We start from the raw sequence: 72089 nt of genomic DNA on the forward strand, positions 1-72089 counted from the left end.
CAGGTCATTCATCAGGTCCCTCCATGGAGTTCAGGGATTTTTGGTCACCGTTCTCATGATGATTTTGACCCCATGGGATGTGATCTTGCTTGAGGCCCCAGATCGAAGGAGATCATCAATGGTCAACGGGGCACCAGTGGCGGAGGAGTTGGGAGTTTGTGTTGTAACTGGTGCTTGCCCGTTCAATCCCCATCTCTGACCGCCTTATTTGTTGTGTCCTTGGGCAAGACACTACAAATTGCCTGCAGGTGGTGGTCAGAGGACCCGGTGGCACCTCATTTTGTCAGTCTGCCCCAGCCGACTGACAGCCACTAACATAGCTCACCAGCATCACTGTCTTTTTTAATACTTAGTGATGGCCTGACTATCTGGGGATGGAAGTTAAAAACATTTCTCACAATCTATGAAGATCCTGTTGAACTCAGTTTAAGCACACAATATGCTAAGCACAGTGAATCTTCATCAGTGCAGATAGAGCACCTGCATAGCATAGCACAACTTTAAATACTTTTATTAATGGGCCATTTATACCTGACTGCATAGCATTTATGTAAATTCTAAAGCAGTGGCACCAGTGTGCTGAAAATATTGTATATATATGGTGTGATGCTCTCAGCACCACATTCTTCAACATGTCAAAATGTGAGTGGCAGCCTGACTATTCATGGGATGGGATCACAGTTTGTTTGTCATAATATCAGATGTGTAGAGCAGGGCGGATGAAACTTTTTCTTAAAGCCACAGATCTAGCAATGCACATACATAATAGCGTGAAAGAGTATTCCAGTTTTACATAGTAGAGAGGCATGCCATATATGACATTCCACTACCATTGATTCTGCTAAGAAACCTGCAGTCACTGTTACTTAAAGTCATTATGATTACAGAAGCCAACACGGTATGTGTTTTTTCTTCTTTCTGTTTCCTTTTGTTCTCAGTCTGTGGTGGTTCATACGTCTCTCCGTGTCTTTATAAGTGTGTTACAGAAGGTATGACATCACAGCTCCCTGCAACCTGACACAGCTGCATTCTATTTACTTGTCTCCAGTTGTACAACTTCCCAGGGCAACTCACTAGTCATTTCCAGATGGCTGTTCGCTTTACTCTACTAACACTTGAGTACCACTATCTAGTAGAACATTCCAAGTTTTTTTTACCTGTCTACCTACCTTGTTCTTTGTGTGTCCAGATTACAACCCCGGATCCTTTATGGTCTGGCCCCTCGCAAAAGGCTCACCAGCACTGCCTATGATGATTTGATAAGAGCTTTAGTAAATCTAAATCAAGCTAAGTAAAATCACTGGAGATATGTGTCAGTTTTTAGGTTCCACGATAAGGGGGGACCTAAAAAAAAAATTGTTTCACAATTGGGAACTGAAACAGGATTGCTTGAGTTTTAGTGTTGCGTTTTTAGGCTTTAACCACATTGACGGTTTTACTATGACAGTATAACCTGTGAAAGTGTTCCTTATGTATCACCTATTTTAATCCGTTTCAGTTTAGCAGACACTAGTGTGGTCTAACCTCTATCCATCCATTGACTATACTTGCTTATCCATACAGGGTCGCAGAGTGGCTGGTGGCTATCCCCAGTGGTCATTGGACAAGAGGCAGGTACATCCTCGACGGGTGAGCAGAGTAGAGTGGAGCGGGAGGTATGAATTATACTTTAGTACCACTCAGAGCCCTCTATTTTAGCCTAATTTAGCAATTAGCAATTTTCTATTCAGTATTTTCAGTAAGACCTTAGTAGGTGAGGGGCCGGTGTGCGCTTTTTAAATGATGACCTTTTCTATACACTCTGATATAATAGAACATTTTGCTGTTCACAAACCGATCATGGCTAAACAGCAAGGGAGGTGGAATTAGCAGTGTGCTACGTAACTCAGTCTGTGCTGCTCTGTGCATGCAAATATGGCAGACTCAAAATACAGTCGCAAAAAACTATGTCAGTTCCTGTTATCCAGATGTGACGTCAGCCGATAAAGTCCGGGTACTGAACCACTAAAAGATTCTGCGGCGCAGTACTGGTGCTGTGCAAAATTCAGTTCACCTGAAATATTCTGTTCATTAGGTTTAGGTGTGAGTCCTTTGAGGTTCGGGTTAGTGGACCGCAGACGGGTGAGGAGATTCCACAACAGAGCTTCATATAACACCAGTGCTGTGCAAGGAGGGAGAACAGAAAATTTAATAACTCTTTCATAATACCAGCAAGATGGAAGAGAGACTGCCTGCTTTAAAGCCTTCATTAATTGTCCAAAAGAGTACGTTTTGTACACTTGTAAAAATTTTGAGAATTGTAAAACACCCCTCATTTTTATTGATTTTGGTCACAAAAAAACGTTTCTATGGTTTACTGAACACAAAACCACAGATGTCTGCAGGTTTGTTATTGAGCCTGATCTAATGAACATTTTCATTCTAGAAATTCGGCTCCCAGCATTGGATTCATCAGTATTATTGAAATCCATACAGATTTTTTTGTTTAAGGACATATTCCCTTTGATCAGTGGCACTATTTTAGACATGATTAATCTATCCTTAGTAAATGGATATGTACCACAGGTTTTGAAAGTAGCTGTTATTAAACCTTTACTTAAGAAACCTTCTCTTGATCAAGATGAGTTAGTAAATTACAGACCTATATCTAATCTTCTTTTCTTATCTAAAATTCTTGAGAAAGTAGTTGCTAATCAACTTTGTGAACATTTACAAAGTAATGACCTACTTGAGGAGTTTCAGTCAGGCTTCAGAGCTCATCATAGCACTGAAACAGCTCTGGTGAAGGTCACTAATGATATTCTCATGGCCTCAGATAATGGACTTGTGTCTATACTTGTCCTGTTAGATCTCAGTGCTGCATTTGATACAGTTGATCACAATATTCTCCTACAAAGACTTGAACATACTGTAGGGATTAAGGGGAAAGCATTAGGCTGGTTTAAATCTTATCTGTCAGACAGATTCCAATTTGTTCATGTTAATAATAAATCTTCCTCAAACTCTAGGGTCACCTGTGGAGTACCACAGGGTTCAGTCCTTGGACCAATTCTCTTTACTATATATATGCTTCCGATAGGCAAAATTATCAGACAGCATGGGATTAATTTCCACTGTTATGCTGATGATACTCAACTATATTTATCCAGAAATCCTGATGAATCCAATCAATTACTTCGACTGCAGTCATGTCTTGATGACATCAAAAGCTGGATGACTTTAAATTTCCTGCATCTAAATTCTGACAAGACCGAAGTTGTAATCTTTGGGCCAGAGTCCTCAAAAAATAAACTTCTTAACCAGTCACTTAATCTGGGTGGCATTAACCTGGCCTCTAGTAATAAAGTAAAAAATCTTGGTGTTATTTTTGACCAAGACATGTCATTTAAATCCCATATTAAACAGGTTTCCAGAGTTTCCTTTTTTCACCTCCGGAATATCGCCAAAATTAGAAACATTCTGTCCAGGAGTGATGCCGAAAAACTGGTCCATGCATTTGTTACTTCAAGGCTGGACTATTGTAATTCTTTACTATCAGGAATTCCACAAAATGCAGTTCAAAGCCTTCAGCTGATCCAAAATGCTGCAGCAAGAGTTCTGATGAAAATCAACAAGAGGGATCATATTTCTCCAATTTTAGCTTCCCTTCATTGGCTTCCTGTTAAATCAAGAATAGAATTTAAAATTCTTCTTCTAACGTATAAAGCCCTTAATAATCAAACTCCATCATATATCAGAGCTCTGATTACCCCGTATGTTCCTAACAGAGCACTTCGCTCTCAGACTGCAAGTCTGCTGGTGGTTCCTAGAGTCTCTAAAAGTAGAATGGGAGGCAGATCCTTTAGCTATCAGGCTCCTCTCCTGTGGAACCAACTCCCAGTTTTGGTCCGTGAGGCAGACACCCTGTCTACTATTAAGACTAGGCTTAAAACTTTTCTTTTTGACAAAAATTATAACTAGTGGCTCATGTTACTCTCAGCTACCTTTATAGTTTTACTGCTATAGGCTTAGGCTACTGGAGTATATCAGGATCTAATTTTCTCACTCTATTGAGTTCTACTGTTCTTCAATTATGCATTATGTGTTGTCATTTCTGCTTTAACTTTCTGTTCTCTCTCTTTTCTCTTCATAGTAGGTACACCTGGTCTGGCGTTCTGTTAACTGTGACATCATCCAGAGAAGACGGCTCACCCGCTACTACCATCTAATGTAGAACAGATTACTAGATCAATGTGTGCTTCTGCGCTTTTTGTTTCTCTTGTTGTGTCTCTGTTCTGTCTTCTGTAACCCCCAGTCGGTCGAGGCAGATGACCGTTCATACTGAGCCCGGTTCTGCCGGAGGTTTTTCCTTCCCGGTAATGGGTGGTTTTTCTTCCCACTGTCGCTTCATGCTTGCTCAGTATGAGGGATTGCAGCAAAGTCATGTACAATGCAGACGACTCTCCCTGTGGCTCTATGGTTCCCCAGGAGTGAATGCTGCTTGTCGGGACTTTGATGCAATCAACTGGTTTCCTTATATAGGACATTTTTGACCAATCTGTATAATCTGACCCAATCTGTATAATATGATTGAACTTGATTTTGTAAAGTGCCTTGAGATGACATGTTTCATGATTTGGCGCTATATAAATAAAATTGAATTGAATTGAATTGAATTGAATTGAATTTTGCTTCTTTGGCAGTTGTTTCCTTTTTTTCTCTTTCTTACTCTCAATTATGGATCCACATCTTTCTCTTATTTCTGTCTGTCCTCTTTTCATCTTCTGCATCCTAGTCCCTCTTTCAATTTGATTGGCTGCTAGGTGTGCTCATCAAGTCTGAGTCTCAGCTCTGGTTGGATGCTTTCTCAGCAGGGCTAAGCAGAATCTGCTGAAAATTTGACTGTGCCTGTGAGAAGTCACTACAGTCGCTGTCAACTTGTTAGTGATGTGTCATTCCCAAATGTCACATCACTAACAGGTTTCCAGCTCAATGCAGAACCAAGACATTTGTGCCCAGCACTCATATCTGAGGCCAAGTTTGAGTTTAACAAGCATGGTTTTGGACTGGTTGAATAAGCTGTTGTACATGGAGAAATCCATTGAAAGTAACATTCAAACTTAATAGATACTTTGTGACAGAGCTAAACATCATAACACAGTGAAGCCTATTAATTCATTAATTAACTAGATATCCATGTGCGGTGTGTAAAAAAAAAAAATCACATTATTTTTACCGTGCAATTGTTCCATTTATGGCATGGATTACTGTGTTTTTTAAATTAATCTTCATGGCTTATCTGTGCAGTCACTGCAATGCCTCAAGTTCTTCAACATTAGAACTTCTAACACTTGTCAAGCAATCTGGCATATGTTACTTTAGAGGCAAACTATAAACTACCATATTGGTTCAAACTGTGTTTGTGCAGTTGCTGACACAGAAAGAATTTATCTCTGCGTACAATTCAGACATCTACGTTTGAAACCCTATCTACACTGAAACCTGGTCTCCTGCTATTACAGTAGTTACGTTATTCACTACTAATAGGCTGTCATTTTAGCTCTGTTTGTGGGCTAGGAGCAAAAGGCCAAATCCATAAAACCCACTCTGACACAAATAACTATCTTGAGTCCGCTGAAAGGTTGTGTGATGACTAGCTTCAATTTTAAAACCATGTTACTGTGACCCTGGCCAACAGTAGGAGCCTAAATGAGCTTTCAGTGAATGTGAAACAGTCTATACGCACATCCACATCTGTTGTAAACATAAAAAGGATACCCCCCCCGGGGGTGAGAGAGTGTGAAGTGGAAAACTTCACCCAGGTGAGGGTGTCAGGAAAAAGGAAACTGACTATTGCAGGAGAGGTCAGAGGTCACGCTGCATGTATTCCCTCTGAGAGAGAATGAAAGTGCAGACATGAATACATATAAAGATGTTGTTGGCTGGGGAGTCTGAACTTGTCTTTTAAACACACACAGACAGTAAATTATGCCATTTTACAAAGAAGTGACACGTGGGCTTTGGCACTTTTTGCAAAAAGCGCAAAAGGGTTGGAAATTAACACCTGCCAATGGCCAAATGTGGGATTTGAACAGCTGAACAGTGCTCGATTTCTACAGCTGACCTGTTGGGAGCAGCAATGCGCCTGAGCTGCAACTGCGCTGCTGCAAATGTCATTATGAGTTAAAGAGGAACTGAATAGTAATGGTGCATTTCACTCCTGGTGTATAGTGGGTGGCAAAAACCACCACGCTTCCTCAGAAGGGGCCAAAGGACGAACCTAAAGCTAAATAGCATTTTGAGAAGTTTAAAGGAACTTCTACTTTATGACAAGTGCGACATGTCAATGTTTTGTGGCCAAAGTTAGCATATGCTTGTCTTTTTGCCATTTCCGACTTGTGCAGTTTAGAACTTTGTCAACCATGCTTTCTCATACAGTTCATACCTGCTTTTACAAACATGATACGGTGATGACTAGAATGCTTTCTATCCCACGTGCAGAAATCACACACAGAGTCAGGGAAAATACAAGTAAGAATGTATTTAATATAGAACATGGGTACTGAGAACTGATAAAGATTTTCAACCTGAAAAGCATGGAGACAAAGGTAACCAACTATGAAAAAAATATTTGGAAACCTAATCTAAGGATACATGGAGCTTGAAGTCTGCCAAGAAGACTGATCATCAGCCAGTGGATGTTCTGTAGCACCCTAAATCACCAGCAGCCAGGTAAAGAAATTTCCGTCACATGTAATTCCTACTGACCCCGCCTCTTAGCAGAAGTCTTTGACAGACTCACATCTCATATTCACAGATAAATAAACCAAGATCGTGACACATACAGCGTGGGTTAAATGTTAGGAAGCTCTTCTGCTCCAAGCCGCCAAATGTTGCTAGATTTCAAGCTAGTAAAACAAACCTTGAGAAGATATTCAATGAAATCAAGCATGAGATTTTACGAGTTTTCCGAATACTTATCTTCATGATCCTTTAAAATGCTTACAGTCATATCTCTTGAACCTTTCACATGGTACAACCACAAACAAACTGTCATGTATTTTATTGGGGATCCATGTGATAGACCAATCAAGTCATCGCCGATATTTACTTTACTCTGAGGAGAAATATCTTGACATCTTTGTTTCGTTAAATGTCACGCTGTAAGATCTCATTACAACCCTGTGGCTGGTACAAATTTTCCTTCATCAGCCACAGCTGCTAGTGAAAGAATCTTTTACTTGCCGCCCCTGCAGTGCAAATCGCATTGTCATGTTTCTGCAGCCCTTGTCAAATGATGGTCACCCAGCGTCCAGTAAACACAAACTATTTCAAGCCAGCAAACATTTAGCTGCAAAATGTTTTACTAGCTTGAAATCTAGCAACATTTGGCGGCTTGGAGCACAAGAGCTTCCTAACATTTAACCCACAACAAAGGCAGTGCGAGAACAGCCAGGGAAGAACAGCTGCTTTCAATGTGGTATACCCATAAAATGCATTGTATTACCTAATCCTTCTGCAGAACAGAAGAGGAGCCTCCTAATCGTGGACACACACTGTTTTGCTCAACCCAGTGCAGTCGCAAATGTGGGGCAAATCGCGGGCCTATGTAGCTGAATCAGGATCAGCGCTGTTAAAAAGCTGGACAAACGGAAACGGGAGATGTTAAACCTACACAGGTGACATCAGCCACGACTCCATGTAGGAGATGGCTCACAGCTAAGTCTGTTGTGACATGACCCTTTGACACCTGCGTGTTAGCTCACTCATTGTTATCATCCCACCCTTTCCTCAACATCAAAACCAATTGTGTTCAAATTATGTACAAGTCACCCCTCCAAAGAACTGAACAGGCTCAAAAAACATACCGTATTACAGCATTTCTCTAATTGATTCCACCAACAGCTTCTTACAATATTTTACAAGGAACTGCTTACCATTAACAATCACCTCTGTACTGTGTATTATGGAATAGCGAAGGGTATGTGTCATAGATGGGTAGAAACATACATTTAGGTTGAGGAAGGACTAAGTAGGGAAAGGTTGTTTTTTTTTTTGTCAAAGATAAATGGATTGAAGAATGGATATGAATGTCCTTTAACACAGACTTAGATCTGAATCCGCTATGCCAGACCTGTTTTTTTTTTTTTATTAGAGCTGTTAAATCATCTGTGTGGGAGGTTTGAACTCACACTCACTGAGCATTATTCTACACAGTTCTTTAGCTGCTTTTGCACTGACGTGGAAGCTGAAGAATTATTTTGCGTGTGCTCATTTCCGTGCTTTTTTCAGTCTCCCTCCGTCTCCGTCGACAAAACCATACTTTCCCCCCTTTTGTAGTACGGTTGGATTTTATGACCAATGATAGATGTTTTGTTCCAGTGCAACAATTTCCTTTTTGCTGGTTAGCTGGGCAGGTCACGAGAGGTAAAACGTTCTTGTATCAGCATAGAGGGACACCAGAGGGCTCTATTTGTTTAGTCTCCATGGAAATGAATGTGGATCATTGTGTATGCAATCAAAAGAGTCCACGGCTGATTCACTCTCTATAGAATCGAGCTTCACTCCAGTCTCCAGCCCTGAATGTTGAGCTTTGTTATATTCGAACCTGACAGCTCGTGATTATGTCATCTTCAAACACCTTTAGAGCACAAGAAAACTCGAACCCAGTAATGAGTGAACACCTCAGGAGTTTGATTTAGCTGCGCCGCGTGTCTCTGACGGAGGCCAACGGAAAGGCTTCTCTTACTCTTTGGCTTGTCAGATTTGGTTCATTTAAGTTTATATTCTTTGCAGTTGAAATTAGCAGAGCTCAGCTTTGTTTATCTTTGAGAAACAGCTCCCCTGGGCTTGCCGTGGATTGTCTACTTTTTTCTTTAGAGGAAAAAGCAAGACGGGGGGCAGCAAAAACCCTAACATCATCATCATCATCATCATCATCATCATCATCATCATCTTCATCGTTGTTGTTAAGCCTTACGATGAATCTATTACATAGTGTTGGTAAAGGTAGGAAATGGTCAATACCTTTGCATTTTCCCAGGACCAAACAATAGATCAGCATTTATGAATGATGTTCAGACCATTGGAAATTAGTTCACTAAAAATATTTCTATTTAAAAAAAAAAGGTTTAGTGATAAAACACCCAAAACAAATCTATTAAAAAAAAAACATGAGGAAACTACAAATAAGGGCTCTTGACAGATAAATAGATGTAACTGCCTAACACAGTTTCATATTTGCATAACAGAGTTTGGACCTTTTTTTTGCAACACAAACCAATTGCTGCAGCACTGGATATCACCCTATGATTCAGTCCTGAAGGACAGGAGATAGCCGCACCCTCACAACAACAGTTTAGATTAGATTGCAACAGGAACATCACTGATGGAGTGGCGACCCCCCCCCCCCCCCCCCCCCTAAAAATGGTCAAATGTGTTTGTCTGAGTACTAATAGAATTTTTTTTAGATAAGAAATGGTGAAAGCATTTGCGTAAGGTATTAATGTTGTGTCTCATTATTTTGGCATGTCTGGGCAGGTGAGGGCAAGATAACAGTTCCCCTTTGTTTAGTGACCGATGTATATTGAACCAAGCAGAGCAGGTATCAAACCTCTTTGGAGAAATTAAAAATAGGACTTGACCAAAACAAGTGGATTAAAGGGTGCTCTCTTCACTGCCACACCAGTCACTGTGAGCATCCAAACCCAGCTAACTGGAAAAAGTGGGCTCTGTGATCTACCATAAATTGTAATAAAGAGTGACGTGGACGGTTCTGAATCCCAAATATGATCTTAAATAGAAGGATTAAATATTTATCTGCCCAGTTTATTTTATTTTTCTGTGTTTTTTTTCAGAGGACTGAAGTTGTTCCAAATAGTTTGTTATAACCAAGCTTTGATTACATCATTGCCTGATGGCTCTCAGCTACAAAACTCACAAGTTATAAACGCCTTGAAGGCCAGAGAAACTTCAAGACAACTTCTTCGAACCCCAGGAATCTACATAAGTATGGAACTGGTATACATTGGGAAAGGCTGCTTGGATAATCCTTGTTTGTTGTGTTTAAAAAACATATATTTTAGTTTGTTTTATGTTAGGAGGTACCAGTCTGCCCTTTCTTTTTGGATTTCTGGGACTTCATTTTCATGCTTAAAGCTGCACCGTGTAAGTTTTGATCCAAGCATTCGCCTAATTTGAGATGAATTAAATTATTATTTAGGTCAATATACAGCACTTAGCATGTATTGATGCTCAGTGCAGGCTGCCCTTCAGAAAAACTGAAAACTGGACTCTGTAACTTGAAAGGTGCGGATCCGGCTCTGAATGAGTCATGTGACCTAGAGTGTCGCTTTACGGCAGTCTCCCCACTGGCTCTACCTCATCCTCTCCTCCGTTTTAATGGGAGACCGAGTATAATCTAGAGGGGTGAATGTGGCCTTGTCTTTACAAGTAATTCCATCACATCTCAATCTGCTCGTCCAAAGTGGTCTGCTGATTCCAAAACATCGAGGGTGACATTTTAACTTTACGACAATGCAGTGTGCCAGTGGCCTCCAGGGGAGCTAAATTTGAAAGTTAAGGCTTTACTATCCCTGCAGCAACTAAAAGTTCCACAGTGCTGCTTTAACACTTTTGAATGCTTAACTCTCCAAAACACAACCGGATTTGTAACGTAAGGTGTCAAAAATGGATTTGTGAAGGAAAACAGACAACGGCTTAGAAACAAACAAACAAGCATAAGTTTAGGAACCGGAAAATCCTGCATTTTTGCTAAATGAATGCAGCTCTCCATGGTTGCATTTATTTATAGTGACAAGCTGTGTTTTCTATTTTTTTTTTACATTTAAATGTTTGTAATTTTTGTTTTTGGTTATTTTGATTCCCAGATACAAATGGAGCTTATTTTAAGGGAAATTGTGGCTGCGGCGTTCACTCTCTCTGGTGTGTCCACCCTGCCCAGGAGGAAGGTTTGGATTGCTGCATGGAGTGATGGGTCCCACTGCGAGAGGTTGTAACACAAGGGTGGATACTCTCTCCTGGAATAACAAGACCATGGTGGATGGCTTTCATCAGAACAAACCCCCTCATATTCACCAACAGTTTTAATAGTGAAAACAAAAGCCAAATGCATTAGTTATTTTCTAATAAAGTTTAACACAATATAGTGGATCAGACGTTTTTATCGCTTTATCAACCTCAGGGGACGTATCTCCATGACAGGCGGTGCTAAAGTGGGAAAAAAACTCAGTCGCCAGAATCCAGAACGAGGGGGGGGTGGGGAGGCTGGGAGCAGGAGACTGAATGTCACCTTCAAATCCAACCAGCGGATTGATTCAGGGCCTTCGGGGCGCTGCGGGAAATACCTCGGCCTGACAGGAGACACTAAACTAAACAACCAGCAGTCCCCCGGCGGAGCGTTTTAACTGCAAGAAGCAATGAAATATGGACCCTTGGCAACCGTTTTTACACCCGATTCTTTTTTTCACAGCACAAAGTAGGGCTTGCATTTCAATTGTGCATATTAATAATCACAGCTCATGACCGGACGTTCTACAGATTCTTCAACAGAACGTATGGTTAAAAATACGGACAGTTTCTTTGTACAACACGATTCACCTCGTAAAGCCTTCTGCCACCTGTGTTCACACTTTAATGAGCATTTTGAAGACGTTTTTTTTTTTTATAGTCGCACAACTAAACACAGTATGTGTGTAACATCTGAAAACTGAGATGTCTCTCCGGTGCCTGTTGTGCGCCTTATATCGCAGACATAAATTATCTGATATACTGCACCCGTCAGGCACAACATTAAAGCTGCTAAAGGCACTGTCAAGTGAGGTGAATCACCCTGATCATCTTGGTACGGTCCAATATATATCCTGCCAGGAAAACCTGGTATTCTTGCTTACACGTGGATGTTATATCAATACTTCCAAGCTGCTGCCGAACAAGCCAAGTAGGGCTGTTTTGGTTGAAAAAGTGGAACTCAAGGAGCATCCAGCATGTCATTTCTAAAGCTGCAAACTGATGATACAAAGATCACCCTTGCTTCGTTTAAGGGTCAACTAAAAACTTTTCTTTTTAAATCAGCTTTTGTTTAATTTTGTCTTGTGTTTTTTTTTATCTTCTATTGTAAAGCATTCTGTGATTGTTATCTTGAGAGGTGCTCAGTCGGTTCTTTTAAAGACCATCTAAAAATTTATCTTTTGTTAAATCTGCTTTTGTTTAACTTTGTCTTGAGTTTTTTAATCTTCTGTTGCAAAGCATTTTGTGTGAGTTTTATCTTGAGAGGTCCTTTATAAATAAAGTTTTGCTTTATTTTCTACATTGGGAATGACAAGAATAAAAATAATCTGTTTTTAACCCCAACCAAACCCTTTCCAATTCATGTACATCCCTCAAAATCATTATGTTTGGGAAATAACACCATTGCTAAAAGGATTGTTTGGTGGGATGTCCTTGTTTATATATATATATTTTGGAAGAAGAATCCACTGTCATTATTGTCATGATGACAAACAGAAAGACCTCATGGGGTTCTTTACACCACAGGGCATTTTGCACTGGGCCCATAAACCAACACAATAAACAGACATTTCTGCAGTAGTGGCAACATGTACACACCCACCAGAAGTACTTGTGTCACTTTTTCCTAGTTTCCAATTAACGAAGAATTGGTCTCTCTGAGGTTTATTCCCATCCATGACATACCAGGAGGCAAAAGAATCGACCTGATCTGTTTTCCTTTGGGAAGATTATGGCAGAAAAGTGACAGTTATCAGATTTTTTTCATAGATTTTAAGACATTTGAGTTGAATTTGAGTTGTAACTTTACATGTCTGAGACAGAATCTGACACGTTTGGCCCCCAAGCAATGATGGCTGATGCTATGGATGACAAAGTTGAAACAAACAGAGATTCAAACAATCATCCCCTTAGACTTTGATGTGATAAAATGAGTAAATTCCAGATTTTGCCTTGTTACCATGAATAGTTACATTGTTTGCTGGTACAGAGGCAATGCATATCGTCAAAACTCTACTACTGCTGTACTACTTTAGCAGTAGTACAGCAGTAGTAGTCCCCGGTGGTATTAAGTAAAGCTGTAGATGAATGAACTTTGAGGCTGACTGGTAGTATTGTGCCCCGTGTGATCATTTTTTTGCAGAAGTAGCAGAGAGGGCCACAGTACCAATCTGCCTTGGTCCTCTTTACAAACCAGTTCCATGTTGCCGCCGCTTGCCGGTTAAACATTTGTCAATGTTCGAAGGAGGGCTTGACCTAAACCTTACGAATAAAGAGGGTAAAACGACAAGGTCTGTTGTCTTAACCTTCACATGATGTCACCGGTGGCATTCGGACACTCAGCCTTGTTTTTCTTAGGGTAGATTATATATCTTATAAGTAAGAATTTATAGTAAAACAAATTGAAAGATTGAGCATCAAATGTTTTTCTGTTGGCGACCGACTAAAGCTAAAGTGGCTGGTGATCATAGTTTTAGAGAAATCTGTAGTTTATAAACTCAGATTTACTTTTTGTAAAGGAATTCAAGCTCTTTAAAAAAAAAAGAAAGGCAATAGGCAGTTCCCACAATAACTCGTCTCCTGTTGCACAACAGAAAGCAGGCAGTTTTTGGAAACGGTCACGGCATACATGTGAACCAACATGGGTCAGTCTGACTGGTATTGCCGCCACCATAAATAACTATATAGATAGTGACTCATTTTAATAGCCTCTTGGCTTATTCCTCTTGCTCTCATACTCTGCCATGTAAGATCTAATCCCGTTCTCTTCGCTGTTGTTGATTTATATAAAAACTTCAGCGCAATAAAATGTAAATGTGTCATTTTCCAGAGAGAGGCCAGAGGGGGGAAGAGGGCTCATAGCTTAGTCTCTGGATAATGCAGCATTTGTGTGTTTGCACGAGATCATTACCCAGTTCTGCGTTGTTAACCAGTGCACTTAGACCATGTTCACTCCAACAAAGTCTCACGTTTTAGAATGCTTCACATATAAAAATAGCAGCATGCTTGTGTTCATGCATAAATCATCTCAATGGAATAAAACAGTTTTTTTTTATTCCAAATATCTTTTTTTTGTTTAGTTTTTCCAATCCTTTGTTTTCTGCAGATCCGATCACAAAGCAAGATCAGATTGTCATCCATGGCAAGAATTTTGAAGCTGCAGGGGACTATTTCTCCTTCGAACAGAAGTTGGACATCATTTAATTTAATCAGCACACAAGTCAATTCGATGCCTCGCCAGCGCACAGAGAGAAGCGCTCTCCGGACTGAAAGAAAACTACTCCAGCACTTTTAACACGGAGTAAAACAGAGTTTGTTTTTTTTTGCTGTCTTCCACCGGAGGACATCGCGCACTTGCAGCCCACCGTGTGAAATCAGTACTCATCATCTATGTAAAAAAAGAAAGAAAAAAAAAAAAGTCAATTTCATGAAAAATCAATCTGTCAGTGTCTGAAAGGTGGGCCGTGTATCCAGCTCACGCAGGCTGGGAAAGATATGCGTTGACGCGAGCTGCTATAAATCTGAGTCATTGGTATGCTGAGTGATACGGCCACACACTGGGCTTTCAGGCTGCAGGGCCATTAGGCGTCCACACAACAGCAGCAGCGTGGAATGCTCATCAAGTTCGGGAGGTGTGGGCAAGAAGCGCATGAAAACGCATGTGCTAGATCAAGGCTTTTTTTTTTTTTATGAAACTGTTGCAATAAAACCGCAAAGGAAGGAAAGAAAGATGAGGTAGATGTCGAAAGTCACAGGAACAATGTCAGATGTGTGCTAAAGCGACTTCCCTCTTTCTTTCTTTTTTTTTTTTTTTTGGTTAGAAATTCATACTAACTCATTTTTACGCAAGTATTTCACTGAAACAGGATTCGTTGAAAGTGATCGGAAACGAGTTCAGTGCCCTGCCAGTGGTCTGCACATTTACAGTAAGGTCAGGCTGATGACCCGCACTGTATTGTGTGTTCAAACTTTTATAGCACGGCAGGAAATAAGGCTGGGTGGGTGTTTATTATGCATCAGAAAATAGCAGCAATGTGAGTATTTGTGCAAATGGCGGAAGTGGACAGAGGCAGCGTGGGCGAAATGACTGACAGAGTAGCCAGCTAAAGAAAGTTGAGCTCTGAGTTCAGGGAAAATGTCAACAGCTAGCTGATACAGGTCAATATGTATATTTCTTGCATTTATGTTTTATGAATACTTGTTGAAGTCAAAAAGTCACTGTTATGAAGCTCTATTCCTGGAGGGGAATAAGTTGAATGGACTTAGAATTCATTTTTGGTGGATTTTATTACATCCAGCAGAATCCAAAGTTTTAACTGAGTGCTTGCTGTCACTATTTAAACCAAATAAACATACAATGCATAGGTATTATATAGCCTTTACAGGGAACATCACTTAAATGCTAGAATCAGGACCCAGTGGGGCTGACTTTTTACCTGTCTATGGCTACGTTCACACTGCAGTTCTTGATGCTCAAATCCGATATTGTGCTGCAATTTGACATTTTTGTGGTGGCTGTTCATATTACTATTAAATCCAGCCCCACCAGAAGAGTTCAATAAAGTTTTGTTTAAAAAAAAAGCTCAGAATAAAAACCTGCAGATAGCTGCCGGCATCTCTCTTTGGTATTATTAGAAAGCTGTTGAGCATTGGGAGCTGATAATATTGAGACCACATCATAGCAAGACTAAGTAAGGTAAGAAGAAAGCAGTACAACTATTAGCTATTAACAATGGCATTTTACGGAGCGCTAACTGCTACTGCTCTGTGTGGATCTTTAGTGAAAGACAGGAGAGTGACGTGAAAGACGGATAAAATGCCACATGACCGTTCAGGCTGCGGATACTTTGAAAAAATCTGATATGTGTCTGAATTAGTACCACATATGGAAGTGGCACAGATTGGATTTTTTTGGGAGGTGAAAATATCAGAATTGAGCCGTTCACACTGCCATGAACAAGACGGACGTGACCTATGGGCTAAAAGATTGGCTTTGGGTCGCATTTCCCTGCAGTGTGCATCTTGGTTTCACATCTCAGCTATGAAAGTGTTATTCTGTCTTGACACCAGAGCGTTCTCCGGTTTCTTTACCATCCCTGGTAAAAATGTGTGAAAAGCCTCAAATTCTGCTTTTATTGTAGTAGCGTAATGTCACTGAAAACATTTGAAAAGTCCAAATTGGATTTTTAGTCCATGTATTCAGTTGGGAAAAAGAAAAATCAAAAATCAAGAATTATTGTTGAAAAAAACTCCTGGGTCAGATTAACAGGGACTCCATCACATTTATTTTTGAATAAATCTAACTACATCTTTGTGAGAAGTTACAGTTGCTCTCAAGCTGTTAAAATGGCAGATTTTTGTGATTTAATAAAAGTCAAACCTTGACAAATCTTTTCAAAACCTCACTTAATTTTTCATATTTGATTTGATGTTTGTACATTAAAATGGAATAAAAAAAACAAATTCAGAAACATAAAAGATTAAAAGTCACAATAAGCTGGTTGGATATATGCACACCTTTAAACTCTGGTAAAGCCCCTTTTGCTTCTGTTCCAGCATTCAGTCTCGTTTCCCTTCCTTCAACTCTACTGTATCCAATGAACCTGAAACAAGATGCCCTAGATGGATTTTCTATCATTTGAAAAGTTTTACCGTCATTAGTTGAAGTCAGCTTTTTTTTTTGTCAATGTTCTAGCAGTCAGCTTGAAACATTTTTGTCTATATTTCTGTTTATCTTTCTTGAACTGATTTACTTTCTTAATGAGGCCACAACAAATTTCATTTTTTCTTAAGTTTTCAGGGGATAATATGATTGGCTGTGCACTGGTGAGACAGTGTGAATGCCAAAACTGAATACTAAGGGACCTGCTCAGATCAGAAAGCTCTTTATCTTTCTACGTAATTCATATCCTCCAATCAGAGCACACCATTAAGCAAACAATCTAGATCGTTTCTGCTCACAGAGCGGTAATCAGGCCCTATATTAACTCTTAAGACATTTCATGCTCTTTCTTTTACCTCCTTGTGTCCTCGCTTGTAGAAACCATTGTCTCTGGTCCATGAATCTCAGCCTACTATCTCCCGGTAAACAGAGCTGTTGGAAGAGCTCCTTCTAGTAATCTCTCCACTAATCCCCTCTCTATTCCTCAGTTCTCTCCCTCTGGCAACAAACCAAAGATCATCGCCAACCTAAACTGCTCACCACAATCTGCCAGCCTCAGCCCCTGTGGATATGATCACCTACCTCCTGGACCTTCGCCAAATATTAAGAATCAGCTTATTAGTTTTCAGACTGTTTGCTACTTTTAATATGTACCTCACCTTTTCAGTGGCTTCTTGGATCCGGCTCCTGAACCTCGCTGTAACATTAACTTCTATTTCAATAAACCATTATAAGCTGTCTTTACTTGTTTGTAATTATTGCTTGCACAAGGGTCTTATCTTATGTCAGCATCACAACGTCATCTCTTTTTCAAGTCCTGAGGACCGCAAAGCACTTTACACTACACTGTAGTCACAGCTGTCCTGGGGCAGACAGACAGAGCCGAGGCTGCCATACAATTGGCACCACCGGGCCCTTGGACCACCGCCAGCAGGCAAAGCAGGTGAAGTGTCTTGCTCAAGGACATAACTGAGACAGTTCACACCGGCAACCCACCAATAACAGGAAAAAACTCCCTAGCTCCTGGGCCACTGTCAACCATATGGATTCCTCACGTTCCTCAAGTGAGCATGGCAGTTTTAGAGTGTGTAAAAAGATGGATTTTTACCTGGTTTTAACATTTTCATCTGATCTGAGGGTAAAAAAAACCCCACAATCCACAAATTCAATGGGTCATCAGTCTTTAAATGATGAATCAACTGCAGTCCAAAAATGTTTTTAACATAATTATACTGAAACAAATGTGGACCTTTTCCAGAATCCTGTGGAACCCCCAAAAGTCAACTTCTACAATGAAAAATAAGATCAAATGTAAAAATTTGGGATGTCAAACATATAAATGTGTCAATTCTAGGCATAAGAAGATCAATATTTTCCCCAGCTGACAATAATTTGCTGTTGAAAATCTCCTTCAATAATTGCTGCTAAGAAATAGAGGAATATGTTGCTACAGCACTACATGACTCTACGTCAACCTGGCCACCAAGAAGAAACTTCACATTAATCTTATTGTCTACAATTACAATAAAAATAATACATCCACTTTCTCAGGAGCAAACCAGATTTTATGTGCAATGAAGAAACGTTTTTTCAAGCACAGTAATCTTCAGCTGTGCAAGCGATACAGCAAAGTTTTCTGTCAACAGCGGTTGCAGTTAGCTGCATTCAAACATGGTGGAATTACATCTGGTTATGTAACTGGGCAATGATTTAAAGAACAGCTAAATGTATGGCAGTCATTAATGTGTCATTTACTCTGCAGCAGAGCTGTTGTGATAGACTGATTGGTCAGGTCATAAATTTGTGCCATCAAGCGGTGTTAGTTTTTAATTTGGCCTCAGAAATTTATAATCTCTTCCAATTAAAAATGAATTAAAAAAAAGCAAACATCCTCCTTGTCCTAGCTTCTCCTTCTGTGGCATTTCTTTAAAGAAGGCTTGGCATTAGATAACATCAATACAAAAAAAGAAACCTCTGAATAACATACAAATTGCATCAAACTAAAGCAAGCTGGACAAAATACTCACCCTTCCTCCTGGTTTCTATCCAAGATAGTGTAAAAATAGCAAGAAAAAAAACTATACATATGGTATGACTTGTTTAAATTTGACTCAGCAAAGGGATTTCTCTTTCACTTAAAAACAGACCATCCATTCAAAAAGCTGGCTTTCAGTTGTAGTTTGTTGAAGAAACAGGTCCGGGAGGAAATCCCAAAAAATCCCTCTCCAGGTCTACACTCTCTCGCTCCTCAAGAGGCATTGTAGGACACTTCCATTTAAGAGTGGTTATATATATGGGTATATCCACGTTTTCGTGCTGTAGAAAACAGATTCTTCATACAGATTTTTCAAAAGGTTTTGTTCCTTTAATTTTACATCCATCATACACAACTCAGGAGAAAACCAAACAAATTCATTTGAGAAGAAAACGTAAGGAAGCAATAGCTGTAAAATTCTGGTGGCATATATGTGCGCATCCTAAATTATTTGGTGTCAGCATTCTGTCTTCATTAATTAAGCCTAGAAGGTTTTAGAAGAAATTCTGCCTGGAATTACATACCTTTATATTCATCAGGTACATGTCCACTGCTGTAATTGCTGTAATCTAAATGCAAAGTTTTAGTGTCCTTTCAAAAATAAGATTTTTTCCAAATGGAACAACAATTCTTAATATTACTATGTCTGATTTAAAGGTGATCAAACAAAGGGCCTCGTTTTTTTTTTTTTTTTTCAAAATAAACAGTGCCAGACACAATGAACTCCTTTTAAAAATAAAGCAGAAGCCACAGATTTCATAGCTCCACATTATGACTATGACTGCAGCAAATCTGGACTGAATCAGCTAAAGCATATTTGTTCAACACATGTTTTAGTGGGCAGTGTGTCGGGTGGGGTGTCCAGTTGTTTGGTTCCTACCAGGGTTGGCTTGGATTTTTCACACCCACATGAAAGGTCCGGACCGAGAGGGGCAACAAACTCTGGTTGGTCTGGACCAAGACCAAACATGGCAGGTGGGAATACACCCTAGTTGTAGCTTCCTAGAGGCTTTTGAAAAATCCAACATACAGGACACGAATGCATCTCTTTGTTCTGCAGGGGTGGCAAGATTCCTTTACAAAGTTTTTGGATCATAAATAAACATATCTCCTTTAAAATAACTGACTTGTAATGTAAAGAAGTTGGAAATAAAAAAATAACTATTATGTACTCATGAAGCGTGGGTCTAAAATAAGCTGTTGCTCATCTCCCCTCTCTTCAAAATCCAGGCGGTGTTAGAATCTCCTCTATCTCAATGTCACTCTTCCTCATAACTTCTTTCAAAGCATCAAGAGCAGTCAATTTCCTTTTTTTGTACCAATACAATAATAAACATTTAAAGAAAAATTAGTGCGGAAAAGATTGGCATAAATAACGAGCCTCAGCTGTATGCATCTCTGCGTTAAGCCCCTGTGCGCAAAGTAGCCGTGACTGGCAGTTTTGTAAGCTCCATTCCACACAGACATTACTTTACTGGGAAACATTGGAAAACAACATGACATACTTTGTTGGACTCAAACAATACTGGTCATTGGGAGCGTTAGGCTAAGCGTGTCTGTCCAGCGAAGCACTTTTCCGACAGTCAGCAATGTTTGATAAACAGTCAAATGGCATCCTGTGTGTGCAAAATGCTTTAAAACCAAACGTGTTTGTGAAATAAAAATTTGGCAACTTATTTCAGAAACATTAAAGCCTCCTCCTTGGGGGGATTTAGGAAAAAAAAACTATCTTTGACCTATTTTTAAAGCTGGATAGCAAAAGAGTGTCACTCCGCTCATACTGGTACCGGTAGGGACGGATTTAAGAGATAATTAAGCAAAAGTATTTTTAATTGGGACACGATCCAAGTCTGCCACGCTGTCCCACACCAACCACTTCATCATTTTTGGGAAAATGATTTTATCTTGGTGCCATGTCACGTGGAGGCTTTTTAATAACCTCAGCAACCTGTGACGAGGTAAGGGGGTAATATCTGCCTCCTCACCGGTAGTTAGCAAATTGAGAACAACCCTAAAGTGTTTCTTCCCCTACTCGACGATTTCCTCCACCCCAAGCTGCAGTTTCCCACCCAGAACCAAAATAGGCTGAGGTGGGCCTTACAGTTTTTTTCCAGGACTTCCTTGAGGCAAGCAGAATATTCTTCACACGTCATTCTTTTTAATCTGCAACCACAGTAACCATGGTGCTTTTGATCACTTACTTGTCAGCTGCTTGTGGAGTCCAGGAGGATAGCCAAATCATAAAGGCTTCTTTCTTCAGCTGGACAGCCTTTATCACAGCTGGTGTCCCAGCGACAAATTTGTCACTGGCTGTTGCAACAAGAACCACTAACCTAGTAGATGCAGCTCCTTCCAGCCTGACTTTCAGTTTAGGCCCTGAACCTGGCCAAATCAGACTTCATGTCCCCAACCTTCCTCAGATTGTGTAAAAAAATCTTTCCCGCAGGTGAAAGTTAAAGATTTAACAGAAACCTCCGCCATAACCTTCCTGCAACAACTCATTTTGGTTTACCGGATCTGTTTGTCGGATGCGGCCAAAGCACTGAACGGCGTTTTAGGAATGATCCACCTTGACGAACAAATGAATGTAAACAGAGTTTTGTTTTAAAATGAATGCCAATTCTAACCCATATTATAAATGCTCTTTTCAATAGGTAAAAAAAAGGGTGAGCTTTTTGTGACGAAACACAAATGCAAACCCTTTTTCACTATTACATGGAAATATGACTCCTCTCTTTTTTCTGTCCCCTGGTGTGCAGCTTTCAGTCGGGCTTTATTTTGACAAGGATGAGCATGCTGTTCTCACTGCACAGTCATGAAGTCAATAAGGTTAAAAAAAAATTAAAGTCGGTGAGGCCACAGTTTTCAGAATAAGTGAAAACCCATTTTGAATCCAACACACACTAAGGAAAAATATAGTTTTTGTTTTTTTTAAGTTTCCCTTTCCTACAAAATATGAGCTAAAAATGAAAACAGAAGTAGCAGAAGAATCATTACAGTAGACTATCTTCGAAAATCCATTCAGAGTGACAATAAACTAGTTTCTGAACTGTGTTGACAGAAAAACTGCATGAATTCGGCTTACAGCAGAGGGCAAAACACTCCCAACAGCATTTGGAGACAGTAAAACTGTATTATTGGTCTGTATTTAGTTAACCAAGCACAATGTTTATCAAAACACATCAAATTCCTATCGTGCTCATGTGGACTTGGTATACATTCTTCGCAAACCTTCTATCAACTGCTGATGAAATACTGCGTCTCGTAATAGCCCTGTCATTGAATCAAAGCTGATCTTTAGAGGCGGAAAGGCAGAATGAAATGTGTGGCAGAGACTGAGAGGGAGGGGAAAGTTTTGACAGAAAGTTCCCACTTTTTTTTTTTTTTTTCTCTTGTGGTGCTCCGAGTGTATTTTTGTAGCTTCCTCTTCTAACCCCCCAAACTGGAGTACCGTAAAAGGGAGGGAGAAAGTAAAAGAGGGAAGGCTGGTTGAGTGATTATGAGCAAAGGCGTTGTGTGAGGATGTGTGTATGTGTGGGGTTGCACGCATGTAGAGACGCAACGCCTCTCTCTCCTTTCCCTTCTCCCTGTTTTTCTAGGGTTTTACCACTACAGCCAAAATCCTAAAGCAGGCCACTCGCCACGATACCTCTGCTCCTTCGTCTCCTCTAAGACCGGCGCCTGGACACCAGCAGCTTCAAAGGACTTCTCTGAGGCAAGAAACATTTTAGAAGAGTGATAAATGTCTGGAGTCTGCTCTTGGCTTCCTGGCAAGAGCTGCTTCTGCTGGCTGAGCACTGGACTTGCTTTACGGAGCAATCCTCTGTTTCCTGTGTTTGTATGTTTTTCGGTCTGCCTTCACGCAAAACAGCGGGAGGGCAAAACTTACCAGGAGAAGACTCGGGATGCAGAAGAAAACAGGAGGACTGATCAGATAAGGAGAAATAAGAGTTCTAAGACAGTGACCAGGGCAACAGGAGTTGAAACCGGAAGAAAGTAAAGCAGGAGGCAGATTCTGCAAAAGTGTAGAAGGAAATTTCCCGCAAAAGACAGAACGCAGACTCAACTCATCCACCTGACCAGGTGGTGAAACCTCCTCCTCCCCTCCCCTCCCTGCTTCCCTTTTCCCTTCTTCTGGCGCGACATGGGCCACCTCCTCTCCCTGACTCTTGTCTACCTGGCCTACCTGCTGACCGCAGGGATGGCCTCCCAGCGTCAGCAGCATCGCGTGCAGCACGGCCCCTGCACATACACCTTCATCCTCCCCGAGGTGGAGCATTGCCAACCTTTGAAGGACTTCCAGGTGACAAACACCCTGCAGAGAGACTCGCCACCCGATGCTGAGCCTGACAAAGGCGATGCCAAGGACCGTTTTAGACAACAAGAAGGGCCTTCGTGGCAGGAGCGGAAGCTGGAGACTCTGGAGAGCACCATGGAGAATAACACTCTGTGGCTGCAGAAGGTAAGATCTCAGAAGTGTTTAGCTGTGGGCAACACGCATATGATGGGCCTTTCACCTTCTATTGCACAACACATACTGGCATTGTCTGTTTGGAAACACTTTAAGGTGTCCAGTCCTTTTTTAAAACCTGCTCTAATCAGAAGCAGCAACACTTGAGGTAAAACGATCCATGTGTCTCAAAGGCGCCAACTGACAAAACTCTTTCATGCTCATTATGTGAGTTCCCCTTTAGCTGACAATCTTCTATGCATTCTCCTTTTCCTCCTCATTTCCTATATATAATTATTTATATCTTACTGAGTCCTGCAGATCTTTAGACAAACATACTGTAAATCAAAGCACAGGGTCTCCCACAGGAGAACGTTTTTTACCTTTGTTGACAGACCTTTATTATTGATAAGGCTGGGATTTCCTGGACGCTTCCTGTCTTCCTAGCTGGTGCCATTAACAATGTCTGGCGTATCAATGGTGTTCTCAGTGTTCAAAAAAAACCCAAAAAGCCATAACTTTGTTTGTATGAAACAGGAGTTTGAAAGCATGCAGTTCTGCCAAAAATGTCTCGCACAGTTAAACCCCTATATTGGGCAACAAGTAAACACCATTTTTAGTCTGCCTACAAGCCAAGGTCAGCCTAAATCTTTCCAAACCCAATTTACATAATAATATGTCATGTCAGTGAGAAACCTGTTTTTTTTCTGGGGGAAACACATTCGTTTATGTCTCCTTACTGGATATTTCGTCTTGGCAGCTCTGTTTAGCTCAGATTATGGGTGAATGCACTGAAATGATGGGATTAGAAGGGGATTCACCATGGACTTCTTACAGCTAAGGTCACAGAATCAGTATTTGGCCACTGTAGCGCACACTGACGGACAGACAAATGCTCTTCAATCATCTCTTGGTTCTTATTTGGACTATTTACAGAATATTTAAGGGGGACACCAATGCCTTAGATGTTTGTCAGTGTATGTGCTACAGTGCTGAGTTACACTGACCTTGGGCAAATATAATGATTTTATTACAGCATTTAAGTGGAGAAAGGAGCACTAAAGTACATTTAAAAAAAAATAATAATAATCATAATCACCCATTTCAGAAAGTGAAACTCATATATGTTCATGATTCACAGAGTAGAACACTTCAAACTTGTAGTTCTTGTTATTCTGAAGTTTATGGCTTAGAAATAATAATATAAAAAATTCAAAAGGTTGCTTTGATAGTGGCTTTCAGGTCATCTGCATTGTTGGGTCCGATGTCTCTCGTCTTCCTCTTGAAAATACCACATAAATTCTCTATGCGTTTCAGGTCAGGTGGATCGAGTCAAGCACAGTAACTCCATAGTTATTGAATTAGCTTTAGTACCCTGTGTGGGCAGGTGCCAAGACCTGCTAGAAATTGAAATTAGCATTTCCATAAAGCTTGTCAGCAGAGGGTCGTTTAAAGCGACAGTGTGAAACTAATTTGGCTTTTAATTAGCAACAATACAGTATTGCTTTTATAAATACATATTCTGGCAAAGTCTAATAACATTCCATCACAAATGAAAGTTTTCTCATAACTTAGAATCAGTAGTTTATAAATACATAGGTGTCGGTGCATCCACTGTTGCGTGGTTATTTCTGATTTCAAAAGCCGAAAGGGGCCAAACTTGTCAGCCTTACTCGTTTTTCCTGTCTTCAAAATGAAGACATGCCGTCAGTGGAGGAGGAGCAGAAAACAAGAAAAGTTGACCATAGATCATTCTAATTACCATTTTCTGTTGAAATGGAGGACCACCTCTTTGCCCAGCGAGAGGAAAGAGAAAGCAACCAAGACAAGAAAAACTAAAGTGCGAAAGTGCCAAAATAATTTCACATGAAATAGCTATTAGCTATTAGCAGTAGCTAATACATGGATGAAATGTTTACATTGTCACATTTATGATACTCAGCGGCTTCTGTAGTAGTTATTACGCACTTAAGGACAAAGTCGTTTGTTTAGCACCCCACTAGATGGTGTGTCAGTGTGAACATTTTACACTGACTGTGAAAATCACAAAACACAGTGGACTAACACAGATAAGACACTTCTGACATTGGTTGTCTCTGATTCAGGAGGGGCTTGATGTGAAAAATTTTCAAGTTAGGGTTTGTCCATGCACAGTGGCTCCTGATGTGCTGAAACGGTCCACTCCTTGATGGGAAATGTCTTGAAATGATTTTACTTGAAAGGCCGGGTATTGATGTTGCTTTTGCACAATTTTCCACCACACTTTTTCCTTCCACTCAACTTTTTTTGAATATGCGTGAAATCAGAACTCTGTAAACAATCAGCTACTTTAACAATGACTTTTTGTTACTTACCATACTTGTGGAGGGGATCAGTGACCATCTTCTGCACACCTGTCAAGTCAGTCGTCTTCCGTTTGATTGTATAGTCCGCTGACCCAGACTGGGACTATTTAGAGGCTCTGGACACCTTTGCAGGCATTTTAAGTTAATTAGCTGATCAGGATGTGATACACTGTGTGTCCAATATTTAACTTTTTCAAGATATTCAAATTTTCCGAAGCATTAAATTCATGTTTTTTTTATTTTCTGTAAGCACTCTAAATTACTGTTTGGCATGAATGTGTGAATGCATAATTAATTGCCCTGCATGTCTCTGTATCGTCCTGTGAGAGACGGGCAACCTGACCAGGATATAACCCAGCACTGTCCCCATCCAATGGACGGATGGAATGAATATCATAATCAGCTAAATTACGAAGAAAAGAGCTGCAATACTGTGACAAATTAGAATAGGGTTTGCTCTTATTATTTACACTTGGCTCTGACTTGCCATCAAAAAAGGAAATCAAGGTGTCTTGCAAAACTATTCCAACTGCTTTACTATTTTTTCAAATGTTTGCCGCTTTTGAAGCACCGCTGTTTTTTTTCTGGGATTTCATTTGCCAGACTAAAACAAAGTGGATCATAAATGTGAACTAGAAGGAAAATGATTCTTAAGGCATTGTTGAAACACATTCTTAGTTTCTCAAGAGCCTTGTATGGCATATAGCGAACTTGGGGAATATGTGCTCTGGCCAAAGGAGACGGAAATTAACCTTGTTGACAGACATGACAAATACAGTTTGCTGAGGAAAACTAACACTGTACATCACCTCGCACACACCATCACAAAAGTGAAATATGGTGGTGTCAGCTTCATACAGTGGGGATGGGCTTCTTCAGCAGGGACAAGACGGCTGGTTGGAGTTCACAGGGAGATGGATAGAGAGATAAATACAGGGCAAAACTGAAAGAAAACCTGAAACTGGTGCAGCGATTCGCCTTCCACAGGGACAACAATCCTAAACATACAGCCAGATCTACAATGGAAGACCTTAAATCAAAGTATTGGCATGCGTTGAAATGCTCCAGTCAAAGTCCTGACCAAAATCTAATTGAGAATCTAGTGGCATGACTTAAACATTTATATGCATACACAATATTCATCCAATCTGACTGAGCTTGATCTAGTTTGCCAAGAAGGATGAGAAAACGTCTCTAGATGCAGAAAGTTGAGGCATACCTTTAAACATTTTCATCTGTAACTGCGACGAAAGGTGGTTCTACACAATATTGACTCAGGAGGCTGGATACAAATCAACATCAAAATGTATATTTGATTATTTATTGTTTTGCAGATCAGCATTATGGTTAGCCTGTAATGTTTGTTTTGTATATGCTAATTGGTGAATAAAAAAGAAAAAAAGAGATTTTTTCAAGCCGAAAAAAAATCCTCTAAAAGAATATTCTGCATAACCTTGCCTTGCCTGTAGTTGTTTTATGTTCTTATGTGCAGAAATGATTGCTTCGTGGAAAGGTTTCCAAAATTATAATTTTTTTTTCGTAAAACATTTTGTTTTAAGTGTAAAACATTCCTTCCATTTCATACCATTGTCTATTTTGTGTTAGTCTAACTCATAACATCCCAGCAACATACATTGAAGTATGACATTGTGAAGAAACACTGCGTAAAAGAGCAAACGGTATAAATGTATTACTTGACAGTACTGTATTACTGTACTGTTCTGGCCACACCAACTACTGTATGATACAAAGCGTAAAGGCTTGAGTTTCAGATTAACCAATGTTGTAAGGCCGTATACTTGCAGAAGGAAAGCGCTCATGCTGCAGCGATAAATCATATATCACGCTCTCCATGGGCACATCTCTCTTTGCTTTGTTCCTGTTGAATGTTTTCACTTTTTATTTCACCAGTGTTCCTGACAACTGAAAAAAGAAAATGAAATAAAACATTTGTTATGTAAGCCGCTATGAAGGAGACACGGTTTAAATCTTCCTCACATCCAGAGAAAAAGCTCCGCTGACACACTATGCTCCTTAGCCAACTTCTTCCACACAACATCTGGAATGAACACAAAGCTTCAAGCCTATCTACAAGTTACCCCCACCAGGCCAAAGCGATGCATAAATGATCGCACTTAAGGTGGGATTTCCACATAAACATTGCATGACCCCTAAGAGAGTCTTTTAGTTATGCACGAGAGTATTCTGACTTTTGACCCCAGACGGCAAAGCCTTTTCAGCACCTCGTGAGGCTCATTAAGCTTATCTGCATTAGGGTCCAAAGAGAAATGGATAAATTGTATGTGGAAGGGCTTCATCCGTGCATGTGTGTGTGTGTGTGTGTGTGTGTGTGTGTGTGTGTGTGTGTGGGTGGGTGGGTTGGTGTCTCCATGAAACTCTGCACGGTCTCATTCAAGGCTCCCTCGGGGGCCACTACGACCCTCTCTGTGAGCATTTTACCCAAGCCCCTTGAAAGGAAACATACCTCCACACATGCAAAATTAGGAGCGCCCACACTAATCCACCATGTTCTGCAGAGAAATCTCCAAGGACTGCATTAATGCTCCAGATTCTTTTTCTAGTATTTCCAAGAAAAGACCCCATGTTCGTTTTCCTTAGGACTAAACCCCAACACCCCCCACCCTCGTCCCCATGGCCCTCTACTGCCCTGAGGGGTTGGTAATGGAATGTGAGTCTGCGTTTGTTAGTGCTCTTAAGAGGCTGTGTGGATCATGCTATTTTAGAAACTCTGCAACGAGATCAAAGTGCCGGGAATAGAATTTGTAACTTGGGTATTTGCCTGAAAGCCTTAAAGTTTATCGTCCACTAATATTGCAAATAAAATAAAACGCAATCTTGTTTATCTTGCCAAAGTTACCAATAACTACAACAATTTGATAATAAAGCAAAAATAAATCTTATCTTCAGAACAAGTACACATTTTCTTAAATAAATAAATAAATATATATATACATATATATATATATATATATATTCAATTCAATTTTATTTATATAGCGCCAAATCATGAAACATGTCATCTCAAGGCACTTTACAAAATCAAGTTCAATCATATTATACAGATTGGGTCAGATTATACAGATTGGTCAAAAATGTCCTATATAAGGAAACCAGTTGATTGCATCAAAGTCCCGACAAGCAGCATTCACTCCTGGGGAAGATATATATGTATATATATATATATATATATATATATATATATATATATATATATATATATATACTGGGTGCGATTTGCCGGGGGAGTGGGGGGGGGGGGGTGATTTACCCCCCCTTTGTTTGTGACGTCCCCCCCTCTGGTCATTTATGTTTTAGTCATTTAGCCGTCATAGTCCAGAGTTTAATATTTGGCACCAGGATGTCTTCATTCCAATTCTCAAAAGTGCTTGAAAAATAACTAAATAAAAATATTTTTGTACAAGAATGCATTTTATTAGTGTCATTTATTGCAAAATTGCATATTAAAATGCCCAAACAGGCTATTACACTTTCAGAAATAAAAGGATAAAAAATGCAATTAATTTGCAATTAATCTCGAGTTAACTATCGACATTATGTGATTAATCGATTCAATTTTTTAATCGTTTGACAGCCCTAATATAAATACATGTCTTTTGTCCTTCACATTTGTTATTTAATTTTTTGTTTGTTTTTAAAGAGTATTAATACGTTTTCTGCTCGAAGCGGTTAAAGTAAACTAATACCAACTCCCGAGTCCAGACAGTAGATGGCGCAAAAAACAATAGTCTAACCTACTGGATCTAGCTATTTACCTGAAAGAGCAGCTGCTAGCTAACCAAGTAATAAATGAGAATGTGTGGCAGCATGAACGTCAACATATGACAAGTATTTTGTGATATTTCGGCCCGAAAGATCAACCGAAAAGGTCAAGAGTAGATGACGGAACAAACAACCATGGTAATGTTACAGGACGAACATTGGTGGATGATGAAGATTTGCAGGCAGCGTCACAAGACAAGAAGCAGCAGCAGCCGATTTCTCTACCCTCCCGCCCAGAACAGGTTGCATGCTGTCTCGAGCAAAAAACTGCGCATGCACAAGACCATCTTAGCTGCTCTTCCACTCTTCAGGGAGATCATGTGGAAAAAAACTCTCCCAAATCCACTCTAGTCTTACTTCATTCTACAGAGGCCTTCCTCTTCTTTTCATAAACTTGTATGTGGTTGGCATCTTGAGAATGTCAGCCATGTTCAAAGAGCAGTGGAGATAAAATCAACAGCTAAGCTAACCACTAAGCTAACTGGATACATAAACATTAGAAGTGCGTATACGCAGCCAACCAGCAGAAACTAACAAGGAATGTGCACGCACACTGGCATTACATGAAAACGTCAGAATGATTGACATGTGGAACAACCAATAAATATAGTGATACCCCCAGAACTTCTGAAGACACCTCTGACTGAAGACACTTGTTTTTGTATCAGTTTGATAAAGAGGGTTCCCAAGGTTGTCCCTAATGTTCCCAATTTTATGATGAATCACTCGACAGGCATCTCCAAATGTTCAAGAACAGTCCCCAAACGAGAACCAAACTGCTTTAACAGCTTGTAGAGTTTTCTTTAGTCACTAACTCTGATGCTACTCCAACAGATGATGGTCGAAGAGACTGCACTCTTGATAGGAGAATGCTTGCAACAAGATATGCAGCATCTTGTTACAAACATTGTAAATACTGGGTACAAACTAGTGAAGGGGCAAATTGACCCAGCACCAAAGACACATTAACACCTAATGGGAATTATGATAGGTGAACTAACAATACAAGCAGACAGAGAGTATAAGTGTGACAAAAGAAAAAGAGGTGGATAAGCAGTGCTTGTCGAGAACTGTGCAATCCAGGTCATGTTATTCTGAAGTGTCATCTCTGCAGCCCAGATATTTGACTTTTAAATAAACCCTAGTGCCCTTCCTATGGCTCTAATTATGATTAACCAGATAAAGAAAGCGTATGAATGCATTGAAACGTGAAGTCAATAAAGTTGTAAGGGATAGAAAAAAAATCAGTTTACACTTTTTTAATTTTAGTGGTGCACATGAAAACTTTTGAAGAATGTTTTCACCTTTTCAAGTTAATTAAGTTGTAAACCCTAGGTTGGAGCACAGAAAAATCAATGCATTAAATCCCCATTTTTCAGTTTTTTCTCAGTTTTATTCACCATCATATCCATCTTATTATGCCTCCATTAATCACTGTCATACACCATAACACCAAGCAGAAATCTTTCTGTCTTTTGTAATTATGAAAGACAGAAAGTGAAGCTGTTTGCTCAGTGATTAGGAAATCTCTTGATCCAACTCCTACAGTTTTCTCAGCACTGATCCCTCTTCGGACCCTGTTCTACAGAGCAGCAATGAATTACATTACATCCCAAAAGTGCTTTATCTGGCCACATAGTGCAGCCTGTGACAAAGCTTCAATTAATGCAACTGGCGAGGGGTGGGAATGAAGCCTATCAAGACCTCCGGATTGAGCTCCGGCACAAAGGCTGTAATACGGCGACTTGGATGATCAGCTGATAGCAGCTTGAACTTGTAAATCTGATTAGAAGGCAGGGATTTTTGGTTTTCCAGAGGAGATGGCTTTAATCCACTAAGTAATCTTTTCAGATCCTTTGTTGTGAACAGATTTGTCCCCCCTCTGCACTTCAAGTTGCCCTAAACTAGTCTAATGTAATATATGACTACATGCAAGAGCAAAAAGGGACACTTTAAAATAGTGTGAAAGTTGAAAAAGATGTACTTGAGAAAGGGATAAATTAAAAAAGATAAATTAACCCAAGTCAAAGTGTTGCTCTGGAGACACCACTATTTGCCTACTTGAATCAGTTACTGTTCCTGTTACATAAAATAAACAGAAAAAAACAAAACTATTCCATATACAGTCTCATGGTCATATTTTATCATTACCCTATTTATCTAGGCTGGATTTTCTTATGTTTAAAAATACACCTGACAAATAATTATATTATGATTTGAACTCAAATTCCAATTCACTGGACAACCACGAGCCAGATGATATTGAGCGCTTTCTCATTTGAGACTTGATTTCTTAGTCTGCTTTAATGAGTAAAGATGTCTTTCCCCCAAAAGAGTTATAAAAGTTAAAAGTCTCCAGTTGGCAAAGGCACTTTGCTTTGTTGTAAACAAAATTGTCAAATTTATAGATGCAGAACAAGAGTTTGACTTATACTTTTATTTTGAACATGCTGACCAAGTTTATTTTGAAAAGTTGGATTTACCCGAGCTAGATTAAACTCCATTAAAAAAAAAAATGCCATATTATTTTTAGTGTGAAACACAATAATAAACTCTGTTTGCGCCTTTCTTTCTGTCTCTGGACCTGTAACTGATCATTGGTTCTCTGGACAATCCCCATGGCCCTGAATAAGAGTATATTGTTTTTAAACCCCAAGCATATTAATTTATAGTAATTTTCTTTGCGAACATAAAATATACTCTGCCATTTATTTAGGGTCACATGGCAAGAAGTAGATGAAAAGACACAGCATTTTTAAAAATATTCATACCATTTGAACTTTTCCACTGCAATACCTAGGGGTGTGTATGTGTGTGTTAATATTTTTAAAGCCAAAAACATCCTTGCCTTTTTTGTCCAGAAAGTACAGGCATTCTAAGTCATTCTCATTGTGACAACAGCACCCCCTGCTGTTTGGCCTGTACCTGCAGTCAGTAGGATGATGAAGACATTTAATAAACTCCTAAAACAGAACAAAACTTAATATTTAATATTAAAGGCTTGATGTTATTTTTGCCAAATAAGGGTAAGAGCTAGTTAAAAGTTGACAGCAGGTATGAGGCGGCCTAAAAGCCATATATAGTTGATAATGTTATATAGTTAAAAAAAAAGTGTGTCAATGTTTAAACATTCTAGTTGTTAGAACCCATTGTTATATATAGCAATGGGTCCAAAAAATATTGGTTTTACATAATGATAGTAAAGCTTCTTGAATCTTGGTATGCTGTAAAGTTACATTTTTGACCCATTTTGTTGGAATGGTGGGGTGGACCGACTGCTTGTACATCTTGGCCTTCTGCAAACATGGGCGCAACAGAAAACATTTGAGAACCACTGGACTGTCCCAACTCAGAGGTGGATCTTTGTAGCTCCTGCATAGTTACCATCAGCATTTTCCTGCTTTCTTAATCATCTCCCTCCTTTTCAGTTTAGTTTAATGGCCATATATTAATAGAGTTACAGTTGGGAAAACATCTCCACACTTTATCCCCACCCTGTTTGATGTGTTCTTTGTTCTTAATAATAATTCCATTTGTTAAATAATCTTCAGCAAACCTTTAAGGGCTTCAAAATATTCATACTGTTGTTTTTGGTTGCGACGATCGAGTTCCCAAAAACCGTGTTGATGGTTGGTCCCTTACAACCCATCATGCTATCATGCAATATAATATCTGTAAGGATATTGTCATATTTTTGTCTTTATAGCTAGAAAACTTCATCCAGGAGAATGTGCGCTCTGGTGTGGAGGAAATAAAGAGGTCTACAGTGCACACCCAGACAGCCGCCATGCTGGAGATGGGAACCAACCTCCTGAGCCAATCAGCAGAGCAGACTCGCAAACTGACAGATGTTGAGACCCAGGTGAGTGAGTTCAGAAGGCGGGGCTGAGGTTGACCTAGGATAACTTGTTTGCTGCCAAGTCAAATGAAACGCTTGTCATGGGTCACGCTTCAGCAAAAACAAATTATGTTTGTGTAAAAGCACTTTTGAGAATATCTAATTAAATTGAAATCAGAAGCATCCTGCTGGGAAGCCGTGCCCAAAGTTGGAGGCAGCCACTTTAAAACAGCTGGTATTTGGTCCCACAGACCATGATTGACACAATGAGCTGCAAGTAGTGACTGACAACAAGCCAATTAAAACATAAAGCTCAGTAGCACAACACAGATGTGACTTCAATCATGCCAGACTTGTTATTACAGATTGGGCTATTTTGCCTCTCCTTTTTCTCTTATCATAGTTGATATAAAATTGCAACCTGTACAAATAGTCAAGCTGCTTTGTTCCACTCTGTGTTTCATCTGCAACTTCAAAACAGGACATATGAGATCAGTCTTACTCAAGTTTTGATTACAAGACCAGAGGAGACAAATTATGGGATTTGTGATGTGTCGAGTGAGGTTGTTTAAGGACATTTTTAAGGAGTTCACCTGACGATCACCTGACTTTATGCCTTTATCTTTGCGTGGTGCGATAGGCTGATTTGAATCTTTTTGCTCTCTGTGGATCTTTAGGTGTTAAACCAGACAAGTCGCCTAGAGATCCAGCTGCTTGAGTACTCACTCTTTACAAACCGTCTGGAGAAACACATTCTGCTACAGACTCAAGAAATCGGACGGCTCAGTGAAAAAAACAGGTGAGCAAGAAGACAGTTCTTTTCTAGACTCATAATGTTAGCTTGAGTGCTTATAGACTGCTTTGGCTAATGGCTAATCACAGGGTCGGTTTGGGTAACAGCAGGTCATGCAGGTTTTTTTTTTTTTATTGCTGTGTCTACTTAAGTTCTTTACTTCCCTGAAAACACCTGTGTGGTCAAGCCTGGTATCTCTTTCATGTACACTTTGGCCTTAGTTGCTGGCAATAGTGCCATTTTTCAGTCTTTTTTCCTTTCAAAGAGCTGATGAAATACACCTCCAACCTTGTGGCCAAACAGCACATTGTTGGGTTAAAACTTTACTTTGAATAGTCAAAGCAGAAACGTAAGTGGTGAACTGTCAACACCTTCAAGACCTCAAGGAAAAACAGCTTTATTGAATGGGCTGTTCTGCCCTTTGCCCCCAATGTCTTTAATTTCCTATGCATTGTACAGTTTATGAAATAACTTATCACTAAATGATGATGCTTTTGTGGGGATTTGAATAGATTGGAGATATTATGTGTAATTGTGGTGTATTGTATCTTTATAAAATCATACATCATAGAGTTGGGCTGTAAGTTTAATACATATTTTCGTCGAACTGGTGGTAAATAGATATCAACGTCACGCTATTTATAAGCTTCTATTTCAGTGGCAAACAAAGATATGCTCACAGACTACAACTGAGCCTTTGAACATTTAAAGAAGTTCTGTTCACTACAACTCAGACATAAGATATATCACACATATGCTCAGCTTTTACAGTATACATGGAAATTCTACGCAAGTATTGCAAAACCAGTAATAACATTATGGAATCCCTCATGGAAGTGACCTTCTTAGTCCGGAAAGCTGATAATGCCACGAAACAGCATATCCAACCCACTAGCATTACCTACCATCCTGCGAACACCTCATCTTCTCCTCCTGCAAGACGTACAGGTAAACAAGGGGGGAAAAAAAGTCTGGCTGAGCCCCAGGAGCCAAGGCTGGACCACCTGGTGTGGTCTTTGAAATTGTTTATAGTCTGACCTCTCCCCTGGAGTTAATTTGTCACAGGAGACTCTAAAAGTTGGGTGACCAAACATTCTACTTTGCCCAGACATGTCCACTTTTCTCGTTTTGTCTGGGTGGGACATCCAGGTGTGGGGGTGGATGTAATTGGCCGGTGTGATGCACGGAATATAAGACCCTTTCTTTGCCGCGTGACATCACCCCCGCTTTCCTCTCAGCTCGCAGAAGGACCCGCGGGGCAGTGTTGGTACCGCTATTGTCACTCCTGACAAGGTGTCAGAGCACAACTGTAGCTTTATGGACGACACACGAAAGACATTTCCCTCATATTGTCCCATTTGGGACCATTGGGTGGCAGAGTTCACCATGGCATAATTATGTTTCCCTAGATGACATCCCGTCGGTCACATCATGGACACATAAGGCCGTGCAAGTTTTTTTGTGTCACCTGGGAAAAGGGGGTAGGGTGGACCAGAAGTGGACCAAATATTTTGAGAAAGCCAAAAGCACAACATGTTATCAGAATTACTAAAGGTTGCTCGGTTTGTCTTGGCACTTCCCCTCACACAATGCAAATGTAGAGAGGTTTTTTTGTTTTTTTTTGCATTGATGCCGAGCCAGTGGACCAAGTGGAGGAACCAACTTCCTGTTGACTCACAGAAGGGGATCCTGCGAAGACACAAGCACAGTTTCGGTCCTCATGGATATTTCACATAGATGAAATGATGATGACATTAAGTATGACAATAAGAAATATTTTTTACAAAATGGTATATTCAAACCGTCATTTGTGGCCCTTCACTGAATTTATGTCACTTCTCAGTGTCCCGTTCCACCCAAATATTGTTGCTATTGTTTTTGTTGCTGTCCCTACTGGTGCTTTGAAAATCTCTGTAATTTGTGCCTCAAAGTCAGAATCACTTTGCTCAATACTTTGATCTAATTACCATTTAGGCTGATTATGAATCTCCTTTTACTAACAAGTAAACAACCAACAAAACGATGAGAAACATTACTTTAAGACACGTTGTCTTTCCACCATCCTGCGTGTTTCCCTGTGGATAAACTGGAAAGGGAAGTGGTTGCTTCCAAAAAAAATACCCGATGAATAATAAAGTAAGAGAGACCTCCATTAAAGGGTTCATAATTTGTATCCACATAAAGCGGTGTCGATAAATAAATCTATATATCAATGGGACTTGGATCCAATGTTTATTTTCTCCAAAAAAAACATGAAAAAAATGCAGTTCATCTGTTTGGAGATCATTATTATGAAAGAATGTGTTGGACTGATATGAGAAACTTGTTTTTCTTCAATGAAATCTGAACATTTCTGCAATCAATGCAGTACTGTTCTTGTGTGGGCCGACAGAGGGATAGGCACGCTTCTCCAGTAGTTGTAAACACCAGCCTTAAACACCCTTCATGAAACAGCCGCTGATGCAACTATAAAATTATAATGAAACACCTCAACAATTTTTAACAGTAGGGCACTGACTTATAAGACTGTGCGGCTCTGCAAAACGTGGGTGTCTGCGATTGTGTGGGCCGCGCTTGTTAGTAAGGGGTTTCCCACGCAGCTCTCTAGGAATAGGCGGTCGTCTGGGTTGCGGACGTTGCGAGAGGGTGCAAATATTTTTCACCCTTTGGATCTGCCTGTTTATTGTTCCGTAAATATGTTCCGTGTGGGCGCGGGGCATCACAGCACCCTGGGACCAGCAACCTGCTACACATTGCCTCTTCCGTAACTCTGCTGTGCTCTTTTATCCCTCGTTCCTCTCCGCGGGTGTAAGGGCACACCGTCTAAACAAATTAATACATCTTTGTGAAATTAGTATCAGAGGTGGCTGTGGAATTAAAAAAAAAAACAAAAAACAAAATAGGAGCACCTATAATTGTCAGAAGGCCACCACTGCTTCGGGGCACACAGGAACCGCTGCCAAGCTAAAACACAGAGACATGTTTGTTTTCTTAGGCATCACGTATAAAATAGTGTCGACAGGAGGCACGCCCCGCTGCAAGGGGCTGGAGAGCAGGCTGCTGGCAGTGTACACTTTGCATATTAAAACAACAACAAAATAGCAGAATATCATAAGCAGAAAATTCTAATAGCTCGGGATGCTGTGCGATCCAAAAAAGGACCACGTTGATACCATCAACTCGCCTAACGGTTAAAACTTTGCCGTTCTGGTTTCATGACATGCCGCACTCACTAGCCGATCCTCAAACTTCAACGCACACGGCGACGGACAATTTGTGAGCTTGCTTTCGCCGTTTTAATTGAGTATTTCCCCCACAAAGCAAATATAAGTTGGAAGCAATGTAAAAAAAATTGATTTGGATCGATCCACCATCCACCCCACGCTGAGCCGGATGGCTGTGGCGTGGGAGGCTGTGGATCCATGTGGAGTGAATGTACTCACCGTGTGCGGGGAGCATCGGAGTAGCTTGTTCAGTCTGGGTGGTTGGATTGTTTCAATAAATAACTGTTGCAGAGTCATTAGTCAAAGCCATAAAGATCAAGCTGCAGGGATTTATGATCTTCATTTAGCTAGGGTGTGCCACTCCTGCAGACACAAGGGCCCACATGAAGAAACACACACGCGCACGCACACACACACACCCACACACAAAAACGAACACACACACACATTGATGCTGTCAGGTTGCTGCCTTCAGGTCATGATTGAGCATTTTAGCATGCTGGGCCATCTGTGAGCTGCTGTGGTACAGGTGTTTATATGATGTTAGCCCAGTGAGACGGCTGGCCTGATGTCCATTAGTCATCCTCATGTAAATGTGTAACTTTGTGCCATATCTGCTAAAAAAAATGACTGACAAATGGACAGATTATGCATCTGCTCGCACCTTTATTTTTCACTGCAAGTTACGTTTTAACCAGTGTTGTATAAAGTACTGAAATCTCGGAGTCAAGTAAAAGTATAGGTACCTTTGGTAAAAGTCCAAGTCACTGACTGAAATGTTACTTGAGTTAAAGTCTTAAAGTATCTGAAATGTCTTGTATTTAAGTATGAAAATTACTGTAAAAATAGATGTACTCAAGTAATGTAATAAAAAAGTATAAGTAAAAAGTAAAACAAAGCAAATGATGTTTGAATGACATTTTTTAGATTTTGGTAAACTTTGAAAGTCAAACTCTCTTAAAATAATATAAACAGCCAAGAGCAGGAGAAATTTAGACCAACTTTAGACAGAAAATACAACCTTTTTGTAAGCTTTCAGTTTTCCTTCTTCAAGTAAGGTCAGTGCAATGCACTTTAAAATTATACACAACCAAGTGCAGGCAAAGGGGGTGTATACTAAGAACATGGTTAAGTGATAAAGTGATAGTTAACCTACAGGAAGTGGTAAACTTGCTGATAGATACACCTGCGGTTGCAGGTATCATTTAGTTAAGAAAATTAGGACTCTCTGCTATTAGATGCTTTACCTATACCACAAGGTTAATTTAACCTGCTTTACCACTGAACCAGCTTCTTATCCTGTTGGTGGTGATGAACAAAAATGTACACTCGAGAAAGTATAAAATACTCCAAAATATACCTAAGTACAGCAGTGAAGAATTTTTACTTCATTACTATACAACACTGGTTTTAACTGGTTGCAAAACTCGCCTATTTCTTCTTCTTCAGCTTTCTGGAACAAAGGCTTTTGGCACTTGAGGCGCGCTACGGGAAGGAGCTGCAGGACCTGCAGGGTGAAAAGCAGCAGCTTCAAGACGTTCTGGCGAGGCAGAGTCACCTGGTCAGTCAGCTCCAGGGTGAACTTGGAAGCTCGACGCTCAACAGCACCGCGCTGCAGAGGCAGCAGGCAAGGCTGACGGACACTGTGGAGCAGCTACTGACAAAAGTCAGCCAGTGCAAGGGTAAGAATCCGTGGGTTGACTACGTTTGGTTCAGCACATCATATTCCCATACACAGACATTTTAAACGATAGAAAGAGATGTACTCACGCAGGGTGTGTACATTTGTGTCCTACATAGTGGCAATAATTGTAATTGACTCAGCAGACTTCAACAACTTTGAGTTGTACCCTCACACCCTGTGGGCCATGTGAATCTGTGTTTAAGAACCCCTTGGTTATCATTCTGTCAAGACGTGCTTCTGTGTTTCTGCAGAAACGACCAATACGCCCAAGAAGGAGAAACGCACTTTCAGGGACTGTGCAGAGATTCTGCGATCAGGAGTGAAGGAGAACGGATTATACAGCATACGGCTGCACAACTCCACCCAGGACGTGAAGGTAGAGATGCTTCCCCACTTTTCAGCCTTAGACTATTTTACACAACCGTCAATTGATTTGCTTCCAGATCCTCTGCGTCGCAAGACTTGTCAGAAGACTTGAAAAAAAGTCCAACTAAATAAAACCAAGGGCAATAAGCGGCCTTTGGAAGAATCTGTTGACATGGTGTTTATTAGTCGTGCACATCGTAAATCTAAGAAAGAAAAACAATTAGTTTACCAGAAGCGCTATTGGGAACACAGCAAACTAAAGAGCTTTGGTCAGAAGAGACAAACAGTGAACCATCTGGCCTACTTGCAAAACAAAACGTGTGGCGCATATATAAAATTATATTTTGTAAGCTACTAGATAAGGCAAAACTAAAATAAAGGAAGAACAAATGGACGATAACATGAAGTCACTGTTACTAAATTTCAAGATTGCATTACAGCCAAATAAGGAATGAGTGGCAGATGCATCTCTTGTCTAAACTGTCGATGGAAATGATGCACGGATAGTTCTTTACCTGCATTGCTTTAGTCCTAGAGATTTGTGATTTGTGTCCACAACCTGACTGTAACCCTGTTTCGGGAAAACCTTGGGAAGTGACAGCTGCATTTTTCAGAGTCAGCCTCATAACACATGGCTTCAGGGATTAAGAAGTTCAAAGTCATTGACCTTTTCCTGCAAATATCACCAAACTAACAGTGACGTGAAACTTTTTTTCCCGAAGACTTCATGTCCTATTGCCTCTCAGTTTATAAACCAGTTTTACTCTCTGTATTAACTTCTCAGCCCAGTAAGACACGCGCTGCATTGTATGATGGAATTCAGCAAGATGTCGATAAATCCTGAAACTAGCATGATTTCAAGGTAATTTGTTGAGGCTTTGGCGCAGAGGTAGAGAGGGATACCATGCTGTTACAGAAAAGCAAAAAAATAATAAGCAGCGAGAGTTTTACGCCCTGCTGACTGCTGAATGCAAAGTCAGAGAAGGTGCCTCCGCTGATCCGAGGGAGCTGGATCGTGCTAAGTCGACCATGGCATCCAGCAGCAGGCTATCATTTCTGTAAATCACATCCACTGATCTTAGACTGGGCTCTCTCTGTTAGAGCTCAGCAGAAGGAGAAAAAAAACAAACATAGAGAAAAAAAAAAAGAAATAATAATGGCCATGAAACAGCTGTTTGCTATGCATTGCTTTTAGTCTAGTTTACTGCTGGCATCTCTCTCTCCCTGTGCCCCCCCTCCCCCACCCCATAGCTTCTTCTCCTCATTTCCTGTGGGCAACCAGGTGTTAGACACTGGTGCCATGTGTTTCCTGCCAATTGGGGCCAATGCGCGTTTTTCCACTGATACAAGTTAGCACCCCACCCCGCGCCGCACCGACACCCCCAACCACCCTTCCTAAATCAAGGCCGCTTTCAATCTATGCCAATTTCAATTTGGTTCCAGGTCCAGTGTGCCTGGCAATGTGGGTGGCTGTATAAAATGGGGCAAAAACAAATTGGCCTACTTTCTCAGCAGCGAGCCATTTTTTTTCTCTCACTCTCACCAGAGACAAAGGGTTTATAAATAAATCATTTCATTCAGATATTGTTTCTATTAAAAAATCAAGTATTTCCCTATCGCACATCTGTCCATTCTTCCAAGGCACATAGAGGTGCATCTCAATGAATAGAACAAATATAATAATAAAAAACGTATTTGTTCAGTAATTCAATTTAAAAAAAGAAAAACCATATAGGGTGTAGATGCATTGAACACATTCATGTGTTTCAAACCTTTAGCGTAACGACTCTGGCTTAAAGCTTAAACCCTACGTTATTTTTCTCACAAAATTTGAATGTTACACACGTAATATCACTGAAATTTTAAGTCTTCCCTGGACATTGCAAAGGCTGCTGACTTGAGAGTTGTTCAGCAGACAGCCACAGGCACCCTCCACAGAGAAGATAAGCCATCAGCATCACCGCTAAAGAAGCTGGGTGCTCACAAGATGTTGGGTCAAAACATATCAAATGAAAGTTAAGTGGAAGGAAAAACTATTTTAAAAATGTTCACCAGGAACATACTTGAGTGGATAAGGAATCCATAGCCGTTCAAGAGTTTGTTAACAAGACGCGGACTACAGCTGGAATCGGTGCTTTAAGAGCCACCTCACATAGACATATGCAGCACACAGCTTTCACAACTTCTACATTCTTTGCCACTCATGAAACAGACATCAGAAGCTTCTTACCTTTTCCAAAGTCAATCTTTAATATGAAGGTAAATAACAGCCCCACAGCCAGTCAGCGGTCCACAGCCTGGTAGCTAGGTACCCCTGATCTAAACCATTCCATTGTAGCTCTGGATGTAAATCTAGTCATCCTTCTGCAAGGTGTCCAGACTCTAGCAGATTTTCTCACAGAGTATTACATTTTGGCATCATAGTTTTGATAATTAGATCATTTTGCTCTCATCAGACCAGAGAACATTCTTGTTCGTGCCATGTTTTTTTTTTTTATGTGGCATGCGACTATCACTGAAGTAAGGCTACGTTCACACTGCAGGGAAATGCGACCCAAATGCAATCTTTTTCACAGCAATGTGAACGTCTCAATTACGATCTTTTCAGCCTCAAAAAAATCCGATCTGTAACACTTCCATATGTCGGATTTTTTTTTTTTTTGAAAAACAGCTGCTGTCATTTTTATCTTTCACGTCTCTCTCATGTCTCTTACTACACATCCAAACACAGTTGCAGCAGTTAGCGCTCCATAAGAGACCATTGTTAAGAGCTGCGCTGCTTTCCTCTTACCTTATTTCGTCTTGCTATGATTTGGTCTTAATATTGTCGGCTCCCACTCCGCAACAGTTTTCTAATAAGAAAGAGAGAAATGCCAGCCGGTATCCACATTTTTTTAACAAAACTTTATTCAGCACTTTTAGAAACAATTGCATTTACTATTACTTCCGTAAATAGTGTGCTGCTATGTAACGTCTCCATCTGTTATCTGCGCATGCGGGTCCCTTTGCGGTCTTGAACCGTTCGGACAGCAGTATGACAGCGGTCACATTTAATAGTAGTATGAACGGCCACCTCAAAAATGTTAGATTTCAGCAAAAAATCGTAACTGAGCATGACCTGCTGTGTGAATGTAGCCTAAGAGGACAAAGACAAAAAAAGTCACCTTTGCAGTTAATCAAGTCACAGGTCAGGAAAAAAAAAAGTTATTTTCTGATTGTGCCACTAGGTTGTAGATCTCTACAGCTGCTTCAGAGTTACCATGAGTCTTTAGTTGCTTTTCTGACTGAAACTCTCCTTGTCAGTTCAGATGGATGGCCAGATCTCTGTAGGTTTGCAAGTTTTGCCTTTGGCGTCTAATTTCGAACGGTGGATTAAACACTATGTGGGATATATTTCAAGGTTGCAATGTTGTTTTAAACTTCTCTAGAACCTTGTGTTTGACTTGTCTGCTGTGTTCCTTGGTCTTCATGACGCTGTTTGTTCACTAATGTTCTCTGACAAACCTCTGAGGCCCTCACAAAGCAGCTGGATTTTTACTGATATTGAATTACACACCAATGGACTCGTGTTTACTGATTATGTGACGTCTGAAGGCAGTTGGTTATGCTGGATTTTTTTACTGTGTAGGGGGCCGAATACATATAAACATCATACTTTTCAGATTTGTATTGGTAAAATAAAAAAAAAAACGTTGGAATCCACACTTCCTCGTTCTTTCAGTTCACAGTTGTATCTAACACCTAAACTTCCACTAAAATATAGTGCATAGTAGTTTTGTAGTAATGATGTGAAAAATGTAAAGGGCTGGGGATATTTTAGCAAGGCAATGTGCCCAGGGATATACAACTGGTCCTTGCATAGGTACTGGTAGCTACACATGACTGTGTGCAACAGCCTGTGCAACAGTGCGCGTTAAGCAGGCAGAAGGAAGAATGAGCTTCACTCAGGTCAGAATCCGCCATGAAAAAAGTTCCCCGCTTTATCTTCAAACTTTACAGAAAATGTCTGGTTATGCGCAGCTGCACAGTTTGATACTCTTCAGGTGTGTGTGTCCAGAGTGAAGAAAGTTGGCAGAAAAAATATATTATCTTTCTTTTTTATTAATACATTTCTTTCTAATTTTGAAAGTCATACAAACACGGGTTCAAATTTTAATAATGCCAGATGTAACTATGATTTATATAAAAAAAACAAGAAAATATCCACTTTTCTTTAATCAATAGTGATAAGTAGTCATCACTGCTGCTTTCATGACCTAAAGTGACAACATTGTACAAAAATCCAAATAAAGTGCTCAGAAACAAAACAACGAAAACCCCCCACTTTCCAGGTCTGTTGATTTAATTATACATGTTTAAGCAAAAAGGATCCAAGTAATAAAAAGCATTTAATCTTCCGCTCACAGGGGGAAACTCGCTCATTCATCTCGTTACCCGTACAGGAGGCTGGAGGACGTCCAGCAGAACACCTCAAATGTCTAAAACAAGTCTAGATTTCCAAATCTGTCGCTAGATGAATAAGTACAATTTATTTCTAGTCATTCCTGCAAGCATCTCCATCTGGCAGAATGTGCCGCCAGGAAAGAAAGAAAACAGTCGGCTGTAACCCAAAACGCTCAACCAACAACACCCCCCCCCCCCCCCCCCCCCCCCCAACGCACACACACACACACACACACCACACACTCCTAGGATTTTTGAACAAACGGGGATGTTGGTTTTTCCACCCCACCTGGGTCACATCATTGTGTGACACCCTGAGGGCTCCCTCCTCGTTTTTATGCTTTTATGGAAGCCCTCAAAGAACAGACAGGATATGGTGTGGTTTATTTCTTCATGACATCACTCTCCTCCTTTTTGTGAGTCTACTGGTTATGGAGGTTGCGATGTTAAAAGTAAAGGCCCTGCCTAGTCACAAATACACTCGGCACTCAATTGACTTTGAGTGCCTTGGAAAAAATAAGAGTACATGGTTGTGGGGAGGAAAGGTAACATACAACCTCCTTTACTCTGCTACCTCTAAATGAAAATCCAGTGAAACCATTCGCCTTGAAAAGTCAGATGAATATTAAATAAAGTCCTTTAATCAGGGCAGCAACCAATAGGCCACTCTGGAGAAGCTAAAGAGGTCAATAGCTCTGGATTGAGGAATCAGTTAACAGGAAAACCAACAGTTGTGCAACCCACAAAGAAGGATGCCATTGTTGAAAGGAAAAAATTAAAGCCATAAGAAGTCTCATTTGCAATTTGTCACAAGCCATGTAGGAAACAACAAACACATGCAAGAAGGCTATATGCAAAATCCTGTGTGTGGTGGGAAACAAAACAACGCACAGTCCCCTGAACACAGCATCCCAATGGTCAAATGTGCCAGCAGCATTATATGGTGGGGATACTTTTCTTAAGCAGAGAAATAAGGTGGTAATTAGGACAGATATAGAGCAATATGCAGGGCAATCCTGTAAGAAAACCTGTGAGATGTTTGACCTAAATAGCAAAATGGTTTAGCACAAGGCATATTCAAGCCATAGAAGATGTATTATTGCTTGACCTAAGTCCAGTTGAGAATCCGTGTTAATATTTGAGGATTTAATGCACAAAACTAGTGGCCACAGCAGCAAACTGTAGAGACAACAAACAATGGAGACAACAGGAAAAAGTGGTTCTACAAAGTTTTCTAAATACAAATGCACTCAACATTTTTAAGATTGCTGTTGTAAAAAAAATAAAAAATAAATAAAGCGATGCATCATTTTTCTTCTACCGCACAATAATGCACTAGTTTGTGTTTAAAACAACAATGTGACTATGTGATGTGACAAAATGTGGAGAAATCTGATGGATATAAATTATTTTTGCTCAACACCTTAGGTGTTCAAGTCGGATAATATGAATAATCATGCTAAAAAATCCGATGAAGTATTGTGCTTTTAAAACTCAGCAAAGACTTGGTAAAAAAAAAGGAAAAAAAAAACACCAAGGGTCAGTCTGTGAAAACATTTAATCTTTTAGCTGCTGAAGAGCCCCACTGTACTGTTAGCATCTGGTGGACAGTAATGAAATGACTCTCACCATCTGGTCTGAGACAGAACAGACTCCGGATCAGTGTTCAGGGTCCTCGGCAGAGAGCAAAAACGATTCTGGCAAATGTGTATGCGGCGATTAAATAACTTGTCAGCCAGCTCTTGTTGCTCAAAGTCTTTTAGTTGAGATATCGCAGAATGACTAAATGTGTCCACGAAGTCGGCACCTTTCAAACACAAACTGTCTCTGGCGTGCTACCACAGCCTATTCCTTCTACCAGGACTGAAAAATGAGCCCCGGCTTTAATTGTCCTCCTTCCCCCCCCCCCCCCACAGGTGTACTGTGACATGAAGACCAGAGGTGGGGGGTGGACGGTGCTGCAGCACCGGAGGAACGGCTCCGTCGACTTCCACCGCAGCTGGGCCGAATACAAAACGGTACGTTTTCAAGACGTCAAGGGTGCATCGGCATGGTAAGGTCATGTGGACCGGCGCTGCAGGACTGCACAGGAGGTTTCAATAACTGTCCATGGGTGGTTTGGCATGAAAAGGCGTGGGAGAGCGGCTATCCTGTGATCCCAGGTGACCTGTGGTTGTTGAATTTGGCTGCCCTCGTGTTCCCTACCACCCCCCATGTTATTGCACCTGCCCTCGCTCCCTCTCTCTGCGTTAACCCCCCACTCACATATAAACACACACACACATCATTCATACACAAACGCTAATGTTTTGCAAAGTTGACTCAGAGAACACTATTATTTTTTTTATCAGTCCTCGAGATTGCTAAAGCTTTCCTGCAAAACAATCTAAAGTGCGCACGAGAGACCGTAAAGTAGCTCTTGTGTTTTGGCCCTGTCACGCATGTTTTAACACTTGTGACTTTTGTTTTGGCCAGAGTGTCGGTCGTGTTTTATTAGATGTGATTACAAAGTGTTTCTAAATGGAAAATGTATTCTGTTTGCTCAAGGAAAACGGTGAAAAAAAGCAGCAAATGAGAGATGCAGGGTTTTTTTTTTTTTTTTTCGGGGGGTGGGGTGGTTGACTGGATGTGGTGTTATTATGTCTCTGATCGGCACCCACAAATCAACTGCAATTGAGAGTGCAAACAGAGAGTGACGGTCTTTCAAAAAAGACTGGAAAACCTCTTTTAAGGACAATATTTTTCCAAGTGGATGATAAACATTTGACTCCAGCTGGGGGGCGTGGGAGCACGGGGGCCCCCTCAGATGGCAGATAAGGTATGCGCTAAAACGCTTTGCTGCTTCTGTTCCTACTCCATAGTCTCCGAAGCTCTGGTCAGACTTCATCAAAAGTTGCACCCCCCGGGGTTCTAGTCGGGTGATAAATGCTTCACACCTCCCTGCACTGTATCTGCTCACAGTCGAGAGCAATAACAAAGAAAATGTGTGACAGCTAGACTTGTAGTTCCAAGGATTACTCCTAGCTTTATAAACTTAGCACTTTCAGAGGCATATTTGGATAACTTGTCATTTTGCATTTGGAGAAGCAACATAACGTTGTTTTGTAGAACAGTTTTGAAGGCCTCGGCACATTTTTTGTCACATTGGAATCACATCACAGTGCTTAAGTAGGATTTCATGCGATAGACCAACACATTGTCGTATGTTTCATCTCTGAGACAACTGTTCAGTCCATCGCCCAAAGATGATAACGATATGACAAAACCAACCTTACCAGGTTATGGCCATCCACTCGAAGCAGGCAAAATGCTCCTGATAACTGTGAAAGAGCTGCAGAGATTCACGGTTTAGATAACAACTGTTATCTGTGGACTTCACCGATCTGACCTTTATGAAAGTGCTGCAAGATGAAAGCCATTGTTGGGGGGGGGGGGGGGGAGCTATCAAAAATATTATCAAAAGGAGCAACAAGCAAAATGTCATTATTGTACATGGAAAGAACTAAAAAAATAGTTTTGTGAAGAACTAAAGGTATCTTTTTTTGGTGCACTATGGTAGAATGTCACACACCATCTCTCTGTGTTGTTCTCTAGTCTCTTGTTTACATAGCTGGGCATGTACGTGCAGCTGCCACTCAGGGGTTAACTCTTCCCTGTCCATAAAATGCTACCACCAGGCACAAAATGGCGGCGAGCACATTGGATCAAAACGTTCTCTTGCTAACAGCATTATAAAGTTATGAGTTACTTACTTCTTGAATAGAAATGTTCCTCTGAAAGGTAATGCTGTTTGTCTGTGTACATGGGTGAGAAGGCCCAGGGGGAAATGGGTGCTGGGTTGCAGCTAGAGCAGAGCTAGAGAGGCGGGGCTTAATGCACGGCTTGTTTTGGTCTACAGACAGTGCTCAAGCCCCACCTAGTGGTTAAAAATCGTTCACTGGTTCTTTAATTAACAGCAAGACTTTGTGGCCTGTACTTTCAGCTTGGCGAAAAAGTTTGAAAAAGGTGCTCAGGTCAAGGTTAAACTTTTTGGCCTGAATACAAAACATTACGTGTATTAGAAAATTAACGTGGGACATCACCTTGAACACAATGAAACATGGTGGCTGCGGTATCATAATGTGGGGATGTGTTTTCTGAAGAGGGAAAGCAAAAATTGTCAGACTTGATGGAACGATAGATGGTGCTAGATACATGGGAATGTTGGACGAAACCCTGTTAAAGGCTGTAAAAGATTTGAGACTGGGTTACAAAAATGCACCCCTTTGTGTTGGTCTTTAACATAAAAGCTTAACAAAATGCATGCAATGCTGTTTTTGCTTCTAATTTGACAAAATCTGAAAATGTTCAGTGATTCTAAGTAATTTTGCAAGGCGTTGTATGCATGTGACTTAGTGGTTTATTAATCTGAAAATCTGTTTGCTTTTTGTATCTCATAAATTCATTGCCCGGTTTTCTTGCTATGTTTAGGCATCTCAGTGAGTCTATGCTTCTTCTTCAGTGAGTATAAAGTCCACCAGGGGATATTATATTATATTATGATATATATTATCATACTAACAAAACAACAAAACATTTAAAGAATAAAACTAACAGCCTGACAAACAGAAACCATAAGAATATATAGGCCTCCTATAATCTAATACCTAAATGTAGACAAAGACCAGATGTGATGGAGAGAAAACAAAAAAGACCAAGTGTGGCATTTATTGTAAGTCTAACATGAATTCTCACCCAACATCCACAAAGTTTGTCAATTTAAGCATTTAAAATAGACAAAAAAAAAATAAAAAATCCAAAGCACCTTAACAATATATAACTGATGATGGTATTTATCAGCGCAAACCTGACGGTATCATCTTCTGTAGAGCCATATGACTTTTCAATAATGTTCTGAGGAATTTCTTTCCACTTTTATTTGCAGGATTGTTTTGCTCATTAAGGTTAGTAGTCCTTTATCTTTACACAGTCCCATTATTGTGCCAGGAAAGTTAATGTCTGGACTTTAACTTCGCCAACACCTACCGTCCTTGTGGCAGCCGTTATGCAGCTGGTTAGCTGATGGCTTTCGGATTATGGTCCTGCTGGTCTGATCCGTTTGCGGCCAAGCTTCAGTTGTCAGACAGATGGCTCCATATTTGACAGTAAAATTATTTGGTATACAGAGGAGTTCATGTCCGACTCAGTGACCGCAAGGTGTCCAGGGCTTGTGGTCTCCAAACAAGCCGTCCAACCTCCCCTACTGTGCTTGACAGCTGGTATGAGGTGCGAGTGCTGAAATATTTTTTTGACTTTTGCCAAATGCACTGTAGCAAAACATCTCCACTTTTTGGCCCATCGGTCCAAATGACATTCTTCCAGAAGTCTTGCGGTTTGTTCAGTTGTAACCTTGCAAACATAGGCATTGCAATTTATTTTTAAACACACTTTCTGCTGGCATCCTTTCCAAACAAGCTTTACTTGCCCGGACCGGATATGTTTTTCAGCACACGTTCATGCCTGTAGAGTATGAGACATGGTTCTTGTTTATTTTTCTCTTTGTTTTGGTTGTTAGCTTAGTTATTTATCTGACCTTGGTTTAATTGTGTCAGAATGCTCACTCCCTGTTTTAACTATATTCATTTTTCCACCTTAATAATTAAGGCAGAAAAAGTTGCTTTTCAAAGAGCAAATGTGATATTTTTTCCCCCTCTGCCATCGTTTCAGACACTTTTTCATTATTTTAGGGGATGTTATTTGCAGCAACTGAATGTTACTCATCCTTTTTTTCTTGTAGAAACAGTAAGGGTTTATTTCAATAATAACACAGCGCTGCTGCAGTTACTTTTCTATTTACCACTCATCCATCTATCTCCTGTACTTAGCCCTCAGCTCTGTCCAGATTTATCACCACTGGGTACTGGGAAGGCTTCAGCCTATCTCTGTAGACAACTGGTAAATTGCAGGGTAAATACAGTTCAACAATCACTTTATTTATTTCACCACCACTGCTACACAATTTGCATAAATGCTGCACGCAAAAAGTCCCGCTAATGAGCCGATAATAACATAACTTAATCTCAAGGTGCGCAATGGAGACAGAATGTCTGCATTAAAGAAAAGCCTTCATACAGGCCTGCTGAATGCTAAACTGACTGAAACGGCAGGGAAGTGGCTTTTTGTTATTATTATTATATGTTTTAACCACTTGGGGCAACGTGGACAGTATGTAAGGCGTTGAACTCTCACCATTGGATGCTCAGGTGATCAGTACAGAAAAACAAAAAGAAAACTGTTTATGCCATTCTGTTATAAAAAAAATCAATAAAATAAAAAAATAAATAAAAAGTAAAAGAAGATATTATGTCATAAACTGACTGACACTCTATATCCAGTACCACACTGAAAAAGTGACTCCATTCCAGCATATACCCTGATGTAAAGAGCCTTTTATGTAAAACAAAATGTGACCAAATTCTGTTTGTGATGTTCACATTTTTAGAATACAATAGTTAACATTTTTACTTGTGAACAGTAAGATGATCATTTCTCTCATAACATTATAATATTTTTAAAATTACTTTGATATTATAATATAATGACACAAAAAAATGTATTCCTCTAAAGTCTTTAGGAAAGAACTGATAATTACATTAAACCACTAAGAACAATTGTGAACTATTGTATTACCTAACTTAATAAAACAAATCCTTAAAGTATTTGTGGAAGAGTTCAACATGAATTATTTTCATTTTTTTGTGCAAAGAGTGACACGAATTCAAGATAGCAGTGATGTTGTAATACATTTTTAGATGAAGGAGTGCAGTGCTTAAGTGTTTAACGTGCAGGTTAGATTTCTTACTGTCTTAGGTTAGCGTCTTACAAGACTGGGACCAAAACAGGCGAGGAGTTAAAATAAATTCCTCAATATAGAGGCATCTGCCTGACTGTATTTTTAGAAACATCCCCCCAAATCTCTCCCAAATATAAATATTACCTATGTTTTGTCCAATTCATTAATCATTTTTGCTTCCTCTGCCAAAAATTTGGATCACTTACATTCCTGTCAATGTCTCAGGCCCAAACAATGGATTATTTCTCAAAGCTAGTGGTTACTTTAGCTTTTATTTTATTTAAGCCAGGCAGATGGAGCGCCGACAGGAGGCAAAGGTAAATCCACGTCTCTCATGGCTGGTCTCTAACTTGTTGGAATGGAGTGTTTTACATCCCAGATGCAGTCAACAGTCTTAACACATCAAAATGATAGATGTGCCTGCCCGAAGTGAGCTCCATTTTCATATTAACTCCAAAAATACTTGGCAGATGGCTGGAAAAACCATTCCCCTAGTTAGAATATTTTCTTCTTCTATTGCTTTTTCTGTCTTTGTGTTGAATCCAGGGCTTCGGAGAGCCATCAGGGGAACACTGGCTGGGAAACGATATCATTCACAAGCTGACCAGCGCGCAGGAATACAGTCTGCAAATCCAGCTCCGGGACAGAGAGGGGAACGAAGCCTTCTCTCATTACGATCACTTCTACATTGACGATGAAAACCACAACTACAGGTAATATTAGATAACATGTTTTTTTTCTTTCAGAAGAATTCCATTTCTAAATAAAGTTCTGTTTGGCCAAATAATAAATTAAAACTAAAATGTCTTGCGAATGCATGTGTCCCAGTGGAAGATTTAGAGATAATAATTATAACATTGTCACATTACATGCATTAAGATGAATTTGCAGTATTGGGATTTAAAGCAATAGGCCAACAAAAAGTATTGCTAAGGGTGAAAAATGAAACATGCCCTTTAAACGTTTTACATACAAGTCTAAAAAAAAGAAATTACATGGTGTTGCATTCAGTCCTTCAGAGTCAACCTTTCGTAGAACCACTTTTCATTTTCCTATTAACTCCGACCAGCCCCTTGTCACAGATGAAGAAATGTATCACCATAGTACAATCTTTGCCATCACCATATTTCACTGCAGGGATGGTGTGATGGGTATCATGTAATGCTAGTTTTCTGATACACAGCAGTAGTCTAAGCGCGCACATTCCTCCCAAAGAACCTTCTTCCACATGCTTGCTGTGTCTCGGTTTGTAGCAGCCCGGAAAACCTCCAATTAGGGCTTTCTTCTTGCCACGCTTTTAGGAAGACAAGATTTGTGGAGAACACACCTGATAGTTGTCCTGTCAAGAGTTATCCCACCTGAGCTGTGGAGTGGTGCAACCCCTGCAGAGTTATCGTGGTCCTCTTGGCTGCTTCTGTCTTGTCCAGCCTGTTAGTTTTGGTCATTTTCTATTTTCCAAAGATGGATTAACTCACACTGTTTTACTGATAAGGTGAATTTTGGAGACACTTGGTTGCACTGGATTAGATAGTGGTACATCAGAGTAAAGGGGGCTGACTACAGCAATAACAATATGCTTTGTTGTCTGTCAAATATTTTCAAGATGAAAAATATTTTCCATTGCACAATTATTATTATTATTATTATTATTATTATTATTATTATTATTATTATTATTATTATTATTATTACTTTCTGTGTGTGTAGTAAATAAAATTCCAATATATTGTGCCCCCCCCCCCCCCCACACACACACACACACACACACACACTTTAATGGCAGATGTCTTAAATGGGGTCATAGTGAAGTTCTATCTTCAAACCCACACGCTTCACTGAAATATCACTTAAAATGAGAAGCTAAGCGGAGGTCATGGAATGCCTTCACTTTTCTTCCCACGTCACAGCAGCTCCAGCTGCCCCTGAGATTCCCCACAGGGAGCCACATTCCCCCCTGGAGTTTAACTGAAACCCTCAGCTGTAGCTGCCACTGCCGGGAAGTGACAAGTTGAACAAAGCTCTCCCCCCGGTAACCCTGCAATCACTAACGAGATTATGTTTGGGAGTGCTGAAGCTCTTATTCTTCTGGAAGGAAATAAGTTAAATTTAATACAAGGTCTGGAACTTGCCCCCATTTAGCGTTTAAAGAGGCTGATGATTTGAGGGATGACAAATCACAATCACATGTAGGTTTAGGCTTTCAAAATCCTTAATAGTTCAGCAAATTGAGTTTCCCCGAGTTTTTTTTGCACGTAATTAGCGCAATAAAATGGAGTGTTTCACCATTTCGCCTTCGGGCTACTCTGTGTGAGACGATGCACCTGAGTCTGTGTAATCACTTCACTTTGCCCGCTGCATCTGAGATCACATTCTGTTTAACTCGTACCAGCTTTATATGCACACTGGAAATCGCCGGCTTGACCCGGTGGGTTTATATTATTACTCCCTAACCACAGCTCTGGGTGCGCCGCAGGAAGTCGGCGGTAGAGATTCTCATTCCCAGCTGGATCCAGTGCACTCCCTGGAGCAGTGTGGAGCTTTTCACCTAAAACTCAGTTAACAAGATTCATACATAAATCATTGACATGGCAGAAAACCTCCTCCTTTGAGGTTGCCAAAAATAGCCGTCCTTATAGGGAAGGAAGTTGTGGACATTCCCTTAATCCAAACCTATCTTTGTTGCTATGCAGAAAACAACAACATAAAAGGACACCTACCTTGTTCTGCAGATTTAACAGAATAGCTTAAGTAATTTGTTTGGCAATAAGGGCTAATCGGAAGGCTTTTAAAAGGGTTAGAATAACTGGAACCTGCCATCATCTGAACATTGCAGTGAAAAAGTAGTCCTCCCTTACAGATTTCTTTTTTTTGTTTGTCGTAATTTAATGGTTAAGATCATCAGACACAAACAAGCAGTTTTTAAGTTATGGTTCCATTTATTAGGGGAGAAAGACTATCCAAATCACACTGACACTTGCCCCTTTGTTATTTGTCATCAGCTGTAAGATAGCATACCTTTTTTAAGTTGAATTTAATTTCACTAGCCACACCCAGTTCTGTTTACTAAGCTAATAGGTTCAAAGAAGCAGCACCCTATGGCCCCAAGAGTCGTTATCTGCAAATGGAGAAAACATGTAACTGTGGTGACTTTTCTCAGGAGTCGCCAGCCCACCAAAATGACTCCAAGGACATATCAACGACTATTCCAGGAGGTCACAAAAGATCCATAAACAGCCCCTAGGGCACGGCAGGCCTCACTTGCTTCAGTTGATTCAACAATAGGAAAGACTGGGCAAAAAGGGCATCTGTGGGACAACAGTCATAATTGTGTAGTGTCTCTTTAAGACAGCTTAAGTTACTGATTAATGATGTGACAAGTATACATCACTACCCTCTGTAGAGAGTTATAAGAAAAGTGTGCTTGAGGATGTATGTGTGGACTTTATATTTAAATCTCCTTGCTCAAAAGTAATGTTATGGACTCTGTTTGCTTCATGGAACGATAAGACAGCCGCCATTCAACCGGGCTTTCTAAGGCCAATGAAGACTGCTTAATTTAATGGCTGTGGAGTTCCCAGTACCAGTGTGGTGGGGAGACTTTTGACTGTCCTGCTGAGTATTACTGTGTTTCCTCTCAGCCATATAGTTACAGAGCCAACCCATATTACAGTGACAGACTTCCTATAACTGCTGGACTTGTGAAGTCTGCGTCAGAAAATCCCAAAGGAGAATATCCATCAGTTTGACTTTGACCTCAAAACCACCCAGATTATGCAGCAGAACAAAGTTTCAAAGCACATCAGCAAATCCACCTCTGAGTGTCTCTTAGACAAACGCAAGGTTTTGGAGAGGCCTAGTTAAAACCTGAGCTTACATATCACTGAGATTGCTGTGGAGTTACCTTAAACTATTTTGCAAAGAGGAGCGGGTCGAAATTCCTTCACAGTGATGTAAGCCACTCACTCTTGATATAGCAGCTTCAAATCCCCTAGGGGGGTAGGGGAGGGAGTTTCTTTTTCAAACAGGACCAAGTGTATAAAATCATCTTCAGGATATCTTTGTGTGTTGACAAAATGTGTTTGCTGTGTGACAAAAAAGTAAAAAACAAGACATTTTTGAGGGCGCCAATTATTTTCACAGGACTGCATCTTCCAACAGGATATCCTGTAGTCTCTCATTGAAAGTGCTCGATTTCCTTCATATCGCTAATCTCTTACAAAGGCAAAAAAGTTTACTTTTCTGCCCCTGACAAAACTCCTAAATGCACCCCTTTGCTATTCCATCATCACTCTCCTCCCCCACTGCTGTCATTTCAAGCTCTCCTCTCGCATCCCTTCATGACGCGTTTCCCAGCCCTTTGAACCTGAAAAGTCACGAAGAAAATTCTTCATTTAGTCATCACAGACGGCGTGCCTCACGGCGACAGAGGGGGGGACACAGGGGTGTCAGAAAACTCAGAAGGAGAGCTTGGCTCTAACTGGGACAGAAATATGGGGACAGAGGAGACGCTGTGCAGCAGGACCCACCTCTTCATACACTCTCTTCAAAGCAGCTCTGATTCACACTTGGGTGGACAAATAAGCACGGAGAGCCACACATGCACACTCATTCAGCCAGTCAATACTTTGTAAGAGAAGAACGACTGGAACTTGGGCAGAAACTCGTTTTCAAACTGGGTTGTATCTCAAAGCGCGGCATGGAAGGAAAATAATGAGATTTCTTTTGGTTAGTTTTCGCAGTGATGTTTAACAACAATGTGAACCTGAGGCGAGCTTCTACCTTGTATGCCAACAAGGCTGTGATATCCTACAGTTGCTTTCTAGAGTATATAACCTAGCATTTTTTGTAGACGTATTATTCATTATTATTGTCTTTGTGGATGTGTGCTGAATGTGAATCTATTGTGGTGCAAAGCAGACAGAGAGCCTTTATCCAAAATAATACCTCTTTATTTTGATTTTATATGTTAAAAAATAAGTAACAAAAAGTGTTGGATACTGGTTAATTTGCTGTTTTCTTGTAGGTTTTTTGTTCAAGTCATACTTTTTTCCTCAGATTCTGACATCAAATAAAGATATGAAAAATATCCCTATTCTTTAGTATTTGAAAGCAACAAACCTGACCTGCCCCAGGGCTTGGGGGTGGCGCTACGGTGGTGCAGGGTTGGAGGGGTGTTGAACTAAAAAGTGGACACACCCCTGGTAAAAAAAAAGAAAAAAGACAGTGTGATCCAAAAGTAAGACTTAAGGGGCTGCAGGAATTCCTGCTAAGTACTTGTTTTGTTCTTTATGTGACAAAGTTCTACTGTTGTTTAGACCAAGGAGCAGGACTGTAAACACAGAATACTATTCTTCCAAAGAGAAATAGCCAAGCAAGAACAAAATCCTCTAAAAACCTATGGAGGGACAGTATAGTCAGATAAAACCTAACTTAAATTTTAGGCCACAATTCTAAATGATAAGTTTGACACAAGAACAATGCTGGACATTGTAAAAAAGACCACAAAACCCGAATGAAAAATGGCGGTGGCAGCATCATCATCTGGAGTCACTTTTATTCAGATGAAGCTAGGGTTTTGTTGACCTGAATGGAATTTAAAAAATTCCAAATTCCAGTTAGATTTATTCCAAAACCCTTCAATGTCCGCTAAAAAGTATGAAATAAAAGGGATTTAAAATTTCAGCATCATATCGATACCATAACCACATCAAAATAAAAAAACAAAAACATAATAATTACTTGAACTGAATGTGAGGTTACAATTGTTGGCTCACTTGAGAGGACTGTTAGGAAGGGTGTGTAGACTTGTTATATAAATATTTTAATTATTTTTTGATATATATACTCAACTTCTAACAATTTCCAGGCATCAGCGTCCCAATGCCATTTTTAAATTCCAACAAGTTGTCCAACGTGGATTTATTGTGACTAATCAGAACTGGCTGTTCATTTTACAGTAATTCTGTTTATTTATTGATTTTATTTTATTGATTTTTTCCGCTCTGGTTAAAATCTAGCCTTCACATCGAGGGGTTCAGTGGCACCGCCGGCAAAACCAGCAGCCTCACCCACACTGGTAGCCAGTTCAGCACCAAGGACAGAGACAACGACCGTTGCACTTGCAAGTGTGCACAGCTCTCCTCGGGAGGTACGAGCTGTCCATCAAATCCTGCTACTCATCTGCCCCTGTCTCAATCTGTCTCTCTTTACAACCCATCTTGTTGAACATTTTTATTCGTCTCCTTGTAAATGTCCTGTGGAGCTTTTTATTTCCCCTCTGCTCCAGCATAAAGTTACTGCTGACTTGTAGCTTTTACATTTAGGTGTTAGATTTCACGAGCTTCCATTTGACTGATTGTGACTTTCTCCTTGAACTCTCTGGAATTCTCCCTCTCCAGGATGGTGGTTTGACGCGTGTGGCCCATCCAACCTGAATGGCATATATTACCCCGCTTCATCCAATGTAGTCCGCTTTAACGGCATTAAGTGGTACTACTGGAAGGGTCCAAATCTGATGGCTACCATGACAACCATGATGGTGCGTCCTGCTAACTTCAGATGAAATGGCTTCTGATTGATGGATCCTTGGAAACTTTATGTTGCAGACAACTATAACAATCAATGGCCTTGAATAAATATAGGTGGCGAGCGAAGCCTTCCAACCAAGACTGCCATCCAGTTGGTCAACAACCCGAAAAATGACTCTTATGAGTGTTTCTGAAAGGGTCCTCCTTCTGTCACCACATAGGACTTTTGGTAACGAGATAATAATTGAAGGACCATCAAGCACAACACTTTTGTTTTTTCGAACATGTCATGTTTAAATTTATTTTAATAAGGGAGCGTACTAAACTTGGTGAGGTTTAGAAATTAAAACAACATATTAGGTTCAGGATATATATATATATATATATATATATATATATATATATATATATATATATATATATATATATATATATATATATATATGTATATATGTATATGTATATATATATATATATATATAATTCTTAGAAACGGTAAGGAATAGACATTTTTTATTATGTAAAGCACTGTGGCCAAAATACTTGTTTAGGTCTAGTAACAAAAAAAACCTTGTTTAAATGGAGCAAACATGACAAACATGTTGAAACTGGGGTGATGTAACATTTTGTGTAATGGAGCATTCCAAGTAAGGTACTTGCTTATTTCTTAAAATGAAAACAACATGATTTGGTGTGAAACATAGTGTAAACGTTGTGAGAAGACTGCAGAGATAAAGAAGTTATATTTGATTTAATGTAACATGCTATGACCAAAATATTTGCTTACATTTAAGATTTGAGAGTTTTTATACTTTTCCAGGTGTAGGAAACATTGCTAACATTGTAAAAGACTTCAGGGATGAGATACTTTGTCTAATGTGCCATTGTGCGCAAAACATATGGACCTGTTTATGGATTAAAATTAAAGTAGAGGAACTAGAGTGTGAACGTGAAAGACTGCCGAGATAGAGAGAGGGGACATTTCCATAATGTACAAATGTCTAACCAAAATACCTGGTTAGATTAAGGAATTACAAAATAAATTGGTTACATGTAGAACAAACAATGTAAATGTTGTGAGACAGTGCAAAGATCGGGATTATACATTGTTTATAATGTACAGTGTAATGATCAATATATTTTGCTATCTTAACGAAGAAATATTTTTTTTCAGGTGTAGGAAAGAATGCAAATGTTTATGAAGACTTTTTTCCCCCATGCAGTGTTGTGAGTCAAACAGGGATTAAAATGTTTTTCCACTTAACTGTAACAGTGTACATGTGAAAGACTGCAGAGATAAATATCAGGTGATTTATGGACTGTACTGCAGTGGCCCTGCAATGCTTTGGTTATTTTTTAAAAGAAAATTAAAAAGTCACTTTTGTATTGAAAAAAAAAACATTACACATATCATCAATGGCAGCAAATATGAAACATTTTGCATAATAAACAACTTTGTGAGCAAAATACTTGACTAACCTTAGAAATCAAAAGGATTTGGTCAATGACTGAGTACAGCTAGGTATATTTTGGCAAAAAGCATGGACACATTTTAAGACTTTTTGCTGGGTTAGGGAAGAATACGGTTGGTGTGTAATCATAAATGGAAAAAGGAACTAACCAATTCACAAATTTACAGGGGTGTACTTTATTTGGACAAAAAATTACATTTACATTATTTCATAGCGTTAATGTTTTGCTTCAGTTCCATATAGCTGCAAAACATTACTAGGCAAATGGATGTTTTTATCCTACTTAGTGTAACAATGAGTTATTCTGCTGGTTGCAAATGCAAAGGGTCTCATTTATGGCATTTGCAATGCCATAAATGAGACCCTTTGTTGAACATTGGTCTATTAGTTGTAAGGTATTTTTAACCAACAAACTTTTTTCACTGAATGCTTTGTCATAGCTTATTTTACTTATCAGCTCAATGGAATTATATTTCAACTTTCACTTCATTGGTTTAACATTGTTCATAATAAAGCCATAAAGAATGAAAACTATAACTGCCTTTGCCCTTTACTCGATCTCCCAAAGGGCTTTTCTCAATAAAACAGCCACAATTCTTCAACACACACACACAAACACACACATACAAACACACACCTCTCATAAAACTTTATTTGTCAGAGGTTCAGCACATCGCACCCTTTTACTGGTGAGATTTACTCTGTAGAAGGAAACCTTTTTAAAAGCATCTGGGAACAAGAATTTGAATTGAATTTTCATATTGGTGAAACTATAAAATAACAATAACAGAAAACAAATCATATCCAGTGTTTGTTGCCACCCACAGTGCTAGGTGTTTGTCTTCACATTAACTACAGCAACTTCAACAGGCCACACAGGCTGTAGTGCCGAAGTCAAACAAGGACTGCTTTGCAGCACTGATCTGATGAATCATCCAATAACGCTGATCCCTGCGGTGCCCATTAGAAAGCGGACGGGTTGCACCTCAGCTCTCCGTAACCTGCATCTGCCAGGTTTACACCAGGGACCGCAGCCGCTGCTAAGTGGAGAATGACTCATGAGGATGTTGGATGGCCATATCTACAACGTGGGATAACTCCTGAGCTTCATTTGCTGAAGACAGGAAAGAGAGCGAGAGCCACTAAGCATCTAATATTCTCAGTGTGATTCATCTCTGCTGCTGCAAATTTAATATAGCCGCAGAGATGTGACAATATGTGTAGTGTAAAGTGTTGTGAGCCAAATCTAGCTGATTTGACACAGTTTTCATTGCAGTCAATGTCTGAGGTACATACAGAATACAATTTACTTGTTTAAGAACATACTATCTACTGTGATTGAAATGAAATAAACATATTGTTACAGATTTGTGCTTGATATGTTTAAATAATTCCCCAAGCAAAGTATGGCGAGAGTGAAAATATCATCATGACTGGATTCAGAGGCACCTGCATGATATTTATGGTTGTGCATGGACCTGTTTTGACACCAGACCCGAACCATTTAACAGACTGTACAACTCGAAAAGCAGCCCCACCCCTAACTCGCACAGTCGCTGCGCTTGCATGCACTGACCCCCATGCTAAACAAGTTTATCACAACCTCCAAGGCTTGGACAGGTGATAGATCATCGCAGGGGGAGGCCAGGGGTGAATCCATCAAAGGGACTTTCATAAAGACGGCTTGATTTGGCCTGCTAGCTCAACAAATGAAATGGTGTTCGGGTCCAGTGAAGCAAACCAGAGTGTGGGTCAAATTGCTTGTCTGCTTGTCTTAATCCCAGTTTATTAGGTGGGTGTCTGGTAAGCAAAGACTGGAAGACAGCTAACTTTAGATAATAATAATAATATTATAACCATGATATTTTAGTGTACTGATTTATTTTTTTAAATTGAAGGATTTTCAGAAAACAAACTACCATGTGTTTAAGTGTATTGCTAAATACAGTAGCATACCAATAAGATATTTTAAATCAAAAGTATTGCTGAAATTTAGATCCAAAGATAAATTCCCTGAAGATTTTCCATTAACAAAAAAACCCTTTACGAATAAATTTGCACAGTTTTGTTAGGCTGGTCCAATATTACAAATTCATCCTGTTTTGACAAAACATTCATGTTTCAGATTCTATCTTGCTTCATTCCCCATCCACACGGAATATCTTCATATATGTATCTTTGGTATGCAAATATACAAACTGAAAATTGGATAGAGATGAGAGTGTGGGACTATGGCCTTCAGTTAATCTCAGAAATGTCCCACGTTGCTTTTTTCATGTGTGGTCAGAATTAGGGAAAAGTAATACAAATCCACATTTAGATCTATGATCTAAAATTGGACCAAATGACGTTTAGCTAAATTCTTTAATGCAGTTTATTTACACAGGGCAAATTTATGATGACTGTAACTTTTCAGCTATCCCTCATACTTCACATGAAGCAAGGCAAACTCTCTTTTGACAGGAAGAATTTTCCAGCAGAGCCAAGCTCAGCATGAGCAACCATCTGCCACAACTAACGTTCTATATTAAGAGAAAAAGGAAAGAGTTAAGAGCAGTAATGGTTCTTATAGTGGCTTCATCTAGGAGAGAAAGATAACCTAAACATATAAGTTCCGAATAGTAACATTTATTCCATGAAAAACAGAATTCATGAAAGAATTAGTTGCTGCAATAGAAGCCAGGGCCAAGTGTGGTGCCATGTAGACCACCATAAGCAATCGACTTCGGCCTCTACAAAGGCAAATTTCCATCCAACAGAGCACATTAGAGATATGCAGCCAACAAAACTAACTTATGCTGTTATGACTAAATGGGCCAAAATGAAGAATGTGTACCAGGAAGAATAAAGATACTTCTAAAGGGGGAAAAAAATAGAATTCTAGTTTCCTGAATTTGTGTGTCTACATATACCTTAGAAAAGCAAGACAATAGCAGTGGTGGGCACAGTCGCAAATCTGAAAAACAAATAATGGCGGTACTAATGTTTTGTTCATCACATTATTGTTTATGTTTAACCAGCATGGGTAGGAAAACATATTTCTACACAGCAATGATGAAACCGATTTTTATGTATGCGTTTCAATTCAAAATTGTGCACAAATAGCAATAATGATTTTATTGATGTTATAACAATAAGTAACCCAAAAAGTCATGATGTTATGATCTTGGCACTAGTTATGGTCTGATTCTCCATCTGACACACCTGTGCAGCTTCACCCCGTTCTCATTAGCCTTCACCAGATCCACCTGCTACTCTGACTATTAACCAGCTCTCAGACCAGTCACTACCGCCAGATTATTACGAGCCATCGGTGAGTTAAATCCAGCGTCCTGAATTACTTTTTTGCCTGTTTCCTCACCTGTTTCTGTCTTCTGACCCTCTGAGCTTGCCAAGCCCGTTGGACCTGATTGATGTGCTGTCTGGATTTCTGAACTGTTTCTGTGCCCTCACTCTGCCCACGGATTCTGCTTTGAACATGCTCTGGATCTCTGATCACCTGGCTCTGACTCTGGACCTGCTCTCGGATTTCGGACTATGGTTATTCCACCTGATCATCCTGCCTGACTCTGCTATCACAGTTCTGACCCTGAGCCTGTCTGTCGACCACCGAGCACCTGTCAGTCCCATGAGTAAGATCATTCAAGCTGCCCTGATCGGACTCTGATTCAGTTTCAACCTGCAGCAGTTTTCACCTCAATAAATTGTTTTTTTAACTACATCTGATCTTGTCTGGCTGAATTCTGGGTCCTTGGTTTCAAGTCATTACACATGATTTATTGCATGTTTGTTTAAGATAGGGGGAAAGAGATCATCGGGAAACGCTTAGCACTGTTTTCCAGGTTTCCAGCTGCCTCACCACTTCTGCTTATTGACAGTGACTTTGGGCTTGTTCATTTATACCATAGAGGTAATAGAGCTGGTTGTTTGTTTCTATCACAAGAACTGGCTGCCTACACTAGCAACGTTGTTTTCTCAGTTGCAGCCGCCTGCGCACAGAGGGATAGAATGTTATTGGCAAATGTCTCCGCTGCCGTGTAAAAGTCCAAATTTAAAAGTCATTTAACTAACTGAACTCAAAACGGCAAAACCCTCAAACATGCAGCGCTGTCCACATTCTTAATGTGGCTAGTCTGAAGAAATGTGACTGAGTGACAGTGGTTTGTTACCGCTTAACAGTAAGCGGCTAGCGTTGGCTTCCTCAGACTCCCTTATTCATCAAACGTATACCACCCTGCAGAGATCTTGCAACACTTCATACTTCAAACATTTCGAGTAAAACATTAGATACTACCTCAAAGTACACTTGAACACAGCGGTTGATAGTGTGGCTCCACGTTTCAGAATATGCTGCGGTATACGCTCGCTGCAATAATGTGTGAGGCGAAGTACAAGAACAGCAGCAGAATTACTTCTAATCTGAGGAAGCACTTGGTCACTGCTGCCAATTTGTGAATTTATCGCTATGTTTAGCCACTTTTCAGGCCCATCAAGTGTCCTTTATTCAAAAGAACGACTAGCAAAAAATCTAGCAACATTCTTCTGTTATTGATGCCTTCCCATGAAAGGACCAATCGTTCTGGAGTTGTCTTAGCAAAGTAGCAAGTGCTACGTTCCCACTTCTCCAGGCCACGTCTCACAGACAGAGATTCTTGTCCTGTAACCTCCCTGCAGTCAGAGCAAAGAGAGCAGAGAGGAGAGGTTCTCTGTTTCCTCATTGCAAATGTATCCCGCCCAGATGTACAAATTTTAAATATAGTTTTTTTTCTTCTCTGAAACCGTTGCACAATTTGATTCACACACAGCTTCAGTCCCTTATTCTCCTCGTTTATTCTGTGCCACTAATAAATGTTTTGGTAAAAAAAAATATGTATGTGCTGCGGTTTCAGGCAATATATTATATTTCATAAATTATTTGATGAAGTTAATTTCTACATCCAAATAAGTTTATATATTGAGACATAAACATGTTAAATTGAAACATTTTGAGATTTTATTATTAAACTAAAACATATTTTCACATAAACACACAAAAGTACCGAAAACAGGTACCATTAAGTAACGGTATCGATCCCAGGTATTGGGTATTGGTACCGTATCGGTTCAAATCTGAAAGGTTCCCTTCCCTAGATGTGACCTTAGCTGAGTGCCTATTTGCTTGAGTTTTTTCACACTTTCTCACCAAATAGGATTACTTATGTTTGGGAGGTACCTTCATTCAACAAAGTTATATGTGAAAGAGAAAAATCGGCTTGTGGGTGGGTGGACGGACAGGAAGATAGGCTGGGTTCCATCATACACGAGCGTGCGCACACACCCTCTATGTTGACTTGTGTATATTACCCTATATGCACACAGCGTAACCTGAGCAGCTCCTGCTCCGCTGGTGCTTAAAGACTCGTCTGAGGATTTATCATCAGACGTGGCTAAGACACCTCGATGTAGAAAAGAGGAGGGGAAAAAAACGTGGGCTGCTGACTGCAACAGGCGAGAAAGAAAGAGAGAGAGAGAGAGAGAGAGAGAGAGAGAGAGAGAGAATAGAAAAAAAATAGAAGGAAGGAATTGTGCTCATAAGTCCCTGTCTCCCTCTTGGTCTGGGGTGTCTTTGATTCATAAGGTCTCTGATAGCTAGCCAGAGTAAGGTCCAGGTACAGATTTTTGGCAAGAGCAGAAGAAAAAGGGAGGGCAAGGGGCCAGTTTTGTTATACTGTCTTTGCTCTATAGTTTACTGTGTCAGCATGCGGCACATTTAACAATAGTCATCGAAAAAAGCAATACTGTCCATATTTCAGTCTGTCTCATGTGATACATCAGCTCCAATGTCTCCGAAGCTTTTCTTCACGGACGAAGAAAAGGCAAAACAGTCACTGTGGTATCTCACATTTCTTTCAAATTGGCCTCCTCTGGCCACTTGGGGGCACTAGTGCCACAAACAATCTCCTTTAACCAGACTTACACTTGTACTTGCTGGAGAGTCAAGTGATGTGGAACTGGCTGCTGCTGCTGCTGCTGCTGCTGCTGCTGCTGCTGCTGCTGCGGATGCTTGTTCTTCCTGCTTTCCCCTCCACCGCTGATCTGGATTATATATCTCTGCATTCATGAACACATCGTCTGCCACGTGCATGCCCTCCCAGCAGATGGCTAACTGAAGGCTTCACAGGACATTACAAAGGAGAGGACGGCTGGAGAAATGACATCAGAGCCCCTCATAAGCACGGGCAGTTTAAATCAGCTGGTGACTTTGAGATGGTTGACAATACATAATGATCAAAAGTTTTTCTTAACCCTGTGCTGTTGTGTAAAGACATTAAACATACTTTTATTTATTTTTAAACTGTGGCCCATCCTGTCTATCAAAATCATTGCATAGTTGGTGTCATTTTTACAGTTATCACCCAAACATTTGACTCCAGTGGATCTATATAGCATTTATGCTAATATATCTGGTTGCAGCATTCTTCTGTGTTTCATCTTGTAGCAAAATCCAATATCCTCCCGCTTCTGTTACCTTGGTTATGTAAACGACTTGCATTCCTATATCCTAAGTGATGTGAAAACAAGACATAAGGAACCAATAACAAGCTGAGTTACTACAATATTGTTTAGCTAAGTGTTGAAATGGGCATTTAAATATGTACGCTCATTTCTACTTTGACAATCATCAATCGTAACAGGTTATTTCAAGATTAACAGCTGGAAAATGTTCATTAATTTTGAGCAGCAAGGATTTGCCGAAGGATACCTTCATAGACATTGTGACTAAAGGACAGTTTTCTGGTGTATTCTGTAATAGTTTCACTTAATCCTTGAACTTCTTGAAATCCCACTTCTTGATTTTAATTTACTATGTGGTGAAACACAAAAGTTATCATGTGATGACCTAAGCTGAGAGAGAATATTATCTCAAATTTCAGAATCATAAGCCCATCAAAAAGATTTAAACACTTATGTTAAGGTCCGGAGCAGCTTTTCGAGGATTTGTGGACCCAACGATGCCCAACTGCTGTCACTCCTCAGATTTCTCAACAACTAAGATGTTTATCTCCTCACCAACTTGAGCCAGAAGATTTGACAGACGATTTGGAAACTGTGCACTGAAACAAAATCTAACACAAAAAAAAAAAAATAACGTATGTTGGAAATTGCAACCTGAAAAGTGAGCTGCAATTCAGCCAAACGCTTGCTTCGGAGCTAAGGCATGAAAATAGATGTGTCCTGACATGTAATTTTAGTGTTTCAAATGAATGTCATTTTGAAAATAGCATTTGTTTTTTGTTCAGCTTTTTTTCAATTCCTATCCACAGAATGCACTTTTCTGCATGTTTTGGTAGCTTTCCTGCTTCAGAACACCTGGTTTAAATTAATGGCAGTAAAACAGGCCTCTGCTGAACATATTTTCCCAATTTGAGCACTGCTCTCGTCCGATTTCGGGTGGGGGGGGGGGGGGGGTTGTTCTGGATTTTTTTATTACTGAATGTGAGATTTTGAGACATCTATAGAAAAACCTCTTGATTTCATAATTTAGTTTTCACTTGTACATATACGCATCAACTGTATGGCTTAAGAAAGGCAGATGCTGTTTGAACTGTGTCCTGGGTAAACAGTCGAGCACATCTGGATTCCACTCAACCCTTTACTGCTGATGGAAGGAAGTAGGAAGGAACACAGCTCAGATGCGAGTAAGGTAAGTAAGGGACTGAAGAGCAAATGCTCGAGAAACCTGCACCAAATTTGTGGCTGTTGAAGTTGAATCGTAAAAATTAGTATGTCAATTTTAACATGGGGATGAAAAACGAGGGATAAAAAGCTGGTCAGTTGTCTCTCCACACTGAGCTCGGCTTTGTGATTCAGAGACTGCACATGAGGGCAAGGTGATTGTTCAAGATTGCAATATGATTCAGCAATAATTGCCTCTTCTTTCAGTAAAAACATGAATGATTTGTTTATGGTGCCTTACTAAGAATTTTGTTATCTCCTTTCTTATTATACAGTTTTGTCAGCCCTAAGTGCTTAAGTAGAAGGGAGATGGAAGTCTCTTGTTCCTGGAAGACGTTTTGTTTCTTCTCCCGAAGTCTCCTTCACTTCTGAACATGGTTGGATGTGACGGCCTTACAAGTTGTAATCAGAACAATCATACACCAATAGGGCCATTAAGGTGGGGCACACCTAAGTCCCTTGTACCTACGCTGTCTTCAGCTCAGTGTCTAGGTTGTTGCTACTAGGTGATCCAAACATGTCCCCACTGATGCCGTGTGAGTTGTTTTGGTCACACGTCCCAAGGTATGAATTGTGGTGAAACCCTTTCGGGTGAAGAGTCAAGGCTGCAGAGTAGGTTTTAATAAGATGAAATCTCAGGCCAGCACCTTTGTTCTGTGTTAATTGTTCATGTTTAGCATAGATGGTTTATTTCACTCCTCTGTTCAAACCTCTTGACCTGCCTGTCAAAATCTGCACATAGCTGTCTTTGTTTTTTGCTGGGGAAATGTCTTCTAAAAAAAAAGAGGCATCTGTTATGTCCTGGATTACTTATGGTCAATACCGGCACATTACCTTCAACTTTGTCAGTTTGTTTGAATTTTTAGAATAATAAATGTTATTCTTTAGCCTTTTATTTAAAATCCCAGTTACCATTGTATTGTTCTTTATAAATACACTAACAGACAGACAGACAGACAGGCAGGCAGGCAGGCAGGCAGACAGACAGACAGACAGACAGACAGACAGACAGACAGACAGACAGACAGACAGATAGATAGATAGATAGATAGATAGATAGATAGATAGATAGATAGATAGATAGATAGATAGATAGATAGATAGATAGATAGATAGATAGATATGTGTGTGTGTGATTTTTTGAGAAATTATATTTTTGTAAACTTTTGAAATATGACTCTGTGTGCAATAAATCTATCTAATGAGTTTCCTTTCTTCATGAATTTCTAAAATAGATGAACTTGTAATAAATATTCTGAAATATTCAAATTTACTAAAATGGCAAGTAGGCCATGTATTTTTGCTGGGTTAAAAAAAAAAAATCGGTATGACAAAGGGACATTAAAGCAGCTTTTCATTTATTAGAGCCAAGCCCTATTTCCAAATAGGTGGATGTCTGTGCTGTGAGGGTACATCTTCAACTTAATGAAAATAGCAGCCTGCCTCTTGGACACGTTCACCAGTATGTGGGCAGAGAACAGAAAGGTTGCTCTCTGGAGTCATCACAGCTGTGACAGTGAGAAGACTCGCCACCAAAGGGACAGCTCAGCGAGAGCAACGCTTGCAGTTTACACTCAGCATAACATGTCACATAGTCTGGCAAGACTCCCCTCCCCCTCGAATAAGGTTTAGTTCTATTATGCATTGTGATTTTATGTCATTAATACAAATGCATATATGATGAGCATTTTATTGTCTTTTGCAAAGGCTCTGCATAAACCTGACATTTGAGGATGAGCCAGCCCATCAAATACGGAATACATGCACATCTGCCAAATGGGTCCGTTTCGCCCTTTGCCTACTCAGTGCCTGGCCAAACCTACCGGAAAAGGGTTTTCTCTCCTCATAAGGGCAAATGCCAAGAGCTCCACAATTAGTTTTTTTAATTGGCTTGATGTGGCTGTTGGGACTCAGGTCGAATAAAGATCCAAACGCACATCATCAGGGGACTTTGAATTCAAACAACTCAATACATTCCAAATGGACTCACTGGATCTTATTTAAAAAAGTCACAAATAATAATGTTGTTGTTGGTTTTTGTTGTTTTTCTTAAAAGAGCTTTCATAAACTTGATGTACAGATTTAACAAAGCCGATGTATTTAATTATAAATTGGTTGTGATATCCCCTTCTCTGCCGCCCTATTTGTTGTTGTTTTTTTTCTGCTAATGTGTCCTGCCACTCATCTGATTCCATGACACTCCTCATAACATCTAAAGCTTGTCATTAGTAATGTTTGTCAGCTTCTTGATGCTGGACAGGTGCAGCAGATTTCTGAATTTACAAATATGCTAAAAATATTCTAAAAAGCTGAATACTTTTCCTTCATCAGAACCTCCAGCATCAAAGCCACTGATATCGCAAATGTTACACACATTATGAGATAGGTCAGTTTGGCTAAGATCAAAATGTCTCAGTTTGCTAAATACCAAAATAACGAGAGGCAGAATTGAAAGACGCTGACATTTTTGTACCTTTGAACAATTTGGGTAAGTCCAGATTATGATGGCAGATGACCATTCACACTGAGACTGGTTCTGCTGGAGGGTTTTCCTTCCCGTTAAAGTAGAGTTTTTCTTTCCACTGTCGCTTCATGCTTGCTCAGTATGAGGGATTGCTGCAAAGCCATGGACAATGCAGATGACTGTACCTGTGGCTCTACGCTCTTTCAGGAGGAGTGAATACTGCTTGTGAAAACTTATTCCAATCTACTGGGTTTCCTTAGAGAGGGTACTTTTCGTACCAATCTGTATAATCTGACCCAATCTGTATAATCTGATTGAATTATTTTTTGTAAACTGCCTTGAGATGACATGTTTCATAAAATTGGCGCTATTAAAATAAAATTTAATTTAATTGAAAATGGTTTTGTGAGTTCTTCGAGGATATATTGCAATTAAGGCCGTTTGAGAAGTCCAGCCATCATGTTGTTCAGTAATGAGACCGTTTCCATGTCCCAGAGAAAAGCAAGTTTTGGATTAAAGTGTGAATATCAGTCCCAGAACAAAAGCAAACGACCTTGTGAAGATGCTGTCGAAGCTGGTAAGAGCACGTGGTTGTCCACAGTGAAATGAGTCCTGTTGTCAAGGACAACAAAGTGAATGTTGTGAAGTGGCCATCATAAACCTCTGACCATAATCTGGACCTGCAATCCACAGGGCACAAATGGAATGCTGCCAACTTCCTTTGTTAAATAAAGAACGTGTTAATGTCTTGACACATTTATCAATGTAAAAAAGAGGTGGGGGGATCGATCCTAGTATTGATAATATTGATACCAACACTGGTATTGATATTGAACAATACTCATGTAAAAAGATCAATACTTTTTATTCTCTCCCACGCGCACTGACTACAGCAGATTCAGCAAAGTCTCCCTGTCTGTGTCACGGTACTTTGCTGCTCCTCCCCTCTTGCACTGTCACATGGCTCTGTGGCGCCAGCCAATCAACATGCAGGCTCAGCCTGGCCCGCCCACTCAGCTCTCTCTCCACTCGACACAGAAACAACCATGCTGCTGCTGCTGCTCAGACTCGGAGAGAGAAAAACATAGAGGAGAGGGAAAGAAGCACCGTTTGGTTATATTTTAGTGCCATAAATGAAACAACAGCAAGCTGTATGCGTTGTAAAAAGCCGGTTAAATACAGTGGAAACACAACAAATATATAGCACATGAAAAACCATGAGCAAGAAAATATTGAGCTGGAGGAAAGGAGACGAAACTTCTCTCATTGCGTGGCCCTGAAAGACCCTCGGCCCACAGACAGACATCACTGACAGAAGCATTTCAGACCTCCAGAGAATATCCAGGTAGAGAAGAGTGGTCATCTTCAGCAGCAGTTCATATTAACTTTCAAAGTAGATATTGTTACTGAAGCCCACTCACAAAGTGTAAGTAAGACCTTAAAAGAACCCAGTACATTTATCCCATTAAAAAGTGTTGGCTAAAATAAGCTAACATTAGATAATCCTTTATTTATCCCACGACAGGGAAGTTTATAGAATTAAAGCAACAGGCAAGTGCACACTATACAAACAAAATTACACAAGGAAATGAAAAATACAATGTCATAAGAACGCGGATTAGAAAAAAACCCCACTATGAACAGAACATTATTATTATTATTCAATTGTAAAAATAAAGTGAAAATCACAAAAACACCAAAGGGTCAACATTTTCAGGATACATCAAGTTTAAATATAAAATCGGTATCGTATCGATATCGACGATACTGACCCTGTATTTGCTTGGTATCGGATTGGTTATAAGTTCCCTGCCCTGTATCGCCCACCTCTATTGAGTATGTACAACCTTGTGCATCTTAATCATTATCTTCATGCTCTCTTGCTTTTCACAGCTAATGTCCAATAAGATTTTCATGACACTTCAAGTTCACACTTCGAGTTCTTGACACACAGTTTAAAGTTGAATCCAGTTTCAATGCTCGCCCCCACCACTCAGCTGTAACGCAACACTTTGGGCTTTTACACCACATGGAAGAGGTATTTTTATCCAAAGGACTGTCTCCAAATGGATTTGTTAAAGTCCACCTAAAATCTAGGAAAAGGGATAGGTTACTTATAGAAATGGGGCTCCAGAGCACAATGACTAACATTTTTGATTGATCATATTATACTTTTTAGAGATTTATTATCATCAGTTTTTTGTGCTGTGATTTTTCTTTTTTAAATGTCAAATACCTGCAAAACTGCCTGGAAAATATACAGAAAGGAAAGAAGAAAGGAAACCGTTCATTGACACAGAAAACAGAGCTCCTGTATTACCTCAAATACCTTTCATCTAAAGCTCGGGCTTTTCTTTCTTCCTTTCCACATTTGCATAATGCCTGCCAAGTGGCTAGTTTGGCACACGTCAAGAAAAAGCAGCTGTCTCGCATACTGCCATTTATGACCCATTAGCAGTCCAGTCAGAGCAGACTGGACTTTAAAGAGAGAAAGTGAGAGTATTGATCAGGGGCTACAATTTAAAAGGAAAGGAACCCAAACGATATAGACAATAACAACGGTAGACGCAGGATTGGCCGGTATAAAGAACCGAATGATTGTTCCAAAATTACAGGCAAAAGTAAAAGAATAAAAATCTGATGGAGACCTTCTAAGGTGGGGTGGGGGGGCTACCATCATCATCATCGCTATTACAATACATAATTTAGTAGTGATGATGGTATTCAAAAGTCCAAAGTCAGGTAATGATACAGTTTGTGACAGTTTAACACAAATCCTGTACAACAGAGTCACGCCAAGCAGATGATTTCCTGCTATGTAGGGACACCACAAGTTTTGAAATCTATGTCATGAAATAGTTTTATACATTAACTATAAATAATGGATGATGCAACTTCAAGCCTGCATCAGAATCTGTGTATTCCCCCCCAAAGAGCCCATGCAATCACTCATCTCACATTTCATTTTGGACTGTGCAGCTGCACAAACAAGGACCGTCCTTTCATCTATATCTTTGTCTTTCCCCCTGTCTGTCTACTCCCGAGTTCGCTTTTTTTTTTTTTTTTTACTTTCCTTTTTCCGCCACACTTTTAGAATCCGATTCAGTCACAGACAAACAGACACACGGACACAGTGGGTCGCACAGCTTCCACGGTGCTTTGTAATGGCTTTGATCAATAATTGATCAAGAGAAATTTCTAACTGTTCAAAAATTGTAAGGAGCACGTGGAGGCAGCCATTTTCCACTTTCTCCCAAGATCCACACAAGAAAGAAGCCCTGTAATGCCGAGAGGACCCAGATCATTCATCTGTCAAATAGAAGATTTGCTGTTCAATCTCGGCTTCATTATTCCACATTTCTCAGAGAGTGAAAGAGTGCTCTGCCCAGCCAGTGAGAGGCAATATAAACTGAGTCTTGTATGAATTAGT

The 72089-nt window shown here is 40.0% G+C and overlaps 1 protein-coding gene across 1 annotated transcript; it reads left to right on the forward strand.

Annotated features, from left to right (window-relative positions):
- Positions 1–22756: 22756 nt before the first annotated feature.
- angpt2b (angiopoietin 2b) lies at positions 22757–57387 on the forward strand. The gene is made up of 9 exons (XM_012874484.3): positions 22757–23166; positions 33007–33162; positions 33816–33937; positions 38605–38837; positions 39091–39215; positions 45565–45666; positions 51027–51193; positions 56498–56628; positions 56879–57387. The coding sequence occupies exons 1-9, from the start codon at positions 22849–22851 to the stop codon at positions 57040–57042; spliced, it is 1518 nt and encodes a 505-aa protein (XP_012729938.2). The 5' UTR covers positions 22757–22848; the 3' UTR covers positions 57043–57387.
- Positions 57388–72089: the final 14702 nt, after the last annotated feature.

This window comes from Fundulus heteroclitus, chromosome 13 (genome assembly GCF_011125445.2).
Source record: "Fundulus heteroclitus isolate FHET01 chromosome 13, MU-UCD_Fhet_4.1, whole genome shotgun sequence".
In the NCBI taxonomy this organism is placed as follows: Eukaryota; Metazoa; Chordata; class Actinopteri; order Cyprinodontiformes; family Fundulidae; genus Fundulus; species Fundulus heteroclitus.

Excerpts from the sequence above, each read along its gene's own strand:
- angpt2b (XM_012874484.3), top strand. The coding sequence starts at position 22,849 with ATGGGCCACCTCCTCTCCCTGACTCTTGTCTACCTGGCCTACCTGCTG. Across the intron at positions 33,163-33,815 it reads TGACAGATGTTGAGACCCAG|GTGTTAAACCAGACAAGTCG; the intron begins GTGAGTGAGTTC and ends GTGGATCTTTAG. Across the intron at positions 51,194-56,497 it reads GATGAAAACCACAACTACAG|CCTTCACATCGAGGGGTTCA; the intron begins GTAATATTAGAT and ends GTTAAAATCTAG.